Source organism: Nicotiana tomentosiformis, chromosome 6 (genome assembly GCF_000390325.3).
Source record: "Nicotiana tomentosiformis chromosome 6, ASM39032v3, whole genome shotgun sequence".
Classification (NCBI taxonomy): domain Eukaryota; kingdom Viridiplantae; phylum Streptophyta; class Magnoliopsida; order Solanales; family Solanaceae; genus Nicotiana; species Nicotiana tomentosiformis.
The window spans coordinates 128,714,752-128,786,840 of record NC_090817.1 but is presented as its reverse complement, the minus strand read 5'-3'; the positions used below and the strand labels follow the sequence as shown (position 1 = coordinate 128,786,840).

The window sequence follows — 72,089 nt, the reverse complement described above, 5'->3', positions numbered from 1 at the left end:
ATATATATGGAAAGAGGGCATGCTCGTGATAGTGAAGGGTAGATTTCACAAATTGTCATATAATTATGATTTTTATTTTATCAAAGTCATACAACTATATTTTCTCACCTAAAAATCATAAAAGCTCTTAGCAACTCACAAAAAAAACATAATGACCGAAAAATACAACTTTTCGATAGCATTTTTTTTTATTTTTCAGTCTAAAAAATAACAACCAAGTTAAAATAGGAATGACCCAACCTAATATAAATATAAATAAATGAAAATAATGCTAAAATTGAATCCTTCCTTCAAAATACACGTAACTTCTATTTTTGGAGTATTTTGCTTTTTAAAATTTTAATAACTTATTTCACTTACAGTATGGGCACATATTGAACTCATATAGGAAAGGCAAAAAGTAACATTTATGACATGAGTTTTATTTTTATATTCCCCACAAGTATGTATAAAATATTAATATCTAAATAGCATAAAAGCCAAAAAAGAATAAAATAATAAATGATTCCCTTTGAATAAATTAAAAGTCATCTTAGAAGCCATCTCCCGTTGTGTTTCTGTGATAGTTGGGTTTGTCAATTTCGGTGGTTAGCCTCTAAAATTAGTTTTGGACTATAAAATATATATTGTAATTTGTGGCTTCCAATTGTCATTAATTTTTCCCATAGGGCTAGAAGTGACAATAGCTTTTAACATATACTGTTCTTAGTTTAATGATCAAATAACGAGCCCAAACTGTGGATGTTGGTCGTGCCTTGATTATACAATGAAATTTACTTACTTTAGAGTTAAAAACATAGCTTGAAATTATAATTGGGCAGTAGTAGTATTTGTTTTCTTTTTTGATTTCTCACATGGTGTCCGACACCTATATTGAATCTTGATTATATTCGAATTCGTGCCGCATAAGGCCCATTTAAAGGGGATCCGCTCCCTAACATGATCTTTTTTATCAGTCCGAGCCCTGGACTATCACTCGGATTTAGTGGGAGAAATTCAAAAATAGCCAGATTTACAAGCGGTCATTCAAAAATAGCCACAGTTTCAAAAGTAATCGAAATTTAGCCACTTTTCATGTAAAGATAAATTTGAACGAAAACACTGTTTTAAATCCAGAAAATACTCCATCATAAGTATACTGGAACTCCAACGTAAGTATATTGGAACTCCAGCATAATATACAAGAGTTCCAGTATAATATATTGGTCCAGCATAATATGCTGGAAGTTCATACACAGGTGCACCGATCTCCAGTATATTATGCTGGAACTTTCTGTATTGCAGCTAAATAGTGGCTATTTTTCAATGACTTTGTAAACGCTGACTATTTTTGAATGACCAGTCCGAAAACTGGCTAGCCCGTGCTATTTTTACGGATTTAGTAGGGCCAAATCCTAGAAGTGAAATGGATTGAGCCCGCACCCTACAATACCATTGAGCTCAAAAATGCGTACCCAGATAATTAGCTTAATTTTAAGGATGAAAATATCCAAATATGCCCTTGTACTATATGAAATTGAGCACATTTGTCCTTCGTTAATGCTTTAGCTCAAGAATGCCCTCACCGTCACATAGTTGGTCCATATATGCCCTTAGAGTCACACAGTTGGCCCATATATGCCCTTTTTCGAAACGAAATCCACCCAAACTAATTAACTCTTTCGTTTATGGTATTAAAATGTATTACAAGCACTATTTTCTTTTTATTAGTACATTTTTTTTCTTTACCTTTCTCTTTTCTTTCTTCTTTTTTCTTTTGTTCTCCTTTTTTCCCTTTTTCTTTCTCCCTTATCCGATTTTCTCCACTGTTGATGTCTTCTCCATTTTCGTCACCAATTTCACTTGACAAAACTCATGAATTCCAATTACTAAGAAAATTCTCCCATAAGAATATTTTAATAGATCATATGTTTGTCAATTTTTTAATTTTTACTGAACATATATTTAGTTATAAAATTTTTAACAAAGTAAAATTGAAATAATATTTATGTAACAAAAAATCCGAAAAATCCAACAAAACCGAACCAATCCAAATCGATATAATTGGTTTGGTTTGGTTTTGATAAAAATCGAACCAACCCGGTCCATGTACACCCCTAATTTACATAGTTAATAAAAAAATAGAAAATGTCCACCTGAAAAAAGATGAAAAAAGACTAACAACTCAAATTTATAACACTAGAACTTACCCTCTAGGCTTTTAATCATTAAATTATCTTTCTGGAAATAATTTAAATATTTTTGTCTTTTGAGTACTGTTAAAGATTGAGATGTTTTTATTATTTTAAAGTTTAAACCATAATTTTTGGAACAATTTAATTTCGTTTATTTAGAGGGCCAGTGAAATTGGAACTTGATTACCTTATGGGAGAATTTTCTTAGTAATTGGAATTCATGAGTTTTGTGAAGTGAAATTGGTAACGAAAATGAAGAAGACATCAACAATGGAGAAAATCGGATAAGGGAGAAAGAAAAAAGGAAAAAAAAAAGAGAAGAAAAGAAAAAGGGAGAAAGAAAAGAGAAAGGTAAAAATATGTACTAATAAAAAAGAAATAGTATTTGTAATATATTTTAATACAATTAACGAAAGAGCTAATTAGTTTGGGTGGATTCCGTTTCGAAAAAGGGCATATATGGGCCAACTATGTGACTCTAAGGGAATATATGGACCAACTATATGATGGGAATGGCATTCTTGAGCTAAAGTATTAACAAAGGATAAATGTGCTCAATTTTGTATAGTACAAGAACATATTTGGACCTTTTCCGTTTCAAGGTATGTACGATAGGCTATTTAGATAGACTTATATATCAACTACATCTCGATCTCAGATAGTTAGATTGGCTATATAAAACTATTGTATCCATTAGGGTATGTTCAAGTTCATTTCCTTCTATCGCATTACTCGTGTCTAGGGGGAAGGGGGCAATCGATCGGTGCATAAAAGTTCAATATTAATTCAGATAATTTGTAAAGGGGTTTTGGCCTTGTTTGACAACATAACCTAATAAATGGCATAACAAAATACAACTTATTGTTATTGGCATCTTATGGCCCGTATTTATATTTTAATTTAAAAAATTAATTTTGTATTAAAAAAATAGGTTAGACTGTCTTCCCTATGTGTGTCTCTCTTCGTATCTCTGCTCCATATCTCCTCATTCTCTCTCTCTCCACACCAGAAAAGTTTAGAGCAATTGGCATAAATAAATATCTAAAGGAATGGATCAACCATGAAACTGAATTCTCGTGGCCCGTTTTCGAAGTTGACAAATTTTTTCATTCTCACTTAACATTAATGGATGAAATCAAGAAAATTTTCTACAAATTTGCACAAGAATTTTGTTCAGAAAAAAAATAGTTTGTTTTGAATCGAAAGAGGAATGACTTTGGGTGACTATACACATTCCAAGTTTATTGAACTTTCAAATTTTGGTGAACACACGTCTCAATGTATATCGATATATATCTTATTTCATTTATCTAAACTTATGAGTCACTATAGCGCGCAGTGTTAAATGAATTAATTTGAAAGAAGACCGAATCATTGAAAAATAAAAAAACATTTCACTTTAAATAAAAGACTAGAGGATTGTGGCAATTGCTTCTTAGCTAAGTGATAGGGACGAGTAATTGGAAGCAACGCGGCAATAACATTGGTCCCTTGAGTCATAAATTCTCTTTGGCATAAATGGGAACATAATCAGTGTCAACCTTGAGTAATAATGAGAGGCAAAAACTAGATAAACCCCTCCATTTCCTCCTCTAGTACCTCCACTAGTTAGTAGTGAGGACCGTGAGGTTTTCAAATTAAATGGATTGCATTCTGTAATTTCTCCCACCAGCCGACTTGATCTTCTTGTTCACAAAATGGGAACATTTACTACATATTACTTTACTTTGATAAAAGCCTTTTTAATCATGTAATTTTCTCCCTTCTCAGGTATTAAAAAGTTCAAGCAAGAGAATTTCTACTTTCGTCCCCTTCAAGTTTGAGGCGTATCTTATGAATTTAAATTATATATATACCGTCAGTGTAAAAAAAAAAAAAATTTACACGTCAGGTCATTTTAAATATGATGATAAATAATTTGTCTTATTTTCAAGATTACAAATCCGTATTTTCTGTAAATATCTTGTGTGTAAACTGATAGTATATATAATTTCTTACACCGACGGTGAATATAATTTAAATTCTATCTCTACTATAGCCTTGTTGTACAAACCTTGAAAATTTCGTAGTAGGTCACAAAAAAAAAAAAGAGGTAAAATTTAAGTTATACGGATGTAACGAAGCTTTTGTTCCAAATGCGTAGTAGTACACCATAAACGAGTTGTGACCACTTATAACTTATTGGTGGTATACAGCTTTGGCGCAACGACATATCCTGTTCTGATCTCCTCAAGAGCTGAAAGTCAACCCAATTAGCCTACCAGTCGCAAAAGAGATCACTGATTTCTTCAAAATGAGAAACAATTTGATGAAACCCCCACCTTAGAAATTGACCACATTTATTGGCATCAGAAGCTAAAGTCAGATGAAGGCTGCAAATTTGGGTGGCAAACAAAGACTAAACACCACACTACGTACGAGGGTGAAGTCAAGGATTCAGTAGCTAATGTTAGACCATTTGGTAACACATCCATTCCAAGACGTCATGAATCATTAGTCATTCGTAACTGAAATCTATATCCAGCTTTTGTCATCGACACGGTCCAAAGGATAAGAATAATATTTATTTCATGTTTGGTTTGAGATATTAATTAATTCCGAGACAACGTTCACACTAAAATAATGAGATTAACTATCACATATAGAAGGTGGAATTAATACGGGGACATGAGAATTTAACACACCTTTATATGAAAAACTCCTATGGATAACATATATAAAAAATATTGAACTAAAATTGCTAAATAAATTCCCTAGCGTGGTCCATATATGGGAGTTGTACATGATGGTTTGCGGGCCATTTGAAAAGATAGACTCTTGATCGAATTGCTTAGTTTTGGCAATTTTAGCTGATAATCATCATATCACATTCTCACAAATAGGTTGGTTTCCCCACCCCTCTACCTACTACCACATCAAGCTTCTACATAATTGAATGTGCTTCTCAATTTCCTGTTTGCAGTAAAAGAAGATTTGTTAATTTGAAAGATCGATTCAACCATTGGGATGGTAGATTCAGTTTTATCACTATACCAAAAAGGGGAGACAAAAAAGATAAATATAGAATATATCAATAAGGCAAAAGTTAGGGTCCTGTCTAGCCTTTCTAAGACATTGCATCAAGTATAGAACTCTTTAATGGAGTATTGAATTTGGGATCTCTAATGTCTTTTCCCGTAAACTATCCCCGTCATCTCGTTGATTCATTTTAAACACAAACAACAAGAAAAAAAACAAGGAAGAAATTAAAGCGGTCATGATTACAACTGTGTCCAAATCTAACCAAATCGAAAAGCCAAATCAAACCGATTAAAAAACCCGACTAGTTTTGGTTTGATTTGATTTGGTATTGAGTAAAAAATTCTGAACCAAACAAACATATAAATATATAATTTTTATATATACTTTTAAGATTTTATATAGAATTTTTTTTAAAAAATATCTAGAAATATTTAGGATTCTCTTGCGGGATTTAATATTTAATAGTATATGAAGTGCTTCATATTTATTAACCTTAAATAATGGGTTGTATGATCACTTTCTCGTCAAGTGTTACTGAAATGCATCAATCTCTTTGTTCTTCCATATTCATATCATATGTTAAGATCTATTAAATTCTTATATCTTTTTCGAAGGTGAAGTGATGTGATTATTATTATTTAGGTATCATATTTATTTTTATGTTTAATCACCAAATTCGGTTAATCTTGAAAGTGTATATCAATGAAAAATTATTGTCAGATGACTAAAAAAATAATTATTACTTATGTGTTACTAAGAAAATTCTTTCATAAGAATATTTTAATAGATAATATGTTTGTCAATTTTTTATATTTTTACTAATCATATATTTACTTATCAAAAATTTAACAAAGTAAGATTAAAATAATATTTAAGTAACAAAACCCCGAAAAACTCAACAAAATCGAACCAATCCAAACCGATATAGTTGGTTTGGTTTGATTCTGATAAAAACCGAACCAACTCGGTTCGTGTACACCCCTAATTACAACATTTGTATCGATCCAACTATTTGAAATGAGAAATAAATATTGTGGGTATAACATGAAAGTTAATTACTTGAAACCTTCAAATGCTCTTCAAAGTTGCGATTGATGAATTTTTGACGAGGTAGTTACCAAGTTAAGGTGAAGGTACTGAAATTAAGAGATCTCATGTTTAATTTTTATTCCACTTTTACGTAGATATTTTCTCATAATTTGTAAGTGATAATGAGTGTTAATTTGGACCTGCTCTCGGAAAAGGAATTGGTTGTCCGAAAAAAAGTAACTTATCGTTCTACATATACAGATCTGGTATCGCATGAGTAGCGTATACTATTATTAGACAATAATCCATTTCGTAGTCGAAGGCAAGCATTGAAATAACGGTAAAGTTGTCTCTATGTGATCTATAGCATTATTTAGGGTTGTCACATTACGTACTTACTGCACCTAATACGCTGTATGCATTTGCCTACATTATTGGAGCTAAGGGCAAATCTCGGTTATTGATACATCAAAAACTGTCTTTCAAGATGACGTAGACAGCCTATACTGATTCAGGAAGCTATCTCGCATTCATGCAGGTTCGGTAAAGAGCCGCATCCCAAGAGGGTGCATGTGGTATAAACAGCATACCCTAACGACTGATTTCAAAGCTCGAACACCCAACCTACATGTCTAATGAAAACAACTTTACCTTCCGTCGGAACAACACATACATGAAGTCTCAAATCACACACAACTACGTACGTATTAATTAAGCATTACACAAACAAAGCTAGTTTATGGGCCTGACACCTAATTTCCAGAGGTAAAATATACTCATACACTACTAATATGCAATCAGCAACAACACTTCGAAAAATTATGCAACGGAAAAAGGTTTTAAATTAATAAAACACTAAGCAAATACTAACATATAAGCTTATCTCAACTAATTCTGGATTGAGACATAATTGTTTATGCTAAGCAAAATATCAATGTCTTTTCTTAATTACTAATAGTGCATCAAGTTCTAATCATCTTTAGGCACTTTTAATTACTGAAAGCTTGAACCTGGAGCACTGTAAATAGCAAGATCATCAGTCCAATCATTACTACCATTCCAACAGCTAGAATCTTCACTATTCTGAACAGGGCACAAATATTCATCTGTATTGTTATTCTCACTTTGAGGTGCTGCATCTGAGCCCGAGACAAGGCCCGAATTGGACCCATTGGTATTCAAAGCTTCAAACAAATTCCCAATCTCCGGCCCGTTTGATGTCAAAAGCGAACTAAAAGGCCCCTGAATTGAACTATTCTGATCAAAAGCTGCAACATTAGGTATAGAAAAAGGCTCTGACTTTGGATGTGCTGCTGAAGACGACGTCGTTGAGGAGCGTTTAATACTTGAAGAAGTAGAAGAACGTTTAGTGTTTTTGCGAGAGGCGCCACCAACTGGAATGTTTCGTAAAGTACCTCCTTTAGTCCAATACCTTTTACAGTTCTTACAAAAGTGACGTGGCTGAGAAAGGTTGTAATTGTTATAGTAACAGAATTTTGTGTTAATTGAGTCACATCTAGGACATTTCAAGATTTCTTGTTCTGGAAATTGAGGCTTGATCTCTGAATATATTGATGGGTTTTGCATATTCATTCTCTGTAAAACTAAAAAGATCCAATTTTTGGAATGAAAAAGCTGACTAATAAAAGGATATTAGTGAACCAATTAAGTTTAAGGGAATTTTGTTGTATTATTGAGAAACTAAAATTGTGGTTGTAGAGTGATTTTCATATGTGGGTTTGTCTGTTACTGAGAAGACAGAAAAAGTGTAATTGGGGTTATGAGATGTGGCGAAAAAGTGTAGAAACTAACTTCAGTTGCAAAATCTGATCCAGAAAGAAACAAGAAGAAATGAATAAATAAAGAAAAGAAGGAAGCAAGAAATTATATAGATGATAAGAAAGTGAGTAGAAGATATAGATTCTGAAGATCTGGACAGTTCTAACTTCTCACCAAATCAGTGACTTACTACAGATTGAAATCTGTTGAGGGAGTCCAGAAAATAAAATGGATGTCAGTTGAATGAATAATTTGAATGAACAAAGCAATTCCGCGTGAGAGTGACGACCAAATATCATGTACACACACAATGTTGAAATAGAAAGAGAGAGTAGTAGATATTTTCCCTTCTCTTTGCTTTGTTTAGGCTTATGGAAATTGGAATTGGGAGTACAGACTACAGAGTGTAATTGCAGTCTCTCCCAAAGTTGGATTTGGAGTAGATAAAGGACAAATTTCGCTTTATCCCTTCGATAACAATTTTTTAATAATTTGTAATATGGAGAAAAAATCCCTTGGTCAAACTTTTGAGAATGTTATGATGTCAGATTGAACAAAATTATACTGAATTTAAGAGTTACAACAATAACATATACCTTTTAATCTTATAACCGGAATTTGGGAGGATAGTGCATACGTAAATTTTACTCCATTTTAAGAATGTAGAGAGTTTATTTTTAATAGATCATTGGCACAAGAAAAATTAACGAGGTAGCATCTTTAATTTTAGCACCATTGGAAAAAAAAATGAGACAAAAGGATGAAAATGCCTTATAAAGAAAACAAACGATTATTTCATTTGCAATTTTAGCAGACAAAGAAAGTTAATTAGAAGATAAGAATATAATTTCACCGTACAAATTATATTAAAAAGATATACTTATAAGTTATATGTTATTTGGAATTTGTTTTAGTTTCTTTTTATTTCAAGTCCCTTATTTTTCTTGAGAAGAATTGTAATTATTCTGTGCAATCATAAACAATTTTGTCATCCTCGTCCTTTTTTTATTTATAGCTACAATTAAGAGATTCATCTCTCTACGTTGAAGACTACTTATTTTGTGTAATCGCCTATAGAATATTTTAGTATTTCGCCAAAATAGCATGGTTAGCGATTAATCCTTGCTTGTAAATCACACAGTTTTTCCATGCATACTTCCATGATATAGCCATTCCCCATTCATGTGGGGGATTGTTGAGGTTTTAATTTAAGATGTAATATTCTTAAAATGAGGGTGAATGGGAAATGGAGGGAAAATGAAATTTTGAGTAAAATTTTAAGTTTCCCCCTCTTAACAATGAGACATTGTCCCATATTGGAAGTGGAAGACATTTTTGGTGGGTATATATATAATTGCTCTTCTTGTAGCTCTTAAAGAGTTAAGAAGAAAGCAAGCCTCGCGCCGTCGTCGTCGCTCGCTCGCTCGGCTCGGCTTCGGCTTCGGCTTCGGCTTCGGCTTTGGATTTGGATTTGGTCAAATGATCGATTGATTGATTAATTTTTTGGACCAAATTTATTTGTTAATAGTAAATATTAACGTAAGATTATCCGTATTTGTAAACGGATATTTTCCAATCCGTGTATTGATAATTTGGCAGCCGGATAATGGTCTTCCCACCATGAAGTGCTTGCTCCACAAATATGAAGTGCTTGCTCCACAAATATGTAATGCTTGATCCACCATGAAGGGTGGACGTTTGGTCTTGCACTCCTTCTTGGCTGCTATATATATGAGCAGCAAATGTTGAAGAAAGATACCAAAAAACTCAACATACAATTCGCTCAACAAATTGGCTATACATTGCACTCCTTCCTCTCAGAACTTCCATACGTTTTTCTGAGTATATACTCCTTCGTTCTACATTGTTTTTAACTTCAAACAAAGCAACTGTAAGTGTGATTTGCTACCGAACTTTGTGTTCGCCGAAACACTGGGGTTTGAAGTACCGCTACACCAGTGTGTTATTCGTTCTATCCTGGGAGGAAATAATCCATTACCTTGGGTACTAGGAGGGGATTAAATTCCTTAAGGAAACACTGTGAATTCAGTGGGCTCGAATTTATTATTATTGTTTCATTACGTTAACTTATATTTTGCAGAATTAATATTTACAAATACAGCAATATTGACCGGGAATAACAATCTTAAGGAATTTAATATTTATTTCTGTACTTGTGTTATTCTTATTATTCTGCAAACTAAAACCTTTGTGGTTTGTGTACTCCCGTTTTGGAGAGTTAAGCCTTCGTGGCGTTTTGTTGGATATTAAAATCTACGTGATTTTTACTCCAGTTTGAAAACGTGTATTAAACGTTTGTTTGTGTCATTCTTTTACAGAAAAGATGATGACTGAAAACGAAAACCAAGCTGTTCCGATGGCGACTGCCAACGCAACGACAAGCCGAACACCGGCGTTGGCACCGGCAGAAAAACCCGAAAAATTTTCCGGGATTGATTTCAAACGCTGGCAGCAGAAGATGTTCTTCTACTTAACTACGTTATGTCTACAGAAGTTCATCAAGGAAGATGTTCCTGATCTGCCGGATAAAACTCCAGATAATGAACGCTTTCTCGTGATTGAAGCGTGGAAGCATTCTGATTTTTTATGCAAGAATTATATTCTTAGCGGACTGGATGATAATCTGTATAATGTATACAGTAGCATGGAGACATCCAAAGAATTGTGGAATGCGCTTGAAAAGAAATATAAGACTGAAGATGCCGGGATGAAGAAATTCGTTGCCGCAAAATTTCTGGACTACAAAATGATAGATAGCAAGTCTGTTATTACTCAAGTCCAGGAATTGTAAGTGATTATTCATGATCTACTTGCTGAAGGTCTTGTAATCAACGAAGCATTCCAAGTAGCAGCAATGATTGAGAAGTTGCCTCCGTTGTGGAAGGACTTCAAAAATTATTTGAAACACAAACGAAAGGAAATGTCCCTTGAAGATCTCATTGTTCGGTTGAGAATCGAAGAGGACAATAAAGTTGCTGAAAGGAGAGGCCGTGGAAATTCAACAATAATGGGAGCAAATATTGTTGAAGCTAACAAAAAGAGGAAGAAGGCTTCTGGTCCGAAATACAACCCAAGCAAGAAGCGGTTCAGTGGAAACTGCTACAACTGTGGGAAAACCGGACACAAATCTACGGAGTGTCGTGCTCCGAAGAAAGACAAAAAAAGGGGTCAAGCAAACATGGTAGTAAACCATGATGATGTTGATAACTTGTGTGCCATGCTCTCTGAATGTAACTTGGTGGGAAATCCTAAACTGTGGTGGTTTGATTCAGGAGCCACTCGCCATGTTTGTGCAGTTAGAGAGGCTTTTGCTACCTATGCTCTTGCTGAACCCGGAGAGACAGTTTATATGGGAAATGCTTCAACAGCAAAAATTGAAGGATATGGGAAGGTATTTCTAAAAATGACTTCTGGCAAGGTCATGACTTTGAACAATGTCCTTCATGTTCCCGAAATGAGAAAGAATTTAGTCTCTACTGGACTTCTTGTTAAGCACGGTTTTAAGTGCGTTTTTGTATCCAACAAGGTTGTAATTAGTAAGAATAAAATATTTGTAGGAAAAGGTTACCTCACCGAGGGCCTTTTCAACCTAAATGTAATGGTTGTTGAAAATAATAATAATATTTCAGCTTCTTCTTACTTACTTGAGTCAAATGATTTATGGCATGTACGTTTGGGTCATGTCAATTATAAAACCTTGCGAAAAATGATTAACTTGGAAGTACTGCCCAAGTTTGAATGCGAAAAATCAAAATGTCAAACATGTGTGGAATCTAAGTATGTTAAACATCCTTATAAGTCAGTTGAAAGGAATTCAAATCCTTTAGACTTAATTCACACAGATATTTGTGACATGAAGTCAATACCATCTCGCGGTGGAAAGAAGTATTTCATAACTTTTATTGACGATGGTACTCGATATTGCTATGTTTACTTACTGAATAGTAAAGATGAAGCAATAGACGCATTCAGGCAATACAAAAATGAAGTTGAAACGCAACTTAACAAGAAAGTAAAAATGATAAGAAGTGATAGGGGTGGTGAATATGAATCTCCTTTTGAAGAAATATGTTTAGAATATGGAATTATTCATCAAACAACAGCCCCTTACACGCCCCAATCTAATGGGATTGCGGAAAGAAAGAATCGCACATTAAAGGAGATGATGAATGCGTTGTTGATAAGTTCTGGTTTGCCACAGAACTTGTGGGGGAAGCCATTCTTACGGCTAATCGAATATTAAATCGAGTGCCCCATAGCAAAACACAATCCATTCCTTATGAACAATGGAAAGGAAGGAAGCCCAACTTGAATTATTTTAAAGTGTGGGGGTGTTTGGCAAAAGTGCAAGTTCCTAAACCCAAAAGGGTAAAGATAGGACCGAAAACCGTTGATTGTGTTTTCATAGGATATGCGACAAATAGTAAAGCATATCGATTTCTGGTTCATAAATCAGAAAATCCCGACATTCATAATAATACGGTTATAGAATCAGATAATGCTGAGTTTTTTGAAAATATATATCCGTATAAAAAGGAATGTGAGTCGTTTGGTGAAGGATCTAAACGACCTCGAGAAGAAACAAAAGAAAGTACATGTAATCAGGAGAATCCAAGACGTAGTAAACGTCAAAGAACGTCTACTTCATTTGGACCAGATTTTGTGACTTTCTTATTGGAGAATGAGCCTCAAACATTTAAAGAAGCTATGACTTCTTCGGAATCATTGTTTTGGAAAGAGGCAGTCAATAGTGAAATAGAATCCATATTGAACAACCATACATGGGAATTGGTTGATCTTCCTCCTGGAAATAAACCTTTGGGTTCTAAATGGATTTTTAAGAGAAAAATCAAAGATGATGGCACTATTGATAAATTCAAGGCAAGGCTCGTAGTCAAAGGGTATAGACAACGAGAAAGTCTAGACTACTTTGATACATACTCTCCAGTTACAAGAATTACGTCCATACGGATGTTAGTAGCATTAGCTGCAGTGTATGGTCTTGAAATTCATCAAATGGATGTTAAGACGGCCTTCTTAAATGGAGAGTTGGAGGAAGAAATTTACATGGAACAACCTGAAGGGTTTGTGGTTCCAGGTAAAGAAAAGAAGGTATGTAGACTTGTTAAGTCTCTTTACGGACTAAAACAAGCACCCAAACAATGGCATGCGAAATTTGACCAAACAATGTTGTCAAATGGTTTTAAGATAAATGAATGTGATAAATGCGTGTACATTAAAAATGTTCCAAATCACATAGTCATTGTTTGCCTATATGTGGATGATATGTTGATAATGAGTAATGACATTGCCAACATAAATGCTACTAAGCGTATGCTCAATAGCAAGTTTGATATGAAAGACTTGGGAGTTGCTGATTTAATTCTGGGAATTAAGATCAATAAGACTCCTCAAGGTCTGGCATTGTCACAATCTCATTATATTAAGACAGTACTTGAAAAATTCAAGCACTTGGGCTTTAAAGTTGCAAAGACTCCAATTGACGTGAATCTTGCATTAGCAAAGAACAAAGGCCAAAGCATATCACAATTGAATTATGCTCGTGTATTGGGATGCTTAATGTATATCATGAATTGTACACGACCAGACATAGCTTGTGCTATAAGTAAACTGAGTCGATATACGAGCAATCCAGGCCAATCTCATTGGATGGCAATGAAACGAGTTTTGGGATATTTAGAACATACCCAGAACTTTGAATTGCACTACAGTAATTTCCCTGCGGTGATTGAGGGATACTGTGATGCAAATTGGATCACCGGTTCAACTGATTCTAAGTCCACGAGTGGATATGTATTCACTATTGGTGGAGGAGCGGTATCTTGGAAGTCGTCCAAACAAACATGTATTGCCCGCTCTACAATGGAGGCTGAATTCATAGCCTTAGATAAAGCCGGTGAAGAAGCTGAATGGCTCCGGAATTTCTTGGAAGACATTCCATTTTGGCCCAAACCGTTGGCACCAATATGCATACATTGTGATAGTCAAGCGGCAATTGGAAGGGCTGGGAGCGTCATGTATAACGGTAAATCTCGTCATATACGACGAAGACATAAAACCGTTAGGCAATTACTCTCTAGAGGAATTATCACAATTGACTATGTAAAGTCAAGTGATAATGTGTCGGATCCACTTACAAAAGGCCTAACTAGAGAGGTAGTTGAGAAATCATCAAGGGGAATGGGGCTATGGCCAAGAACAAGTCATTGTGGCGGTAACTCTACCTAGAAGACTGGAGATCCCAAGATCTAGGTTCAAAGAGATCAAACAAAGTCATTAATGACGGTTCAACATTGTCAAATAAAATTTTAGTCCATTCTCGTGATGAGACAATGTTCAGTACTAAGGATAAAGCATTAAGGCTTTTTAATGATTTCTAAATTTGATACGGGGTATATCAAATAGTGTATCTACAGGATGACACGTTTAGGAATCACCTATTTAAGTGTGAAGTGTGAGCCGCTTCAAGGAGAACTTTGTAAGGCCAGTTCTCTACGCACTTATGAAACCAGGCGGTGTTCATGGCTGAAACGAACACAACAATGAGAACCAAAGACGGTTAAGGGTTGATTGTGTGACTTATGGTTGTCTAGGTATACACCAAAAATCGACGGTTCAAAGATATCAAATCTACCGATTGACCGAGTATATCCGACATAAGTTTACTACGGAAAGTTCAAAGGGAAACCTACTTATCCAGATGCAATTAATCCTTGCTTGTAAATCACACAGTTTTTTCATGCATACTTCCGTGATATAGCCATTCCCCATTCATGTGGGGGATTGTTGAGGTTTTATTTTAAGATATAATATTCTTAAAATGAGGGTGAATGGGAAATGGAGGGAAAATGAAATTTTGAGTAAAATTTTAAGTTTCCCCCTCTTAACAATGAGACATTGTCCCATATTGGAAGTGGAAGATATTTTTGGTGGGTATATATATAATTGCTCTTCTTGTAGCTCTTAAAGAGTTAAGAAGAAAGCAAGCCTCGCGCCGTCGTCGTCGCTCGCTCGCTCGGCTCGGCTTCGGCTACGGCTTCGGCTTCGGCTTCGGCTTCGGCTTCGACTTCGGATTCGGATTCGGATTCGGATTTGGATTTGGATTTGGATTTGGTCATATGATCGATTGATTGATTAATTTTTTGGACCAAATTTATTTGTTAATAGTAAATATTAACGTAAGATTATCCGTATTTGTAAACGGATATTTTCCAATCCGTGTATTGATAATTTGGCAGCCGGATAATGGTCTTCCCACCATGAAGTGCTTGCTCCACAAATATGTAATGCTTGATCCACCATGAAGGGTGGACGTTTGGTCTTGCACTCCTTCTTGGCTGCTATATATATGAGCAGCAAATGTTGAAGAAAGATACCAAAAAACTCAACATACAATTCGCTCAACAAATTGGCTATACATTGCACTCCTTCCTCTCAGAACTTCCATACGTTTTTCTGAGTATATACTCCTTCGTTCTGCATTGTTTTTAACTTCAAACAAAGCAACTGTAAGTGTGATTTGCTACCGAACTTTGTGTTCGCCGAAACACTGGGGTTTGAAGTACCGCTACACCAGTGTGTTATTCGTTCTATCCTGGGAGGAAATAATCCATTACCTTGGGTACTAGGAGGGGATTAAATTCCTTAAGGAAACACTGTGAATTCAGTGGGCTCGAATTTATTATTATTGTTTCATTACGTTAACTTATATTTTGCAGAATTAATATTTACAAATACAGCAATATTGACCGGGAATAACAATCTTAAGGAATTTAATATTTATTTCTGTACTTGTGTTATTCTTATTATTCTGCAAACTAAAACCTTTGTGGTTTGTGTACTCCCGTTTTGGAGAGTTAAGCCTTCGTGGCGTTTTGTTGGATATTAAAATCTACGTGATTTTTACTCCAGTTTGAAAACGTGTATTAAACGTTTGTTTGTGTCATTCTTTTACAGAAAAGATGATGACTGAAAACGAAAACCAAGCTGTTCCGATGGCGACTGCCAACGCAACGACAAGCCGAACACCGGCGTTGGCACCGGCAGAAAAACCCGAAAAATTTTCCGGGATTGATTTCAAACGCTGGCAGCAGAAGATGTTCTTCTACTTAACTACGTTATGTCTACAGAAGTTCATCAAGGAAGATGTTCCTGATCTGCCGGATAAAACTCCAGATAATGAACGCTTTCTCGTGATTGAAGCGTGGAAGCATTCTGATTTTTTATGCAAGAATTATATTCTTAGCGGACTGGATGATAATCTGTATAATGTATACAGTAGCATGGAGACATCCAAAGAATTGTGGAATGCGCTTGAAAAGAAATATAAGACTGAAGATGCCGGGATGAAGAAATTCGTTGCCGCAAAATTTCTGGACTACAAAATGATAGATAGCAAGTCTGTTATTACTCAAGTCCAGGAATTGTAAGTGATTATTCATGATCTACTTGCTGAAGGTCTTGTAATCAACGAAGCATTCCAAGTAGCAGCAATGATTGAGAAGTTGCCTCCGTTGTGGAAGGACTTCAAAAATTATTTGAAACACAAACGAAAGGAAATGTCCCTTGAAGATCTCATTGTTCGGTTGAGAATCGAAGAGGACAATAAAGTTGCTGAAAGGAGAGGCCGTGGAAATTCAACAATAATGGGAGCAAATATTGTTGAAGCTAACAAAAAGAGGAAGAAGGCTTCTGGTCCGAAATACAACCCAAGCAAGAAGCGGTTCAGTGGAAACTGCTACAACTGTGGGAAAACCGGACACAAATCTACGGAGTGTCGTGCTCCGAAGAAAGACAAAAAAAGGGGTCAAGCAAACATGGTAGTAAACCATGATGATGTTGATAACTTGTGTGCCATGCTCTCTGAATGTAACTTGGTGGGAAATCCTAAACTGTGGTGGTTTGATTCAGGAGCCACTCGCCATGTTTGTGCAGTTAGAGAGGCTTTTGCTACCTATGCTCTTGCTGAACCCGGAGAGACAGTTTATATGGGAAATGCTTCAACAGCAAAAGTTGAAGGATATGGGAAGGTATTTCTAAAAATGACTTCTGGCAAGGTCATGACTTTGAACAATGTCCTTCATGTTCCCGAAATGAGAAAGAATTTAGTCTCTACTGGACTTCTTGTTAAGCACGGTTTTAAGTGCGTTTTTGTATCCAACAAGGTTGTAATTAGTAAGAATAAAATATTTGTAGGAAAAGGTTACCTCACCGAGGGCCTTTTCAACCTAAATGTAATGGTTGTTGAAAATAATAATAATATTTCAGCTTCTTCTTACTTACTTGAGTCAAATGATTTATGGCATGTACGTTTGGGTCATGTCAATTATAAAACCTTGCGAAAAATGATTAACTTGGAAGTACTGCCCAAGTTTGAATGCGAAAAATCAAAATGTCAAACATGTGTGGAATCTAAGTATGTTAAACATCCTTATAAGTCAGTTGAAAGGAATTCAAATCCTTTAGACTTAATTCACACAGATATTTGTGACATGAAGTCAATACCATCTCGCGGTGGAAAGAAGTATTTCATAACTTTTATTGACGATGGTACTCGATATTGCTATGTTTACTTACTGAATAGTAAAGATGAAGCAATAGACGCATTCAGGCAATACAAAAATGAAGTTGAAACGCAACTTAACAAGAAAGTAAAAATGATAAGAAGTGATAGGGGTGGTGAATATGAATCTCCTTTTGAAGAAATATGTTTAGAATATGGAATTATTCATCAAACAACAGCCCCTTACACGCCCCAATCTAATGGGATTGCGGAAAGAAAGAATCGCACATTAAAGGAGATGATGAATGCGTTGTTGATAAGTTCTGGTTTGCCACAGAACTTGTGGGGGGAAGCCATTCTTACGGCTAATCGAATATTAAATCGAGTGCCCCATAGCAAAACACAATCCATTCCTTATGAACAATGGAAAGGAAGGAAGCCCAACTTGAATTATTTTAAAGTGTGGGGGTGTTTGGCAAAAGTGCAAGTTCCTAAACCCAAAAGGGTAAAGATAGGACCGAAAACCGTTGATTGTGTTTTCATAGGATATGCGACAAATAGTAAAGCATATCGATTTCTGGTTCATAAATCAGAAAATCCCGACATTCATAATAATACGGTTATAGAATCAGATAATGCTGAGTTTTTTGAAAATATATATCCGTATAAAAAGGAATGTGAGTCGTTTGGTGAAGGATCTAAACGACCTCGAGAAGAAACAAAAGAAAGTACATGTAATCAGGAGAATCCAAGACGTAGTAAACGTCAAAGAACGTCTACTTCATTTGGACCAGATTTTGTGACTTTCTTATTGGAGAATGAGCCTCAAACATTTAAAGAAGCTATGACTTCTTCGGAATCATTGTTTTGGAAAGAGGCAGTCAATAGTGAAATAGAATCCATATTGAACAACCATACATGGGAATTGGTTGATCTTCCTCCTGGAAATAAACCTTTGGGTTCTAAATGGATTTTTAAGAGAAAAATCAAAGATGATGGCACTATTGATAAATTCAAGGCAAGGCTCGTAGTCAAAGGGTATAGACAACGAGAAAGTCTAGACTACTTTGATACATACTCTCCAGTTACAAGAATTACGTCCATACGGATGTTAGTAGCATTAGCTGCAGTGTATGGTCTTGAAATTCATCAAATGGATGTTAAGACGGCCTTCTTAAATGGAGAGTTGGAGGAAGAAATTTACATGGAACAACCTGAAGGGTTTGTGGTTCCAGGTAAAGAAAAGAAGGTATGTAGACTTGTTAAGTCTCTTTACGGACTAAAACAAGCACCCAAACAATGGCATGCGAAATTTGACCAAACAATGTTGTCAAATGGTTTTAAGATAAATGAATGTGATAAATGCGTGTACATTAAAAATGTTCCAAATCACATAGTCATTGTTTGCCTATATGTGGATGATATGTTGATAATGAGTAATGACATTGCCAACATAAATGCTACTAAGCGTATGCTCAATAGCAAGTTTGATATGAAAGACTTGGGAGTTGCTGATTTAATTCTGGGAATTAAGATCAATAAGACTCCTCAAGGTCTGGCATTGTCACAATCTCATTATATTAAGACAGTACTTGAAAAATTCAAGCACTTGGGCTTTAAAGTTGCAAAGACTCCAATTGACGTGAATCTTGCATTAGCAAAGAACAAAGGCCAAAGCATATCACAATTGAATTATGCTCGTGTATTGGGATGCTTAATGTATATCATGAATTGTACACGACCAGACATAGCTTGTGCTATAAGTAAACTGAGTCGATATACGAGCAATCCAGGCCAATCTCATTGGATGGCAATGAAACGAGTTTTGGGATATTTAGAACATACCCAGAACTTTGAATTGCACTACAGTAATTTCCCTGCGGTGATTGAGGGATACTGTGATGCAAATTGGATCACCGGTTCAACTGATTCTAAGTCCACGAGTGGATATGTATTCACTATTGGTGGAGGAGCGGTATCTTGGAAGTCGTCCAAACAAACATGTATTGCCCGCTCTACAATGGAGGCTGAATTCATAGCCTTAGATAAAGCCGGTGAAGAAGCTGAATGGCTCCGGAATTTCTTGGAAGACATTCCATTTTGGCCCAAACCGTTGGCACCAATATGCATACATTGTGATAGTCAAGCGGCAATTGGAAGGGCTGGGAGCGTCATGTATAACGGTAAATCTCGTCATATACGACGAAGACATAAAACCGTTAGGCAATTACTCTCTAGAGGAATTATCACAATTGACTATGTAAAGTCAAGTGATAATGTGTCGGATCCACTTACAAAAGGCCTAACTAGAGAGGTAGTTGAGAAATCATCAAGGGGAATGGGGCTATGGCCGAGAACAAGTCATTGTGGCGGTAACTCTACCTAGAAGACTGGAGATCCCAAGATCTAGGTTCAAAGAGATCAAACAAAGTCATTAATGACGGTTCAACATTGTCAAATAAAATTTTAGTCCATTCTCGTGATGAGACAATGTTCAGTACTAAGGATAAAGCATTAAGGCTTTTTAATGATTTCTAAATTTGATACGGGGTATATCAAATAGTGTATCTACAGGATGACACGTTTAGGAATCACCTATTTAAGTGTGAAGTGTGAGCCGCTTCAAGGAGAACTTTGTAAGGCCAGTTCTCTACGCACTTATGAAACCAGGCGGTGTTCATGGCTGAAACGAACACAACAATGAGAACCAAAGACGGTTAAGGGTTGATTGTGTGACTTATGGTTGTCTAGGTATACACCAAAAATCGACGGTTCAAAGATATCAAATCTACCGATTGACCGAGTATATCCGACATAAGTTTACTACGGAAAGTTCAAAGGGAAACCTACTTATCCAGATGCAATTAATCCTTGCTTGTAAATCACACAGTTTTTTCATGCATACTTCCGTGATATAGCCATTCCCCATTCATGTGGGGGATTGTTGAGGTTTTATTTTAAGATATAATATTCTTAAAATGAGGGTGAATGGGAAATGGAGGGAAAATGAAATTTTGAGTAAAATTTTAAGTTTCCCCCTCTTAACAATGAGACATTGTCCCATATTGGAAGTGGAAGATATTTTTGGTGGGTATATATATAATTGCTCTTCTTGTAGCTCTTAAAGAGTTAAGAAGAAAGCAAGCCTCGCGCCGTCGTCGTCGCTCGCTCGCTCGGCTCGGCTTCGGCTACGGCTTCGGCTTCGGCTTCGGCTTCGGCTTCGGCTTCGGCTTCGGCTTCGGCTTCGGCTTCGGATTCGGATTCGGATTTGGATTTGGATTTGGATTTAGATTTGGATTTGGATTTGGTCAAATGATCGATTGATTGATTAATTTTTTGGACCAAATTTATTTGTTAATAGTAAATATTAACGTAAGATTATCCGTATTTGTAAACGGATATTTTCCAATCCGTGTATTGATAATTTGGCAGCCGGATAATGGTCTTCCCACCATGAAGTGCTTGCTCCACAAATATGTAATGCTTGATCCACCATGAAGGGTGGACGTTTGGTCTTGCACTCCTTCTTGGCTGCTATATATATGAGCAGCAAATGTTGAAGAAAGATACCAAAAACTCAACATACAATTCGCTCAACAAATTGGCTATACATTGCACTCCTTCCTCTCAGAACTTCCATACGTTTTTCTGAGTATATACTCCTTCGTTCTGCATTGTTTTTAACTTCAAACAAAGCAACTGTAAGTGTGATTTGCTACCGAACTTTGTGTTCGCCGAAACACTGGGGTTTGAAGTACCGCTACACCAGTGTGTTATTCGTTCTATCCTGGGAGGAAATAATCCATTACCTTGGGTACTAGGAGGGGATTAAATTCCTTAAGGAAACACTGTGAATTCAGTGGGCTCGAATTTATTATTATTGTTTCATTACGTTAACTTATATTTTGCAGAATTAATATTTACAAATACAGCAATATTGACCGGGAATAACAAACTTTAGAATAATAACATTCTTCACTCTTGTCGAAGAGAAAATCAACAGCCAATCCGTCAACGGAATTAGCGTTATTAAATTCAAACAAAGAGACTAAAGTTCAATTCTTGTCATCAATATGTTTACTAACCTTAGACAAGTGATCATTAGGCCTACTCTCTTTCCTTCTGTTATATTTTCATCTTTAAAGAAAAATAAGTACTCCAACTAAAAAATTTAAAGGATATTTGTTTTTACGGCATAGGGTCAAATATACCCTTCTATTTTCGAAAATGGTCTAAGAATACCCTTCGTTATACTATTGAGTTATCTACACCCCTGCAGTCATACTTTGAATTCAAATATACCTCTCATTTAAATGGAGGGACACGTGTCATCGTCATGTTGGTCAATTATAAATATCTTCTAATTAATTAAAATGACTCATTAATCATATCCGAAAAGAAATTTTTTAAAGCAATTTTTTTTGTAAAAACTGGAAAAAACTGAAATTATTTTTACTAAAAACTGAAAAAAAAGAAAATATTTTTTTTCCAGTTTTTACAAAAAAAACTGCTTTAGAAAAAACTGAAAAAAATTTCTAAAACAATATTTTTGAAAAAACTGAAAAATAAAAAGCTGAAAATCAATTTTCTAAAGCAATCTTTTTTGTAAAAACTGAAACTTTTTATACTAAAAACTGAAAAAAAAACAATTTTTTTTTGCAGCTTTTACAAAAAAAATGCTTTAAAAAAAGCTGAAAAATATTTTCTAAAATAATATTTTTGTAAAAATTAAAAAAAAAAAGACTAAAAAGCAAATTTCTAAAGCAGTATTTTTGTAAAAACTGAAAAAATAAATATATTTTTTTTCAGTTTTTAGTTAAAAATATTTCAGTTTTTTTCAGTTTTTAATTGCTTTAGAAAATTACTTTTCAGTTTTTTTCTTCAGTTTTTACAAAAATATTGTTTTAGTAAATATTTTTCAGTTTTTTTAAAGCAGTTTTTTGTAAAAACTGGAAAAAAAATATTTTCGTTTTTTTCAGTTTTTAGTAAAAATGTTTTTTTTAGTTTTTTCCAGTTTTTACAAAAAAAAATTATTTTTCGGGTATGGATAATGAGTCTTTTTAATTAATTAGGAGATATTTAGATTTGACCAACAGGACGATGATACGTGTCCCTCCGTTTAAATGAGAGATATATTTGAACCCAAAATATGACTGCAGAGGTATAGATAACCCAATAATATAATAATAGGTATTCTTAGACCATTTTCGAAAATAAATTGATATATTTGGCCCTTTGCCGTTGTCTTTATTACCAGGTTATGTCACTCTAACTTTTTCCTTTCTAACAGAAAGTATGACGAGTGGTGCTAACCTATTAAATTTCTGTTTATTCCTTTTGTTCTCCTATATAATAAATAATACAGATAAAGGGTCCTAGCCTCCTTATTAACCTGTTTCTTATTACGCCCTTTTCCTCTGAGTTGTATATAATTTTAACCGAGCATAATAGTAGAGAACTCTTAAAAAGTAAATTATTTAGTCTAGAAGAAAATTGATCTGATTGGGTCACATAAATATTGTATACGGTCGAAATTGATTTCGACATTCGTACGACTGATCGATATGGGAACATAATACACCGAAGAAAGTCTTCATAATATCAAGATGGGATCCGAAGAAGGCACAAACGAGCTTCGAGTTTCAGGGACATGTCAAATACCGAGCTCGAAGACATTATCGAGCTCGGGTCCAAATCGAACTATGATGAGAAGCGATGGAATCGAGCTTAAGGGCCAAAAGCCAAGCAATACCGGCCTAATTCTGGGCCCCGAGTCAACATCGAGCTCAAACCCGCATCGAGCTCTAAAACTGAAAACCGACCAATACCGACCAATATTGAGTCCGATCAAGATCGAGCTCGTAGACAAGAGCCGTTACAACCGCACTAAGGGAAAGAATCTCAGCGGGAATTAAGGAAAAACTGATTTATCATGGGTTCCCCACTATGTATTTTTAATTATATCTAAAGTAGGATCCCTACACTATAAGAGGGATGACTATATTTCTGTAAAGGGGAAATTTTGCATACATTGTAACTCAGATATCATACACTCCCATATTGAAGAATTATCTTTTTTTAGCTTCATAAGATTGATTCATCTTGCTTAATCCATAAATCATCATCTTTTCAACTTTGCTTATTTTTCATCCTTACAGTCAATATTCGATATTCTTATTTACTCTTACGATTTGTGTCAAGTTATACCACATACCCTTAGAACTACATACAAATTTAATTCTATCTGTTTTTCGGGTAAATAGTTTGGCGCCCACCGTGGGGCTAAGGATGATAGTGATTATTTGATACGAATCTGCAAAAACACACCATCTTACGCTTGTTTTCGGAAGTATCTTTGATTTCGGATTAGAAACGACGAGTTCTCAATTAAATGTCCTTACATATCGACAACGAAGTTGGCATTCAAGGTGAGAACAACAACTTGACGCCTAGGGCTGGAATGCCACTTGTCGACGCCATTGGAGCTCGAGTCGAAGTACCATTAGACGTTAATTCGCATGTGGCCATTGAGGCAAACCTACGTTCTGAACCTGAAAATAGAATTCATGGTGGTACTCGATGTGCAGCTCGAGAAACCCATAACGTTGAGGAAAACGGAATCAGCTTGCGTATGATTTTTGAAATATTGCAAGCTCAACATGTAGCAATAGCTCAACTGCAGAGTCAAACCCAGATACCAAGCAGACCAGAGCCCAGTCCACTCCGAGAAATCACCCACAGAACGGAGCCAGCTAGAAGTAAGGTCAAATGAGCAAGAATCAGGGACTAATCCCGAAATTGCTAAGATACTCGAGGAACTCACAAAACGGATCGAAGCAAACAATAAAAAAGTGGAAACATATAACTCAAGGATCGATCAGATCCCGGGGGCACCACCAGTGTTGAAAGGGTTGGATTCCAAAAGATTCGTGCAAAAGCCTTTTCCCCCGAGTGCAGCTACAAAATTGATCCCCAAAAAATTTCGCATGCTCGAGATTTCTAAATATAATGGGACGACCGACCCTAACGAACACGTCACCTCTTACACGTGTGCTATAAAGGGTAACGATTTAGAATATGATGAAATCGAATCTGTGCTGTTGAAAAACTTCGGAGAGATCCTTTCGAAGAGAGCAATGATTTGGTATCTCAACTTGCCACCAAATTCCATCGACTCATTCGCCATGTTAGCAGATTCTTTCGTAAAGGCACACGCAGGGGCCATAAAGGTCGCAACGAAGAAATCAGATCTTTTTAAAGTAAGGCAAAGGGATAATGAAATGCTGAGAGAGTTCGTGTCGCGATTTCAAATAGAACGCATGGAATTGCCACCGGTCACAAATGATTGGGCCGTTCAGGCTTTTCACCCAAGGGTTGAACGAGCGGAGTTTGATAGCATCACGTCAATTAAAACAAAGTTTGATCGAGTATCCAGCCGTAAGCTGGGCAGATGTGCACAATCAATATCAGTCGAAGATCAGGGTCGAGGACGATCAACTAAGAGCCCTCTCCGGTTCAGTACATCCAAACAGGTCGACACCTAAGAACCATAGGGACATCGACAGGGAACGAAGGTCCAACAGAGACCGATATCAACCATATACCGCAGATCGAAGGAACAATGGTTCAGGATGCAATTCCGCCCGGAACAATCGAAGAAGTAATCAAGGACAGAGTTCTCGGGGACTTATGAGCAAACGTGGTTTCGACAAGTATGACAATCCCGTAGAGGCACCTCAGTTATCAGAATATAACTTTAGCATCGACGCATCGGGCATTGTATCGGCAATCGGAAGGATCAAAGATACTAGGTGGCCCAGACCCAAACAGACCGATCCTTCCCAAAGAAACCCAAATTTGATGTGCAAGTATCATGGCACACATGGTCATAAGACCGAGGATTGCAGACAATTAAGGGAGGAGGTAGCCCGTCTATTCAACGAGGGCCACCTTTGAGAGTTCCTCAGCGATCGAGCTAAGAATCATTTAGGAGAAAGGGACGCCAACAGGAAAAGTGAACAGGAGGACCCCCAATATGTCATTCATATGATCGTCGGTGGGGTCGACGTTCCACAGGAACCCATGTTCAAACACACTAAGGTATCAACCACTAGGGAAAAATGAACCCGAGACTATGTGCTCGAAGGCACTTTGTCATTCAACAACGAAGAAGCAGAAGGCATTTCTCAGCCCCGCAACGACGCTCTGGTAATTTCTATCTTATTAAGTAAAGTTCAAGTTAAGCGTGTTTTAGTAAATCTAGGTAGTTCGGTGAATATCATCCGATCGAGGGTCGTGGAACAGCTCGGCCTACAGAATCAAATCGTACCCGCGGCTCGGGTTTTAAACGGCTTCAATATGGCCAGTGAAACAACTAAAGGGGAGATTATTCTACCGGTGAACATGGCTGGAATGATTCAAGACACCAAATTCCACGTAATCGAGGGTGACATGAGATACAATGCCCTGCTCGGAAGACCTTGGATCCACAATATGAGGGCAATCCCTTCGACCCTCTACCAAGTGATGAAATTCCCGATGTCGGACGGTGTAAAAATAGTATACGGGGAACAACACGCTGCAAAGGAAATATTTGTGGTCGACGAGGTAACACCGATATTGGCACTATCAACCTCGGAGAGGTAGAGCATCAAAGGAAAAGAGGAAGTCAAATAGCAATCACAACCATTAGCCTCGACCGAATCGAGAAAGCAGGAGATAGAAGAAGAAGAAGAGGACTTTCTGACCCCTCGAACTTTTATTGTTCCCAAAGATTCCGACGCTACCAAATCAACGGTCGAAGAGATCAAGTACCGGCCTGAGCGAAATGTATACCTGGGAACGGGATTAACCCCCGAACTCAAGAAGAGGCTTATTCAATTCCTTATTGATAACATAGATTGTTTTCCTTGGTCCCATTTAGACATGACAGGGATCCCACAGGAGATAACGACGTCTCGGTTGAGCCTGGACCCTGGGTTCAAACCGGTGAAGCAAAAGAGGAGACCCCAGTCCGAGATAAAGCACGCATTCATAAAGGATGAGGTAACTAAACTTCTCAAAATAGGGTCCATTCGGGAGGTGCAATATCCCGAATGGTTAGACAATATAGTCGTAGTCCCTAAAAAAGGAAACAAACTTAGAATGTGTGTAGATTATAAGGATTTAAACAAGGCGTGCCCCAAAGATTCTTTTCCACTGCCTAACATCGATCGCATGATCGATGCCATGGCCGGCCATGAGATCCTTACTTTTCTTGATGCCTATTTCGGGTACAATCAAATCCAAATGACTCCGGAGGACTGAGAAAAGACTTCATTTATCACCAAGTATGGAACGTATTGTTATAATGTAATGCCCTTCGGGCTAAGAAATGCAAGAGCAACTGACCAATGCCTAGTAAATAAAATGTTCGAGGAACAAATAGGTAAATCAATGGAAGTTTATATTGATGACATGCTAGTTAAGTCCTTGCGCGTAGAGGATTATATAGCTCATTTGCAGGAAACGTATTAGATTTTAAGGAAATACAACATGAAGCTCAACCCCGAGAAATGTGCTTTCGGGGTCGGTTCGGGCAAGTTCCTTGGCTTCATTATATCAAATCGGGGGATCGAGATCAACCCCAATAAAATCAAGGCCATCGAAGACACCACTATCGTAGACAATGTAAAAGCCGTACAGTGGCTAATCGGAAGGATAGCTGCCTTAGGCCGATTCATTTCGAAGTCGTCAGATCGAAGCTACCGATATTTCTCTCTACTCAAAAAGAAGAACGATTTCGCCTAGACCCCGGAATGCCAACAGGCATTAGAAGAATTGAAGCGATACCTATCGAGCCCACCGCTACTTCACACTCCAAAGGTAGATTAGAAACTTTACTTGTACTTGGCGGTATCGGAAAATAGCGCTAAGTGGTGTCCTAGTTCGAGAAGATCAAGGTACATAATTTCCCGTTTATTATGTAAGTCGAACCTTAGGGGAAACAGAAACTAGATATCCACACTTAGAGAAATTGGCATTTGCACTGATAAACGCCTCTACAAAGTTAAGACCATACTTTCAATGTCACCCCATATGCGTACTATCCACTTACCCACTTCGTAATATTTTGCACAAGCCCGAACTATCAGGCCGATTGGCCAAATGGGTCATCGAACTCAGTGGGTACGATATCAAATATCAACCCCGGATGGCCATCAAGTCTCAAATTTTAGCGAACTTCGTAGCCGATTTCACGCCAACCCTTGTACCCGAAGTTGAAAAGGAACTCTTGTTGAAATCAGGTACATCATCGGGGGTATGGACCCTTTTCACGCACGGGGCTTCGAACGTGAAGGGGTCCGGGCTAGGCATCATTTTGAAGCCGCCCACTGGTAGCACTATTAGGCAATCTATCAAAACTACTAGGTTGACTAACAACGAGGCCAAGTATGAGGCCATGATTTCAGGTCTTGATCTAGCTAAAAGCTTGGGAGCAGAAGTCATTGAAGCCAAGTGTGACTCTTTACTGGTGGTAAATCAAGTAAACAAAACCTTCGAAGTTCGAGAGGATAGAATGCAAAGGTATTTGGACAAACTACAGGTAACTTTGCACCGTTTCAAAGAATGGACTTTACAGCATGTACCTCGAGAAAAAAATAGTGAGGCCGATGCACTTGCAAATTTGGGGTCATCAGTCGAGGAAGATGAGATCAGCTCGGGGACTGTCGTTCAACTCTCGAGATCCGTGATCGAGGAAGGTCAAGCCGAGATAAACTCTACAAGATTAACCTAGGATTAGAGGAATAAGTATATTGAATACTTGAAGAACGGAAAGCTCCCATCGGACCCTAAAAATTCGAGGGCCCTACGAACTAAAGCTGCTCGATTCAGATTGACTACATATGGGGCATTATACCGAAGGACATTCGATAGACCATTGGCAGTGTGTATAGGACCAGGAGACACCGACTACATCCTACGTGAGATTCACGAGGGTAATTGTGGAAATCATTCCGGTGCCGATTCATTAGTCCGAAAAATAATCAGAGCAGGATATTATTGGATCGATGTGGACAAAGATGCAAAGAAGTTTGTTCGAAAATGTGATAAATATCAAAGATTTGCACCGATGATCCATCAGCCCGGAGAGCAACTTCACTTAGTCCTATCCTCATGGCCATTCATGAAATGGGGAATGGATATCGTCGGCCCTCTGCCATCGGCCCCAGGTAAAGCTAAGTTCATTTTATTTATGACTGACTATTTCTCTAAATGGGTTGAAGCACAGGAGTTCGAGAAGGTAAGAGAGAAAAAGGTTATAGACTTCATCTGGGATCATATCGTATGTCGATTTGGGATATCCGCCGAAATAGTGTGTGACAACGGAAAATAATTTATCGGCAGCAAAGTAACAAAATTCCTCGAAGACCACAAAATAAAAAGGATATTATCAACACCGTACCACCCCAGTAGGAACGGACAGGCCGAATCGACGAACAATACTATCATTCAAAACCTAAAGAAAAGGTTGAACGGTGCTAAGGGAAAATTGAGAGAAATTCTACTTGAAGTTCTTTGGGCATATCGAACAATATCAAAATCCAATACAGGGGAAAACCCGTTCTCCTTAGTATATGGTTCTGAAGCCTTGATTCCAGTCAAAGTCGGGGAACCCAGTGCCAGGTTTCGATATACAATAGAAGAGTCAAATCACGAGGCTATGAATACTAGCCTCGAATTATTGAATGAAAAACAAGAAGCCGCTCTCGTCCAATTAGCCGCCCAAAAGCCGCGGATCGAAAGAAACTATAATCAAAGAACCAATCTTCGCCATTTTAAAATCGGGGACTTAGTGCTAAGAAAAGTTACCCTCAGCACCCGAAATCCAAATGAAGGAAAACTGGGTCCAAATTGGGAAGGACCGTATCAGGTACTCGAAAACTTCGGTAAAGGATCCTACAAGATCGGTATCATAAACGGCAAACAACTACCAAGAAATTGGAATGTGTCGCACCTAAAATGATACTACTGCTAAGGTACGACCCTCCCATGTTTGTTTATATTTCAAAACTAACCCTCGCAGGAGTTCGATCAGGAACAAAGATGGATTATTCAACACGAAGACTTATGTCTGAAAGCATACGTTGCACTATTTTTCTCTTAGACCTGTTTTATCCCAAATGGGTTTTTCGGCAAGGTTTTTAATGAGGCAACCATTGAACGTGCTAACTTAGAACAATTCAATAGTATCCGAGGCCTCTTTACAATCAACCTCGAATACTGGGGGGCATTACCTTACCCTCAAATATATCAAGTTTGATTCAAGAAAGTTGCTTTATAACAACAGGGTTCCGATAGGAAAAATTGTAAGAGCCAAATGGTCAAAACGAACCATGCTCGTGTAGGTTGCTCGATCCCTGGTACAAAATATAAACACATATATAATGACATGAAAAGAAGCTTCTTTGCCCATATCTCATGTCTCACAACCCATCCTCTATTTCATGATCTATTATGCAAACAGGCTTAAGGGCCGACCATTACCCCATAAATCGGGGACTATCTACGAAGCCCAAGGGCTACACCGACTCGAGTTCGAACAACCATTCTCAGTCGGGGACTATCTACTAAGCCTACGGGCTATATTACTTCGAGTTTGAATCAATCACTCGACTAATAATCCTACGAGCTACATCACTTCGAGTTCGAGCAAGCACTCACTCGACTATTAAGACTATGGGCTACTCTTATTTCGAGTTCGAGCAATCACTCACTCAACCATTAAGCCTACAGGCTACATTACTTCGAGTTCAAATCACTCACTCGACTAATAAGCCTACGGGTCATATCACTTCAAGTTCGAGCAAGCACTCACTCGACCATTAAGCCTACATGCTACATTACTTCGAGTTTGAATCACTCACTCGACTACTAAGCCTACGGGCTACTCTTATTTCGAGTTCGAGCAAAGCACTCACTCGACTATAAAACCTACGGTCTACCCTACTTCGAGTTCAAGCAATCACTCACTCGACTATAAAGCCTATGGGCTACCTTACTTCGAGTTCGAATCACTCACTCGACTATTAAGCCTACGAGCTACAGCATTTCGAGTTCGAGCAATCACTCACTCGACTACTAAGCCTAAGGGCTAATCTTATTTCGAGTTCGAGCAATCACTCACTCGACTACTAAGCCTAAGGGCTAATCTTATTTCGAGTTCAAGCAATCACTAACTCGACCTCTAAGCCTACAGGCTACATTACTTCGAGTTTGAATCACTTACTCGACTATTAAGCCTACGGGCCACATAATCCCGAGTCCAAGCAAATACACTTGATTATTAAGCCTAAGGGCTATTTTTAATTCAAGCGAGCAAACGCTCACTCGGTTATAAAGATTACAAGGTCCGACTTCGATCAAATTGCCTAAAGCCTCGAACTTATGAAAAACTTTGCATAAGGCATGAATGAAACAAAATCTTCACAAGGCAGAGAATAAAATAGAGGCAAGTCGAGAAAAGAAAAGATCTTTATATATATATACAAGAATGTTTACAACGTCCGAACAGGACCTACACACAAAAGACCAAAATGGAAACTAAGGGCTAAGTTTCTTGGTTATCTCCGGGGGTGGTCTCTTCTCCATCGGGCTCCTCCCCACTCTCGGACCCACTCTTGCTCCCATCATTATCATCATCATCATCATCGAAAGCCAAGGCTTCAGCATCAGCTTCGAGCTCTTTAGCCCTTTTTATTTCTTCGGTGAGATCGAAACCTCGAGCATGGATCTCTTCGAGGGTCTCCCCCCGAGATCGGCATTTAGCAAGTTCATCAATCCAATATGCTCGAGTGATAGTGGTCTCGGCTGCCTCTCTTGCCTGTACCTGAGCAGCTTCAGCATCTGCCCGATAGACGACCACAAATGCATCTGCATTAGCCTTTGCTTTTTCGGCATCAGATTTGGCCTTAGCAAGTTCGGAGGCCAACCGAGCCTCGAGCTCCTCTATTTTCCTTGCTTGAACCGAGCTCTTCTTCTTTAGACCTCAAAGTTGACTTTCGTCCGATAATAATTGGGCCCGAATAGTTTCCTTTTCTGCAGCAAGGCAGTCCATGCCATCTTTCCATCCCATGGTCTCCGCCTTTATTATATCAACCTCCTCACGAAGCTGCCCGATTATCTCGAGCTTCTGTTGTAGCTGTGAGATCGAAATATTAGCCTCCGATCCTGAATCAAGCCCATGAGTTTTCAAGATTATCATTACCTGCTCAGTCAGGTCGGTCTGGTCTTGATGAGCCTTGGCCAACTCAGCTCGAAAACCCTTGATTTCTTCTTCCCTTTGCCCGGAAAGGAGTCTAAGGGCGTCCCTCTCCTCCGTGACCCATCGAAGGTCGGCCTCGAATCGATGCAGCTCAGCTCGAGACTGAGAACATACTTCTCAATGAACCGCTGCGGCCTACGAAGAAAAAAGAAAAGAAGTTAGAAAAGAATAACAAACATAAAAGTGATATCAACAAAGGGAATTAGGGCTTACCCGATTTAGATCTTGTTGCACTTAACAGAAAAGGCCTAACATATCACTAGGGCCAGCAACATCCTCGACACCAGTAAACAAATAACAGAAGGGGTCCTCCCCTTCATGAGACCGGTTTATCTCGAGGGCCCCCAAAGCTTGGGCTTCCCAAATCGCCCCTTCGGAGAAAGCAGGGAGAGTGGGCGAGTCTCCGATTACTATTGCCCCAAGCGACTCGCTTGGGGCATTCTCCTTGGTTCAGAGAGCCTCGGGATTGGCCCTTTCGGATATATCCCCAAGTTGTCGACTTCGGTGAGAGGCATCCTCAACCTCCATTAACTCGGGGACTTTTCCCGAATCCTTCTCCAATACCACCTCAGTTCAAGGCGGAGACGCACTAACCATCATCGATCCAGCTACATTTGAGGCATCAATGGTTTTCTTCACTCGGGCCACCAATACAGACTCGTCATCTTCTTCTTCCTCATCTTCATCTCTTAGACGCCGAACTGATTCTTCGGTTAAAGGGATGATATCCTTCCTCGGCTTACGAATCATTCTCGTCTTCGGTTTTGGATCTTCGGAAGCACAGACCTTTTTTCTCTTATTATCCTTCACCGGTTTTGGAACAAAGGCCGAAGCCTCTTCCTCGTCGGACGGGGGCCTCAAAACCGCATCTTTGCCTAGGCCTACATATAAGAAAATTGATTAAGTATACGGAAAATGCTTCGTTCGAACTATCAAAGATACGAGAAAAAAGGCTTACCATGATTTTTGGCCTCCCATCGGCTCTCTGACAAATCACGCCATGAGCGCTCGGCGTATGTAGAGGTCAAAACCAGGCCCCGTACACAGTTCTTAAGGTTAGGAACTGCACCGGGTATCCAAGGAACCGCTGCATCACAAAGGGAGATATCAGTGAGAAAGAGACGAAGGAATAAAACAATAAGAGATAACGACAGAGTTACACTTACGCTTCATGTTTCACTCCTCGGGAAATGGCATCTTCTCGGCCTGTATTAGGTCCGAAGTCTTCACTCGAATGAACCTACCCATCCAACATCGATTCTTGTCCTCGTCTATACTCGAGAATAGAACCTTGGTGGCCCGGCGCTAAAGTTTTATTAACCCGCCTCGAAAGAGGCGGGGGCTGTACAATTGAATAAGGTGGTCGAGGGTGAAAGGCATCCCCTCGATCTTGTTCATGAAGAAACGGATCAGAATAACGATCCGCCAAAATGAAGGATGGATTTGGCCTAGGGTTACCCGGTATTGATGGCAAAAATTGATGACTACAGGGTCGAGGGGGTCCAATGTAAAAGGGTAAGTATATACACTTAAAGACCTTTTCACATAAGTGGTGATATCTTCTTCGGGAGCCAGTATTATCATTTCTATTTTCTCCCAGTTACAGTATTTCCTCAGCTGCTCGATATGCCCCTCGGTTATCAACCACATATACCTCGATATTGGCTCGCATAGACCGGGAACAGACGAGCCTTTATCGACCTTAAAATCGGAGGTAAGAACACACGTCCCGGGAACGTACTCTTCAGTCCGTGGCTCCATCGGTGTTTTGTCGACGGTAGGCTGTGAAGAAGAAGCTTTTTCTTTTTGAGGAACGATTTTAGATATTTTCGCCCATTTGTTTTGTCGACGGTAGGCTGTGAAGAAGAAGCTTTTTCTTTTTGAGGAACGATTTTAGATATTTTCGCCCATTTTTATTTAGAAATGGAAAATATAAGGAGATGACAAAGATGTGGTATTTTGAAGAAAGATTTTTCAGTAAAAATCACAAAAGAAAGATATTTGCAGAAAAATCATAGATTTACAGATGAACTCAGAAGATGCGAGAAAGAACTTGAAAAATTTGGAGATTGAAGATTGAAGATGTAAAAATGATAAATGGTAAAAAGAGTGGTTATTTATAGATTGAGCGATGACGGTTCAATATCAGCGGTGGCCGACCACCGTCTGACACACATTAAATGCCTTGATAAACTGAACCGACAGGATAACTATTACGTACGTCATGGTCGGATTCGATGCAAACGTCAGTGTACATCCAATCGAGTCGTTGTGAAATCATATTATTTCTCGCCACATCCTTCCCGAGAAACGAGGGGACTATCTATATATGGTCGAAATTGATTTCGGCCTTCGTACGACTGATCGAGATGGGAACATAATGGACCGAAGAAAGTCTTCATAATATCGAGATAGGATCCGAAGAAGGCACAAATGAGCTTCGAGTTTCAGGGGCAGGTCAAATACCGAGCTCGAAGTCATTATCGAGCTCGGGTCCAAATCGAACTATGATGAGAAGCGGTGGAATCGAGCTTAAGGGCTAAAGGCCAACCAATACCGGCCTAATACTGGGCCCCGAGTCAACATCGAGCTCTAAAACTGGAAACCGACCAATACCGAGCCCGATCAAGATCGAGCTCGTAGACAAGAGCCGTTACAACCGCACTAAGAGAAAGAATCTCAGCAGAAATTAAGGAAAAACTGATTTATCATGGGTTCCCCACTATGTATTTTTAATTATATCTAAAGTAAGATCCCTTCATTATAAGAGGGATGGCTATATTTCTGTAAAGGGGAAGTTTTGCATACATTATAACTTAGATATCATACACTCTCATATTGATGAATTATCTTTTTTTAGCTTCATAAGATTGATTCATCTTGCTTAATCCATAAATCATTCTCTTTTCAACTTTGCTTATTTTTCATCCTTACAGTCAATATTCGATATTCTTATTTACTCTTACGATTTGTGTCAAGTTATACCACATACCCTTAGAACTACGTACAAATTCAACTCTATACGTTTTTCGGGTAAATAAATATAAAAAAAATACTTTAGTATAATAAACTTCAGGTAATTTAAAACTGAGATGTCATTGATTGATCGATTGACATCAATTCAAGTATCAAAATTTGGAGAGGATGGTGAAAATAGGGGTGAATAAGTATAACATGTGTAAAGCATGTGCTTGAATCTTGATATTCAATGGATAATCCTTCTAGGAAGGGGAGAAAATTCAAAAGGCATCTTGAAAATATGTTTGCCATCGTTTGTGTCATTTTGTCGTGCAAGAGATGTTAAGGAATTGATGTTGGTCACGTAAGATACGATGACCACGACTCCTCGCTGCTAAAATAATCTAGACGTGAAACGACTAGAGAGAGTGTTGTTTAACGTTTGATTCTATTTAAAAAGCAAAATACATAGTTTACCCATTAAATTTATATCGAAATCTCTTTTACGCACCTTTCTTTCACGAGAAATCTTTTACACACCTAAATTTTTTAAAGTGTATCTAAATCATACCTATTCGGTGTTTGACCATTTTTTTTCAGCAAGTGTAGCCACCCACCAATAATAATTTAACACGTGTTATTGACTTTAAAAAAATATATTTGAATTTACAATTATATCCATCTTCTTATCTTCTCCAAGCTATACAAACCATGGCTGCCTCCTCCCAAGTGAGTACTTCTACATTCTTTTTTAGTTTCAATTTTTAAAATATTAGGATGCCATTGAATTTCTACCATCATTATCAATTAAATATTTTCCTAAAGTTATTTGTATCATTCTTCTTTCAAATTGACCTAACTGATAATATAGTTGAGTACCAAAATTACTTGCATCAACAACAATAAGACCAGAAAAGAATTAACCAACAATTTTCAACCCATCAATGACTGAAATAGAAGAAACTCCACAGATCTATTTAGAACCCATAAATTCTCACGACATATACGAAGAACTCCATGAATTTTTCCTTCAGATTTGGTCACCCACAAAGCACACCAGTGACGCAGTCATTCAGCGATTCCCTGTGTTGAATATAAACTTTGATTTTTTTTTATTCTCCTTTAATTCTTGGCAAAAAATTTTGGTGGTACGGTGATAGAAGAAGGTGATGGTGCAATAATTGGAAGAAGATGAAAAAGACTTGGCAGAATTTTTTCTAAAAAAGAAAGAAAATAATTTAGAAAAATGAAAAATTGAAAAGGCTGGACAAGGGGCGTCAAAAAGAGACTTTAGACATAAAATTTTAATTATCCACTCACCACTTATGTGTGTAAAACACGTGAGTGATGCGTAATAAAAATTGTATGTCTTATATACACTTTTAAAAGATTGAGTGTGTAAAAAGTTTTTCATGAAGAAAAGGTATGTAACAGGGATTTCGGTGTAAGTTCGATGGGTAAACTATGTATTTTGCCTATTTAAAAGAAGAAGAAGAAACGTTTGATTCTATATACTCATACAATGCTATGCATATTTTACTTTTGCAGCTAACAAAGACAGAAGCGTTTTTATCGTGGAAGAAGAAGCAAAGTAAAGACTAAACAATAGCAGGGTGTAGCACCGGGTAGGTTGAGCTACTGGCGGATCTAACCTTTCCGTAATGGATTCATTTGAATCCAGTAATTTTAATGTGTAATTTCAATGTGAAGTAATATATACATTTGAAAATCTACTAAAATGTCAACACATATTAAATCCCGAACTCATAATAACCTTAAATGTTAAACTCATTAAATTAAAGTACGTAAAAAGAAGAAAGTGAAAAATTATGTGTTATGAATTTTAGAAAAATATGAAAGTAGCAAGAAGGTTGAAAATAAGATTGAAAAATTGTCTCTGAAATTTTAATAATCATAAAGCTTTAAATAGCCAAATAAATAAAGTAGTAGACTCCTCCTACAACTAAATTACTAAATTCTTACTATAATTAAAATTCTGAATCTTGTAGCAGACTCCTCCTAAAACTAAACAACTTATTCTAGAAAACAGTAGCAGTAACAGATGCAAAATCCAACACTCCTCGCTTCTGTTGATGCAGTCTAAAGAAGGTCATCCTCAATTCCTTCTTCTGCTATTAGTGCTTGTGTATGAGTATCTTTGAACTTGCACACTTTTATAACATGACCTTTTTGTTTGCAATTTTCACATAATGCATCAGGTCTCCACCAACAAAATTTTTCTAAGTGTGTTTTCTTTTTGCAATATTTACAATAAGGATAATCGACTTTTTCTTTTTGGTGTTTCACATAAAAAATACCCTCAGTAACTTTGTCTTGTCTGAAGACCCTTCTTTGCTCTTGTGCTTGAAGAGCACTTATTAATTCTACAACAGAGATGGTAGAGAGATCTTTAGACTCTTCCAGAGAGGAAATTTTGGATTCAAATCTCTCGGGAATTGTCACAAGAATTTTTTCAACTATTCTGTCATCTTTGAAATCCTCGCCAAGTAACCTGATTTCATTGATAATTAAAGAAATTCGGTCAGAATACTTAGCGATGGTCTCATCATCTTGCATTCTAAGAGATTCAAAATCTCTTTTCAAATTTAAAATCTGATTTTGTCTGCCTCGTTCACTTCCTTGATACTCCTATTTGAGTGTTTCCCAAGATTCTTTTGTTGTCTCACATGCAATGATTTTAGAGAAAATTGAATCTGCAACTGAATTTTGAATTATAGTTTTGGCTTTGTATTTTTTGGTTTTCTCATCTGAATGAGCTTTGATTTGGGCAGGGGTAGGATTTGCAGGAAGGGGTTGTATAAGTTTGTCTTCCATTACAACTTCCCATAGATCATAAGTTTCAAGATAAGATTTCATCTTCACTGACCAAATCTGATAGTTTTCACCAGTGAAAAATTGTGGGGTATTCAAAGAGAGACCGTTGTTTGCCATTATTAAAAAGTTGGTTAAAAATCGGTATGGGTAAAAATGCGTATGGTTTAAAAGTGATTGAAATTGGTTATTTTTCAGCGAATTCAGAGATCCGTCAAGATCAATGGAGGCGCTGATACCACTGTAATGGATTTTAGAAAAAAATATGCAAGCAGCAAGAAGGTTGAAAATAGGATTGAAAAATTATCTCTGAAATTTTATTAATCATAGGGTTTTAAATAGCCAAATAAATAAAGTAGTAGACTCCTCCTACAACTAAATTACTAAACTCTTGCTATAATTAAAATTCTGAATCTTCTAGCAGACTCCTCCTAAAACTAAACAACTAATTATTCTAGAAAACAGTAGCAGTAACAGATACAAAATCAAGCATTATAGGGTGGAGCGGTCATGTCATAAGTCAGTGTCAAATCCGCATGCAACACGGGTCCAGAACCTAAATGTGATTCTTTTTGCCATGTAGGACGGAAATAAGTGTAAAAAAAAAGAGTGACTTATCTATGTATAACGCTCTTTTAAAGAGCGCTATATATTAACGGACGTTTTGGACGTTAAGGTATAACGCTCTTTAAAAAAGGCGCTATACATCTATAATGTTGTTATTAAAAGCGTTATATGTATAATGCTTTTTTAAAGAGCGTTATACCTGTTTTGTGGGCCCACCAATAAGTCTCCTGCATTTAACTGACATAACAATAATTCAAATGGGTATAGCGCCCTTTTAAAAAGCGTTATACCTGGAAATATTCATCTCCCCCCCCCCCGAGCTAGGCATTTTCTTATTTAAAGGTGTTAGGATTTTACAAAAATCCATTCAAAAATATTCGTAACTCCTGTTAAAATTTTTCTTCTTGTTAAATTCTCAAGTATTTTTTCATAATGTCTGAAGAGCGAAAAGTAAGGGTTTCATTATATTGGAGGGTGAGGTTGTGGCGGTGAATAACACTGTGAGCTATAGTTTATCTCCACAGTGTCATGTTAAGTTGCCACTTATAATGGAGTACGATACATTGGTATCGTTGTTATGTAAAAAATGAGTGTGAGAAAACATTCGGTGAACCTTAAAGTAACTGAAAGACATCCGTATTCCGTCACTCCGCAAGGGGTTGCTTCTTACGCTGAGTTTAACATCGATGATGATGAAACTTTGAGAAATTTTTTGAGGACTCCGGATGAATACCGAAAATTTCTTGCGATAAAAATGTTTGAAATGTACGTCAAGGTCGAAGACGTTCGCAATAATGAGGTTGAGCATAGTAGGGATAACCCTCAGTCGTCGGGTGGTTATTCTGGAGCAGTTTTTGCCGGACAGGTTCCGGCTAAAAGAGTTTGGCCTGATTTAAACTTATCACCACGGGCGAATGAGGAGCGAGAAAATAATTTTTCTCCTGCTTTACATAATCCACAAGACGAGTGGTAAACTTCAATTTTTCTTAGTGTTACGATGTATATTTTTGTTGTATTGAGTTTGTATTAACACTCATATATTTCACGTGGGTACCAGCCAGATATGACTTTTACAAGTTATGAACCCATGCCCAGTTAGAATATGCGTAGTTCTGGTGTGTTGGATCATGGTGGTCCATCTGGGAGTCATCACCAACATGATAATGTTCATCAAGGAATGTCAACACATTATGACTTGTAAGTGAAGTGATACAACTATATGGAAAGTATTTATTAATTTGAGTAGCTTATTATTTTGCTGTTTGTGCAGTGAAAACGAGCAAGTTGAACCACCTGTCCTAACTCAATTGCTCGAATACGACATATTAAATCGGGATCTAGCAGATACACAGAGTGAGGAAGAGAATAGTGATTATGACAACAATGCCGATGATTCCGGAGACGACACACCCTTCCCTCGTGAGGATGGTGATGAGAAAGAAGAGAATGAAGGACCTAATTTGACGAGGGAGTATGCTCCACCCCCGTTAGACCAAGAGTGTACGAGTCCCAAGTACCGTTTCATTCAAGGAAGATTCCCTACCTTGATCATTTGCCAAGTATGCCGGATGTGGATGCTCTCACAAGGGATTTTGATGAAATTTGGACAGCAATGTGGGATGATTCTAAACCAACGGTGCTGGCAAAGGGCATGCTTTTTCCTGATAAAACGCGTCTAAGCAGGGCGGCAAAAATATACAGCATAAAAGAGTGTCGTAAGATGACGGTATGGGAGTCAAGTCCAGATGAATATAAGGTTGTTTGCCGTAGATGGTTTACGGGTTGTCATTGGATACTGCGTGCGAGCAAAAAGAACACAGGTCTATGGAAAGTGGATAAATATATTCTCATCCACAGATGTGAAATGGACACATTCAATGGGAATCACTACAACTTGGATATTGACTTGATTTCTCTTGTCCTTATCCCATACCTTGAAGCGTCCATAAGGTATAAAATTAAAGAGTGCATTACATCAGTCCACTAGGAATATGGCCATACTATTACCAAAAGAAAGGCATTTCTTAGGCACAAACGTGCGTTTGAAATTGTTAATGGTAACTGGGATAAGTCATTTGCTGCTCTACCCAGGTACATGGCCGCACTGCAACACTTTAACCCCGAGACGGTTGTTGAATGGAAGCTTGAGCGGAGTCCGGGAAGACCAGAATATATATTCAATTACGTGTTCTAGGCATTTAAACCAGCAATTGATGATTTTTCGCATTATCGGCCGGTAATATCCATAAACGGTACTCATGTCTATGGAAAGTATGATATCAAGTTGTTGATCGTCATTGCAGTTGATGCTAATGGACAAATATTTCCTCTAGCTTTTGCTATTTGTGCCAATGAAAGCCAAGAGACGTGGACGCTATTTTTGAACCATTTGAAAGAGCACGTTGTCAAACAGCGTTCCGATATTTGTCTAATATCTGATCGACATGGTGGTATCTTAAGTTCTGTAGAGAATTTGCCTGCATGGAAAGAACCTTATGCCTACCACCGTTACTGTGTGAGGCACCTGAAGGCCAATTTCCTGAAGGCACATCCCAACAAGAATCTGCATGATTTGATGTGGATGGCGGCAACAGACCACTAAGAGCATAAATTCCGGAGGCACATGGAATTTATCAGGCAGGAAGACGAGAGAGCCTATCATTGGTTGATGCGACATGAGGTTGACAAGTGGACTTTGCATGCGGATGGTGGAACAAGATGGGAAATTCTGACTACAAATGTGTCAGAGTCTTTCAACGGGTTATTGAAGTCGGCAAGAGAATTGCCTGTCACTACCATGGTGCGCATGTCGTTCAAGCAGATAGGGGAGAGGTTTGTTGAAAGGGATGCAGCTGCGACGTCGTTGATGGAAAGGGGTGTTGAATTTATGCCACTGCCGATGAAGAGATTTGAGAAATACAGGCGACGAGCACATTGGCATTCATTTTTACAGTATGATCAGGACAGAAATATTTTTGAAGTTCGCACTGCTATCCATCAAAATCGGGGGAATAATATACATACCATAAATAAATCTACAAGGTTATGCTCTTGTGGGAAATGGTCTATCTACCACATGTCGTGCTCACATGCCATCAGGTGCTTTCAGCATGTTGGTTTAGGGCCAACCAACTACGTTGATGAACAATATAGTGTTGCTGCATACTTAAACACCTATAGTGGGCAGTTGCAGCCAGTGGATGCTGAGCATTATTGGCCGCCGGAACCATTTAAAATGGTGTGTAACAAGAAGTTTTTGCGTTTAATTGGACAGAGTATTCACATATGGATTCCAGGCTCGATATTTGAGGCCCAGTAGCACCAAACTATCCTGAATTCTTATATGTGTTAGTTTTATTATTTTTACATGTTAGTTTTATAATTTTATATGTTTGTTTGTAAATTAAATAATTAACTTTTGTAAATTGGACAGAGTTTGTCTTTGATCTATCGGTATAATAGATACTTAAACAACAGGGATACTACGCTAAAAGGCTCTACATTTTACTATGTTAAAAGGGCACTATATTACTAGTCTTTAAGCAAATAAATAATCTAAACTAGATAAAAATAATAAATACATTTTAATCACAAAATATTCACGAAAATACATATAAAACAGTAAAAGTAATTTATTAACATTTTTATTAACAAATAATAATGATTTCTCAATTTTTACATATTTTTTTAGAACACTAATATCTTAGTGCGGATAAAAATAGCATACAAGTTTAATCGCAAAAAAATACAAAACAACATGGAACACATTCAAAACAACTAATATGAATTATTTATACGAGTTTCGACATAAACTAAATCGGAATACCTCTATTTATGTTTTTCGGAAAGTTGAAAAATTGAAGATTTGAGTCCGGAACAAGCAACCCACAACAAGAGAAGGCTTAGCTAGGATGTGGGACCAATACTCTTTACTTTTTGTGGGACGGGTGGAGTCCACTCGATTTTTTTATCTCGTTAATGGGGGGAGGGGAGGGGGACCGCTGGAACGTTTTTTAAAAATGGGGGAGGGGGCTTCTGGTTCAAAACGTGGGGGAAAGGGGAGGGGAACGTTTTTTATGTATGTATAGCGCGGTAACGCTTTTATATATCGCGCTATGCATACCTGTCTTATTAGCTTTCAGGTATATCGCCTTTATTAAAGGCGTTTTACATATAGCGCTCTTTGAAAGAGCGCTATACCTTAACGTCCAAGTATATATAGATTCTGGACTCCGTGCAACACGCCTCTGTTAGCGTTGCCGTGGCCATTCTATCAATCACCACAAACCACAACCATGAATGAAATCATTTCTGTCAAATACTTGCATGCTGATTCGCTTGGAATTCTTTTCCGACGTGTGTTTCCTTCATCTCTGTCGTCTAAAACCAGCACAGAAATGAGCAGTTCGTTTGGATGGGATGGAGAAACTTACCAAGAATTTATCCACCACCCTCCCAGTCCCAGCTCGGGTGATCCATTTATTCACAAGGAAACATGTTGATCAACTTTTTTCTCTACATCAGCTATATATTAGTATGCTGTAATTTCATTCCATAAAGAACGCGCATCCATCACTTATCACAATCACACTCTGCCAACATATTTTATAAGAAAAGCCATATCAAGTCGTAATTCTTCCTGTTGCTCTTCGTACGAGCACAAACATGCTTGCACACAAGACATTAACCAACCATCATAAGCATAAGTAACCTAAATCTTCACTGATGACAGAAGTATTGCTTGCAGGTGAACTACAATGGCCTCTCCTTATGCATAAAAGAATGTTAGCATAAGGGGGAAGTACAATGGTATCGTTTTCAGAGAGAAGATGAGGAATCCAGCTGTAGGGAAGCGTTATATGGTTGCATGCACAGCAGTGCGAAAAATGTTAGCTAGATCATGCAGTTTAGTTCCATTACATGGCTCCAGCAGCAGAATAAAAGTACCAACCTCAACCTAATAAATTGCACAAGTACTGAGGATCTGCAAGTGATAGAAGGTTGGCAATGCCAGCTTCACTTTACCAAAGAAAAAATACAGGGAAATAAATGCCAGTGCCTTTGAACTTCTTTTACAGGAAAAAAGAAAAAAATAACTACTTTAGTCAATAACCTATAGCAAAAAGCATATTAAATTATCCTACAAAAAAAATAATGTTATCCAATAAAGTTAGTTTAACGCTCTGCAAGTTAGCCAGCAGGTCCTTTCCAGCAAGATTTCGAGCAAAACTGCATTCACCTTAGAACTAGTGCCGATTTTTTCACATCCATCGGTTTTGCTTGTGGGGGAACTACAATGAGATTTCTCCTGATGTCAACCCAATAAATAGGAAATTTAGAGAAGAGTGAAGCAGATAATGGGAAGAAGAGAGCAAGAACTCATGGCTATTGACAAATAGGTTGCTAGAATGTCCATTCTTTGAGCAGTGGACCTTAACATTATGAGCATGTAATATACGTCGGCATTGATTCTGGAAGAGCGAAATGGCAGAACCTCAAGTTGATTCGAAATAAAACCTTCTGAAAAAGCAACTCCAAGAAACTGCAACCTCATATTTTATGCATAATACATATACAAGCTGTTTGCAGCAGCACATGCAATTGAATTTTCAGTTGGATGCCATGCGAGATGGAGCAGTTTGGTTGTGAAGTCAAATGAGTTTCCATTAGCATCAACTGCTGGACTTTCTGCTCCTGGAATGCATATCATAAAAATTCAATTTATGTCAAACTGTTGGGGCAAAAATTCAAATATAGATGACATATATACTGAGATATATGAGAAACTATATATCTGCATCTAGAAAAGCATACCTCTCATGACAACACGTGTTATACTGCTGCTCAAGTATCTGGAAGGCCTCGAAGGGGTCTGGACTTGTCTTCTAAAGGAGAATAATCAAAGTCATCAAAAGCCATGACATTTACGATATATCCAAATAAATTTGCATGCCGAAAAACTTTTAATACAGGTACCTCATGGGGTTTTTGCTTGCTTCTAATGTAGTTGCTTCCGTGTTCCCCGCAGCACAACCAAACACACGGAAAAGGTTGCTGAAATTGTACAAATTATGTTGAACAATACATCACCGTGGTGGAGAAATAAAAGGAAAGAAAATAAAAACTAAAAAATAAGTCTACACACCTATAAGATCCAGTTGCTACTCGCAAACCGTCACCGCTAAGGCAACATTCGAATTTATCAAAGATGGAATCATTCTCGTATAAATCACATAGCTGCAGAGCAACATAATAATTACTAATCAGCTCAGACACAAATGAGAAACTAACCAAGCAGAAGCACCTAATTTTGGGAGAAAGAAATTCACCTTTGGTCTCAAATATTCATGAACCTGAAAAGTTGAAACTGGACCAGAATCCATATTTATATCCCATAGCTGCAAGGCAAGGTGAGTTTCAGTAAAAACGGAACAATCTTTTCTTCCATATACTTAGGGGTTAGGATCACCTCATCAGGAAAAAAGGATCAATGATAGAGATCTCACTTCTTCTCATTCTTTCTTTTATTGACGAGGACGTCCACTAACATAAAGCTGAAAGAAAGTAGATCTAGCAGGAATCTGATATAATAGTTACTCTTATGGTATACCATGCACATTCTTGCCAGGAACTAGAAAGGATAAAGAAAATGTAGCAGACTAGCAGCTGCACCTTTAAGTTCTAGAAAATGTTTTGCAGACTCACAAACATAAGATGCAAACATAGCGAAACCTAATGAAACCAAGAGGTTTTGTTTGTAAATTAAGATTTTTGAAAGATGAGACTTAGCCTTGGGAAAAATTCAACTGCAAAAGCTTTCCACAGGGAAACATAAGGATTAAAGCAGCATGCCTATCAATTATAGATGATTGGGGGGGGGGGGGGGGGGGATAAATTGGTGTAATAAGTGATTCGTGCGTGAAAGAATTGAAAAATCTGTCAATTATTTGTTATTACATCTGATGAGACCAATGAACTGATGAAACACGAAGTTTCCATCTGGCCAATCAGAAGAACTGTGAGTGCCTATCTTTGCAATTGGAGAGGCTCTCTAGTTCATAAAGAGTGTTAAGGCGTTTTCCAAGACAGTTCATGTATGCATTTTCATTTTGTGGTTGCTGTGGAAAGAAAAAACCAGAAAATACTCCGAAGGGGTATCAGAGGCAATATACATCTTGAAATCTCATCTTGTTTCATATTGTTGTGTAACAAAGAATTATGTAAAAACTATAAAGAATCTATTTTTAACTATTTTTTTGAAAGTGAAGAATCTTTTTTAAACTCTTTAGAGCTGTAACATCTTGTAAACCTTTGCAGTACCCACTTGGTACCATTTTGTGAAAAAATACTTGTACTTACAAAGGTAAACAGAAGAGAAGAAAAAGCGCCATGCACATGCACATAGTTCAATCTTCCAGAAAGCCCAGAAATTCTTCTAAATAGTGCACCAAGGAGAACTCCAAATGCAATCATACTGTTTACTACCATGGCTTCTTTTTTTTTTGTGGGGGTTGGGGGGTTGGGGGTTGGGGGGTGGGGGGATAAGTTGGTAAGCTGGCAATTTAAGTCAGATTCCGGCAGTGAAGAGTGTGCCACAGATCATTTATTAAACTTGTTTTAAACCAATTACCAGGAATGTGACTAACAGATGCCCATGGACCATGCTTATGTTACCTTCTGACTTATCAGAACTCTGTTTTCCTTATGCACACCATTTACATATCAGAGAGTACTTGCAGAGTCAAGAATATGATACACAAGGCAATTACATTGCGCATCTCTCACATCAGTCAACTGAAAAGATGAAGACCTAGAGAAAATAAAGAGAGAGAAAAACCAACCTTAAGGGTCATATAGTCACGACTAAGTATGTATCTTCCAGCCTTCGCAAATTTTATATCTGAAATTGAAGCAATTATCTCGGTAAAAAAGGATCTTGAGCCAGGAGCTTCCTTTTCTTCAAACCTGCATATATGGGTAACCAGCATTTCAACTTATTAAAGCTATGAGAAAGTAATTTTAAAATATTTATCTCTTGAAGAATATCTTTCCAGGGGCCCTATACTGGTAAGAAACTAGCTCTCTTGCAGAATTCTTTTGTGCAGGTGATATCTTGTTTTGACATAGAGGATAAAATAACACCTACCGGCAAAGGGCTACTATTTAATGTGATACTCACAATTTAGAATGGGAATCGCACAATGCTGATTGCCGCAAATCTACCAGACGGATTGATCCTTTTGAACTACTATAAGCCAACATGTTACAGTGAGTAGGGTGAAATTCAGCTGAAGTTACCACCTCTGCAATAACAAACATCTAAACAAATATGAGCATTCATTGAAACAAGCATTTCTGAAAAATTAAAAATAAAAATTAAAACTATCATGTATTTGAGGTGCCCACAATAAAATGAAAGTTGAGATCAACACATCCAAAATTCACCAGTTAGATCTTCCATATTTGCTGGCTTGACATCAACAATATTGAAACTTTGGTTACTTATTTGTAAGTTCCAAAGGTTTATCCGGAGATCATCAGCTGATATAAATGTTTCCCCATCACTAAGTAGAAGAAGGAGAAGGACAGAAATTACGATAAGTTCTAACAAATAGAAGACATAGTAAATCAGATTTCCAATTATAGAATGGATCTTCACCAGTTATTTGAAATAGAATTTATATGATAGTCATGTGCATGGGCATATACTCTTCTACATTTAGCAGCAACGCTGCTCTCACTGCTTGAAACCTGCAATTCAGATTCCAAAGCTTTTAGATGCAGATGAAAGAAAAATAAAGACGTTCAAATAAATTTCAACAAACAGCATTTGACAGAGGGGATGTGAGCTAAAGCCACATTGAAATTCCTTTAGCAAATTGAGGAAAGATTTAAGGAAGAACAAAGGCATAAAGGTTTTCAGTTACCCAGCCTGAGAAGTAGAGGATAAAGCACCTATGCATTGACCCAGCACATATACAGATTACATGCTTATATGAACATGCAAATATATACGGCCTAGCTTGTACGTAGAATTAGTAAATACTAAAAGGAGCAATGCAGAATATAGTAAAATGTGAAATACAGATATGTTTCTGGCTTCTTGTTACACTTTGCACCAATACATGGATGAACAATTAACCAAAATTATACACCTTAACAGATGTTTCGGAATAGTATGCACAGTCATCAAAACAGCCTCCCCCAATAACCCGGACTAACAAATATCATATATGCAGTTCAGCTCAGACTATCAACTCCTGAATTATTTTCCTTTCTACACTATTTTATTTCCGACAATTAGATGTAACTTTATACCCATGGACATCATTGTTTTCATAGGTAAATGCAGGGCATACTTAAGAGAATTAATGTACATACTTGAGAGGTTACAAAAACCAATACACATAGAAAAACTTGACATCTATATATAGTACAAGATAGGAAGTTGCATATATATCTTAAGTACAACTACCACAGGTAAATGTAATGCAGGAAGACCCCCAGGTGGAAACGAAAAATCATTGCTTAGACAGCCAGAAGATCCATCTGTGTAGCACCCATTTGCAAGATACTGTTTTTGACTGGAAGAAACACTTGAACTGGGCATGCTGCCATTTGCAATAGCTCTGGAAGGGTCAATATTTAAGTTAGATATTTTCTTGACTTTCTTCTCTTCGACCTGAAAATTCAGGAAAAGATAATTAGAAAGCAAATTAGGATGTTATAGGCAGCCAACATAGACAGTCACAAGAAGACCTAGGTGCTTCAACAGTAGCTTGTCAAAAAATGCACAGTATCTCACAATATGCATTCCACAAGAATGGAAGAAGGGTTCATAGACGATGTACAAATTATAAGAGGCAACAGCACATCAGACAATTTCTCCAAAGCATTCAACTAAATATCACGTTTCCCAGGCATCCCATCCCACCAAACTGAATAACTTACTCACGCTCTTCCTAATACAACGGTTTCTAGTACTACCATGAATATGAATGAAGATGAAGACATGTCAGGCTACACACTTGAAATTGCTATTAGTATACCTCTCCCACACAACTTACTGTAGCTTAAGCCTTGGAAAAGTAAATACGGAATAAACATTTTCATTTTACTTGATAGGGGTATCAAAAACCTACTCTACATGTACTACCACAGAGAATCACAGAGAAGCAAATCGGATGAAATAACATACCTTCCAGAACTTTATAGTTTTGTCATTAGTAGACAAAAGAAAGAGAGCACCATTAGGCATATGGCACCACCGGATCTTGTTGATCTTCTCCTCAATCTCCAAACTCTTCAGATAATCAAACTGAATGAAGTAGATGAGGGCATAAGAATTCTACTTGAAGCGGCAAAAGGAGGAACTAAGAGCAGATGAAGAGTGAAAACTAAAAGGCAGTGATCCACCATAGACACAAGAAAGTAGTGGCACAAATGGTAAAACGTCCATCTATTTCCAGGACATAGAAACAATAAGGTAATGTTTCTCTGAAGCTCTTTCAAATATTGTTTCTCAGGCAAGTACATGACGCAAGAGTTCCTAAGAGAGAAATTACACCAGGAAAGAAGGTTAGAAACAGAGATGAGTCGCCTACCTCAGGCTCGTGGCTTTGAAATTCTGTCTTGTAGCGGAACTCTGGATGCCGAGTGACTGGATAGTCCATTCTCTCTAATTCTCTTCGGCTTCCAGCATGCTAAACAAAAAAAATAAGCGCAAGGAAAAGACGATCAATCAAAAGAACCTCCAAATTCTGAATAACTACAAGATTGAAGAACAACCTCCTTTGTATCGGTCCTTTCAAATAATACCACCCTACCCCCTCGATCCCCAGTGGCAAGATGGTCGCCAGTTTTATCAAACTCAATTGCTGAGATGATATCAACTGCAAAACAAAGACAAGAAAACAAATAATGAGACAGAAAGAAAAGAGTGTCCAAAATGTCTAAACACCGTGAGCTTGGTAAATATTTTCCTACCATTTGAGAAAATTCTGTAACTGCAGAAAGAATCAGCACCATTATTCCATACGTGAAATCTATTGCAAGATATTCAATTCTGTTGTTTCCTAGAAAGGTTAATCTACATGTCTTATACTAAAGTCTGACAGTAAACCACCAGCAACTACCTTCAGGTAACACGAACTGCCTAAAACTACTATTTAAACTATGTTATACACCAAAGACCAAGCTGGGCATTATTAAGACGAATCCATGCACAATATTGAGAGACATTCTCTCTGTTCCTTTCTTTTCATTCTGGATGTTGCCATATCAGCATAAATGCTGCATTATCCTAAACTGTAAAATCCTACATTAAATGAACTCACATGAATGCAACCATGAAATAAATTTCACGCAACACAGAATGCTACTGGAAGCAAATTCACTAGTCACAGTGTTCTTCTTTCTGGATATCCCCACATCAAGATAATGTGCAGCGTTGACGTGAACTGTACAAAGCCTACATTTTTCTTTGATAAGTTACTGTACAAAACCTACAATAAATGAACTGACTCAAATGCATCATGCAAAGAAAGCTCTGAAGGACGAGCCTTTTGTTTTCCTTATAAAAAAATGACGAACATTTAGAGGAATTATTAGAACAGCTATTGAAGAAGGCAGTGTTATTAAAAATCACCGCTTAGTTGCTCAAAGCGACGAAACGATGCAAACATGCGGTTATCATTTCACGGAAAAGCCACATGCTTCAGAGAAGTGTGCGCTTCAAACAATAATGTGTCAATTGATCCTAATGAGAAGCTTTTAATTATTTGAACCTCAACTTTGAGGAGTTGTATTAATATCAACATTATTGTAAATTGAATGCTTAAGTAAGTATTTTTATTGCGATTTGATTATTATAGTAGGATCAATGAATTCAAATTTTGGTAATTTTTTAAAATTTTCATAACTCGTTCGCTTCAGTTCAAAAGTGTGCTTCACTTTTCGCTATCTGCTTCAGTTCAAACGAGGGGTTATCATTCTTTGCGCTTTCGCTTTTAGAAGCACCGGAAGAAGAGAAAATCAAAGTCCCAACCATGCTAACATAATCTAAGTTGCTCGGACATAGGTGTGGGTGTTGGACACGGGTGCGGATCTAGAGATCGGATCCTTCGAGATGTAAATTCTAAGATTCGGGTATACGGATCCTAGTATGGATACGGGTGCGGGGATCCGGCTAAAAATAATTCAAAAATATAAAAATATATCTAAATTATGAGAAATTTTGTGGAATACTTACGTATAGCTTGTAAAGTGTGAATTTCTTTTTTATACTCAAGTTGTAGATAAGTAAAGGATTGATTTCCTAGATAACGTATGCTATTTTCTTCAAATTTACCCTAGTTTTAGTTCTGATTTCGGGAATCAAATTTTTCCGTCCGTCGTGGTCAGAGTATCCAAAATTGTTTGACCAGATCTGGTACGGATCCCATACCCATATCCATACTAGTGTCTTGTCGAGACAGGTGCGGCACCTAAACTGCCATGTCGGAGCAACTTAGAACATAATTATAAAAAGGAAGAGAGAAGTTATTTTAAACACGTAATAAAATCTCAGCCAGCACTTTCCTTAAGCAGGATTACTATTGATCTAATGCAACTCGTCTATTTAAAACAGGGCATAACTGCCAATAAACATAGTGAATTTGGTACTGCCATGGATCTGTAAAGAGCTTGCAACATAAAATAAGTTTTTCTGCATCCACTATTTAGTTGCAGATGACTTTAGTCAGAATAAGAAGACCACCATGAGTCAAGCAAACTAGCTCCATAAAGTAGGACTTCTGTAACTACCGGTGTTGGATTTAGGCACTCTTACTTCAGCAAACTTCAATGATCAACAGTCTATCATTCAGCGCTTGTTTTCTTGTGTGCACATTTTGCATGCTTGACCAATTCAATGAAGGGGGGTCAACAGAATCCCCTTCATTGGAAAATTATACTGCACAAATAGGGTAAAAACAATTCTTTTGTGCATATATAAGTTTTTAAATCCCCTTGACATGATGGAAACTTTAAAATTAGTGGTAACGGGGTTAAAAATTTGCTTTAGGTAACCAGTTGGAATCCTAGGCATGGTATTCTTTTAGTTTTTGAATCCCCTTGTTAGGATTTTTGGCTCGTCACTGCAATAAACCATGAGGAACGAAAAGTCAAGCCTAAAAAAGCAAGACGACGAAGGAGCTTGACTGTGGTTTCTATTTAGAGAAAATGGACTTCAACGACACTCCATCTCTACAAAAAAGAACCCCAAGGGCTGAATAAAGTCAGAAAGAAACTCCCAATCTGGATATAACTTCTGTAAGAGAAACATTTGGTGCCAAATTGTGCAAATTATGAAAAAGTTTCCAGTCAATCCAGCCTGCCAATACTTCCACCTTATATGCTTTTTACGCTGATAGGTACTTCAGTAATTATTTAACTGGCACAATGAACTAAGCTATACCAAAGGTCGTCAAACATACTTCTCAGACATTAATAAATTTCTGAGCAAGAACTAAACAAGCTACAGGGTATATGGTGTACCTCTCTGGAAGAGCATCAATGGTTTACTGTTGTAGGAGATGGCTTAAAACCAGAATATGGTGGGATCCTTGGTTGGATTTAATCTCCCTTGAAGCAGAACTTTCATGAATTTTTTTTGGTATGACGCCAAAGCAAGATGCAACAATTTCTGGGTGCTGGAGTAATGAAGATTGGAATTTTGGATTAAGGAAAAAAAAATCGGTTGGGAAGTAGAAAACTTTGGACAACTGTTATTTAGAGTAGAGGGAGTTTGAATACAGCCAGACATTCCTGATTCTCTTGCATGGGAAGAGGACAGAAAAAGAAAGTTCACCATAAAATCTTGCTATAATCAGCTGAAATCTCCAGCGGGCAGGAGATATGGCCTTGGAAAGCAGTGTGGAAGCAAAAGCATACCCAAGAGCACTTTGCTTTCGCTGGCTAGCACTACAGGAAGCATGCCTAACACAGGAAAATTTACAAATAGAAATTTTCAGCTATGCAATAGGTGTTTTCTATGTGAAGCCAACAGTGAATCTCCCGCTCATCTTTTCTTACATGGTTAGCATGCATGGGAAGTATGGACCTTGTTCCTTAATGTGTTTTGGATACAATGGGTACATCCAGAAATACTGAAAGAATCTGTACACAGCTGAATGGGCAGAGAACAAAGAAGTATCTCAAAGACTTTTGGAACACTGTCCCTCTTTGTTATATTTTTAAAAAAAAACAATAGGTGTTTTGAAAACAAATACTCCGCAATACACTTCGTTATGTTTAGAGCCTTACATTTTCTGTATTCTTGGTGTAAGCTCAAGATTGACTGCGACGTAAATACTTTTGTCGGCTTTCTGGAATCCCTTCTTTATTAAGGGGGTTAGAAATCTTTGACGTACATACTAGCACTTTCTTGGTGCAACCAATAAAATTTCACTTATCCAAAAAAATAAAACTTTGGGCAAGAAAATCAGGATAGTTCTAAAAGAGGAAGCTAAAGCACAAGGTTAGGAGCTGCAGAGGGTTAGAACACTCAGCAGATGCAAAATACGATGAACTTTATCGGGGAGCTGTCAATTAAATTTACAATGAACAACTTTATCACACATCAAGAGTCCAATGACATAGCATCATGAAACCCCAAAAAAAGAGCGGATGCAAACTGCTTTCTGGAAGCCCAACAACGTTGAAACAAACTTTCGTCAAACAAATTTGGAGCTATGTAAAATGGACAACTTCTAATAGCAGAACAATCTTGAACCAAAATCTTCTCTCTGGGACAGTCTCCATTAATCATGTGCAGTTAAACACTTGGCTGGATTCAAGCCAACAAGCCCCATGAGCAACGTCCAATATTTCCAAAACACAAGAAAGGTATTGTCTCTACCTTGACCATTTTGGCATCTCCGCCAATACCCAATTATAAATTGCTCTCCGAGCAGCCTGTCGTACTGAAACATGCCCTGCAATCTCAAGAAACTTACTAGTATATGCACTACAACTTCACTACTATATTTACATCACAAAAGTGGAATGAAAATAACATGACAAGTGGTCACTGACTGCATCAAAAAAAACTTGAACAACCTTAAGCAAGAGGGTACATGTACCTAAAACTGACACCGGTGGGCAGCTAGAGAATACCTAGAGGCGAAATACGGAAGGGGAAGTTACAAATTTGTCCACTCGGTACAACCCCTTGCCAATGCCAATATACATATATTACACACTAATTATGTGCAAAATATACATTTGCCGGCTATTTTTTTGGGCGAGCGACTATTCTAAGTTAGTTTCTCAATACGGAACCACCCTGTCACACAAATGCATCTGTAGAAAATCCACGACTAATTAGAAATTTACGCCCTTATGCTTTAAATTTTAAGTATAATAGCTCAACGCACTTAAACAGTAAGGTAATAATACATGACCCAAACCACCAACTACAGCTCCATAGTCCTTCAGTAAATCAATAACAAGTACTGATTCACCACACAAACACGGGAGACATCAAGATACAAGTTCAAGGATCTCCAATATTTTTTTAAAAATGAAATATAGCTTAAAAGGACTGTACTTGGCTACTTCATTAATAGACTGTTCATATTAGGTATATCGGTTAAACTCCGCATGCAAAATCACATCATCAAATCCGTGATCAAATCAAACAGATTTTTCTCTACTGGTCAATAATGAAATAGTAATTATTTGAGCAATTAACAACCAAATAGCAGATAGCAAAACTTAATTCAAAATAAGTGTGGATCCATAGAGTAAAGAGTGAGATGATAAAGTAGTTTACCTTCCTGAACTTCTTCGCCCGCCGCACGTTCACCAAAGACCTGAGAGAATTTCCACTCTAACGGCGGTGCCGGAGCTGCTGCTGCAACATCACCACCGTTCATCTTTTCCCCCCGATAAATCAACAGCCCCCAAAAAAATCAAGTAAAATAAAAAAAGCGAGGATCCAAATTGAAAATCTAGAATCAAGTGACGACGATAACTAATAGAATAATAATCACTTCATCGACTTAGGTATTTGGAATCTCCGTCGTCTGAAGATCCTAACTTCAATGTCGGATTCAGAATCAACTATTACAACAAGTCCAGATATAAATAACGACACATGCGTTGAACACAGATTAAGATTCTCACAGTATATCACTTCTCTCTCTCTCTCTCTCTCTCTCTCTCTCTCTATCTCTCTCTCTCTCTCAGGAGAATAGAGAGAATTGGAGTAGAAAACAGTTCTGAGAATTAAGGTTACTGGTTCTCTCTATCAAACCGTTCTCTCTCTAGGAAAACTTTGTTTCGATATATTTGTGCAAAAGCCCTGCTCTAACCTTACCTCTCTCTGAGTCAAAAGACAACAATCAGTGGCGGATCTATTCTAGTTCTAGCCTTCTAGGAAAGAAATTTAGTCGAACATAGTAAATGTTTAGCTTGCCCCAGTTAAAGTAGTAAATCGAAATAAAAACATATAGATTTACGATACTTAAGTAATAAATAATGTGTCTATTGATTTATTATTAATGTATATATGTCGAATACGAATAAGTATTTTTCATCAATTCTATCAACATATACAAGTTACAACCAATGATTTGTACATATATTATGTATTTATTATATTAAGTTAAAAAATAGTAGAAACTTCTCGAAAGTTATATTTAAACAAAATTAGAAATATTGTTGAAAGTTTTTATAAATTAATTTTATATGTTAATTGTAAAAGGTATTATCAATAAAAAATAATAATTGCGATGATACTTTATATTTGTTGACACAAAATTTTAATTTTGTTTGTTAACATCAGGTTTCATTGGCTAAGGTTTAAACTAGAGGCAATGCTTGGTGGCCGAGTAAAAAATAAAAAAAAGAACTTAGATATGCTAACAGTAAAAATGATTTTTACTCAATTAATGCATCTTCATTAGCTATATCTAATTATTCAATTACGTTTTAAGTTAACAAATTAGAATTATTATATTTAGTTACTTGTTGCAAGTTACAGTAACTTGATGGTTGTAACTAATGCACATAAATGCACTAAGTTAAACCCCAAAAAAAAAATCATTATGAAATACGTTAATATAGTTATAGTATAAAACAGGGTGTTGTTGGAGACGACACAAAGTTTCTCCGAATTGACGTGTATGCACTTATCCTTTTTATCTATTTTTAAATTAGATTGTGAAAACTAAACAGTGTATTAATTATCAAATGTATTATTCAACCTTGGTCCATAAGCATTAAACTAACTGTGCATATTAATAGAATAAAATTCTATCTTCTTAAAACATTGATACCATTAGAGAATTCGTTAGCTTAAAACCTATAACGTATATGGACTTAAAAGATTCTTTGTTTTCAAAAGATAATCTATAAAATGAAAACATACTTTGAATTCTCAAAAAGCATAACAAATAAAGTATGTGCAAAGCACATGACCTTTTTTAAATGAATCCATTAAGAGAATCTCTCCTTCTCTCTCTTTATTTTTGTGGAAATCGCAATATTATATGCTACCGCTGAAAAACTTGAACGAAAAATGCACCATCTCTCTCATTTCTCGATAAATAATAATTATATTTAAAAACTTATTTGAAGAATATTGCAAGTGAAAAATATCTTTTTTCTAATAACTCTTCAATTATTTTTCCACGTGAAATTTTTGTTCAAACACAAATTTAATATTTAAAAAAAAAATCAACTTAAACTTCAAATATTCCTTTTTAAACTTCGACCAGATAGTGTCAAAATGCCTATTAAGTATTAAATGTCAAAAGTTCAATCACAATTTACAAATTACTAAAATGACTTAAAAGTATTGGCCAGTCGGTGGCAGCCCATTCAGATTCGTTTGAGGCCCTGTACAACATGGACTAGCCACCTATATGGGCTAGCTATAAAACGGAATCAGAATGAAGCATAGAAAAAGGGTGACATTTCATTATCAAAACGAGAAAGGAAATGTGAAAGTGAGAAAAAAGGAGGTGAAATTTCACATCTTGTCAAGAACCCCTACCATTACTTGCCCAAACATAAAGATACTTACCCTTTGTCGCTCCATACCTCCAAGTAACATGTAGAAATGACACTAAGTTGCCACTTTAAAGGATTGCTGTTTAAAAATTAGCTAGTACGTCATGAATATTAATTTTTTTGCAGTTCAATTTTTTGGAACAAAACTGTCCTGAATTGTCTTGAAGTTAAGATTTTTAAAATTTCAGAAAAAATAATTACTTACTAATCTTTAAATAGCACCCTTGAGAATGACTATCTGTGTACTTAGTACTTACCCTTTGTTAATCATGTATAGACGTATAGAGACCATTCAACAAATTTTGGAGCTCAATAGAAAGAAAAATATTTATACACTTTGAAAATTGCATACACTAATAGGATAAATAATTTTTATATTACTAATACAAGCTAACCGGCTATAACATTTTAGTAGCATTCTTTTAAATTATCAACTCATGTTTATTATGGCAATTACATGTAACTCGGTATATTATTTTATTTTTTCTGGAGTTTTGCAGGTGTCCCAGTCTGAAATTTTGAACGTGAGTATCTATTTTTTTTTTTCATGAGTCCTCTATATTTTAATCTCAGTAAATGTTCTCCTTGGTGATTAAGATAAAGATGAATATTTCTACATTTTGATTATAACGTTTTGTTTCCAGAATTGCAGTTTATTAGGTCTAGATCGTCTAAACAATAATCCATGGTATTTTTTGTTTACAGTATTACAGTTTAGTTAAGAAAAATTTTGTCAAAATACTTTTTTTTAGGAGTTAATGTGTGCCAAAGACTAAAAATCACTTATTGTAAAATGGAGTGAGTAACATACAACATAATTAATGTTACATAACAAAATAGCTACAGTCATTACGATTTACGGGAAGCCAAATGTTATATGAAATTTTGGGGGGCGGGGCGGGCCCTAAACGGGTCTTGTGGGCCGCGGTCCCGATCCTTAAATAAACGGGCTAAACGGTCTTTTGTAGGAATCGGTCCGGCCCACGAACTCATGGTCCCGGGCTAAACGGGTCGGGCCCGCAGTCTAAGTGGGCCCAACGGCTAAGTAGTTACTTTTAAAAAAAAATTAAAGAGACTTTTACATTTTTATATACTATTTGAAACTTTATTACCCTCCCTACTCAAGTTTCAATTTAATTACATCCTATATACAAATTTACCAATTATATACACTTTATGAATTAAATGATCATCCCTTTATATTAGGAATAAATTATTTCTCATCCTTTTTCTCTCTCCCTCCTGCGCTCTCTCTCTCTCTCTCTCTCTCTTGCGCTCTCTCTCTCTACGTCTATCTCTATCTCTCAATCCCTAATTCCAGTAATGTAGAGCAAAGGAAAAGAGAGCAGCAATTCCACCATTGACAGTCATTAAAAAGCTTTGAAGCTTTGAATTCGAATTTGGGTTTTCAAAAATTATTATTTGTTTGGATTAGGTGTTGTTGCTAGGTGAAGAAGGATCATATAATAGATACAGAAAAAAGCAGATTAGGATCATACCATAACTCTATTTGTCGTCTTTTCTTGAACACAGACAAGCAAATATAAAAATGTGTATTAGCACTTTAGTTAGATACTTATAAGGAGAAGCATAAAGAATAACGGTAAATAATTACCATCGTGTTTATACCAATTTAATTTAATTTATTATGATTAATTTATATAATAAATTGAAGATATATATTACTTAATTATGATTAAGTGATAAATTGAAGGAAAATAGAGCAGCAATTTCACTATTGACAGCCATTAAAAAGTTTTGAAGCTTTGAATTTGAATTTAGGTTTTCAAAAATTATTTTTTGTTTGGATTGGGTGTTGTTGCAAACAATTGAGAATATTGTTTGGAGTTTATATCTCAATTTTGAGGGTGTTTTGGTGAAGATTAGACTTGATTTTGGCTGAATTTCATATTGAAACTCGAAGAAGAAGAAGAAGAAGAAGAAGAAGAAGAAGAAGAAGAAGAAGAAGAAGAAGACATGACATACATTATACTTTCGAAATTATAGTAAAGTTGTAGTAAAATTGTAGAAAAATTGTATTCTGTTGTTTATATATATTTTTATATTTAAATATCGTATGAAAGTTGAACAATATTTGTATAAAAATTGTATTTAAGTTGTATGATATTGTAGTTGTATATAACTTGGTAAAAATAATGTATAAAAATTGTAGATAAATTATAGATAAGTTGTATAATATATAATTAATTGTATGAATTTTTTTTTTTACTATGTATAAATAAGATACAATACAAAAGACATATGTATAGAATTTGTATAAAAATTGTATTTAAGTGGTATGATATTGTAGTTGTATATAATTGGGTAGAAATAATATATGAAAGTTGTAGATAAGTTGTATAATATATAATTATTATGTATATATTATACTTTTATTTTTTTCATTAACTTCAAGTCAAATTACCTCATTTAAAGTGAAACGGGGGAGTAACTTTTAACTCTTCCATAAAACAACAACACCTCTTTTCCACATTGTACATATAATTTTTAAGCGGTATTTATATTCGCTACTACTTGTTGAAGCAGATCATTCTGTTGAAACTGCACTGAAGAAATGACTCAAGATGAAGATTTTAAGCTCCTAAAAATTCAAGTATATTTCTCTATCTCAAGACCATGTTCTACTAGTGTACCATAAAGTTGGCTTGTGATTTTTCTTCTGTAAATTATTATTTTGGTTCTATGTTTGCTTCCCTTGTCTCTTCTCCACCTTTTTTTAATGTTCATCTTTCGTTAATTCCCTTTTTGCAGACACCTGTTCTTCGAGTGAACATACATTGTAATGGGTGCAAGCAGAAAGTGAAGAAGCTTCTTCAAAAAATTGAAGGTTGAAAGCTAAAAAAACTAGGCAAATCTCGTTCTTTTATGGCTTCTGAGGATGTGAAGGCGAGCGAATCAGCGGTGGAGAAAAAAGAAAAAGGGTGTAGCTAAATTCATTGATTGAAGGCACAAATAATAGATTTGGGAGCCTTTTAAGGTAGATTGTATATATTTTGTAACTAAAATGTGTTTAGGTCGGGTAAATACCAAAACATGAATATTTTTCATAATAAGGTTTCAAATAGTGTATAAGAATGAAAAAATTCCAAAATTAAATAGAAATTAAAGATAAAAAGATGTTTAAAAAAATCTAAGGCAATGCCTTATAAATTTATTATAGAATTATGATCTAATTTTCTAATTCAAATTTAAAGACAAAAATATTGTAAAAAGATATTCAAAGCAATGCCTTGTAATTTTATTATAGCAATAAAAAATATGGCAATATCTTTCTTAGTCTTCTTCCCCCTATGGAATGAGTACAACAAGGTGCTAATACCACCATTGAGAAGAAAAAGGAACTAATCAAGATGTGCCAAAATAGAAGTTACATAATACATACTAATTTTTGTTCATACAAGTTACATGCTATCTCTTACAAACTTCATAAATTCTTCAAGGTTCGGAGGAAGTTCCGTTGGTGGTGGCGGAAAAGTAACTTGGTCATCGCCGCTTCCATTGTCGGGCGAAGCAGCATCCTCAACAAGTTCAACTAGCATTTCTCCGTAAGCTTCGTCTTCCTCTGGTTGTGATTCATCAAGTCCGAAATTTCTTCTTTCCGAACAGATCCAATCTTTGAAAAGTACTGATTTTTCTAAGCTTTCTCTCATAGACGCTCTATAATCACCGATTTGAAATCTTGCTTGACTGAAAGCGCTCTCCGATGCCACTGTTGAAACTAGAATAGTTAAAATGTCTCGGGCCATCCTTGAAAGAACCGGAAAGTATTTTTCTTTGTCCTTCCACCATTGCAAAAATATTAAAGGTGTCGTCGGGATTCACTTCCTCAAGTTTCTGCGACAAATAAATTTCAAGCTCATTTAGTTGTGAAAAATCATTACTACTAGAACCAAAAGTACCCTTAAACCTCGCCCAAGTACTAAGTCATCTTACTCCCGCTGTTTTTTTAGAAGATTGAGAATCAAAAGAAGAAGGAGTTGGAACATTTGGTCTAGCATGATTTAATGCAACTTGATAAGTATTATAAATAGTTTGAGCATTTATTCTAATTGAGGCTATTGCTTCTGATCTTTTTTTGAATCATAATATAAAATACCACCGGTAACGGTATTAATTCTCGGTTGAAATTGATTTGAACCGGTATTAGGGTCAGCCTGACTAGGACTAGGTACACTTTTTCCCTCGGCCAAAGCTTTCAGACGTTGATATCTGACGTTATCTTTAGGGTATTTTTTTATGTGTCTAGCCAAAGATCCTGTCCCGCTCCGCGATCCAAAATATTTAAAAGCTAACTCCATACCACAAGTTTTAGACTTAGCCTTATTTTGTGAAACTAGTTAAGTAAAAAAGGCCAAACAGGAGATGTTTCTTCCGTTTCGTAGGTTGTCTAGAAAAAGTAGGGGCAGTAATGGGAGTATCAGATGGGTCATCATTTGGATTAGCAACATTATCACTAGTTGGGTCAATATCAGGAGCAGGACTAGTGGGTGTATCATCGTCCGGTTGAGTTTCATCAAGATCAATTTCCTCATCATCATTTTCATCAATAGTATTATAATTATTAGAATAGAGAGCATTCATTAATTCATAGTCTAAATGTTCACCGAGTGTAATACTATGGAAAAATTCAGTCTCGATAAATTATAATAAACTATTATCGGTATCAAGAATAGCAGGTGTAGGACGGGTATGGGATTTGGTTAGGGGAGCCGTGGGCAGGGGAAGAGGAACAGCAGTACCACTAGATTCGCGAGTCTTGGATTTTCCCTTATTCTTATTTTTACCAAAAATATTTCTTAAGGAAGACATCTTAATTAATCAAGTAATAGCAAATAAATAAAACAAACAAAACTATAATATTAAGACTTAAGAGTTGGAACGAGTTTACCGAATTGACGAATAACTTGTTAAAAATTGATTATCGTTGAAGACTTAAAGACTTCAATTCACCAACTTCACAATTTTTTCACAAATTGTAACAACCTCAATATTTTTTGACTATTTTTTGGAATAAAGTAAGTAATAGTAGTAAGTATAGAATAAAATTAGAGAGAGATTGTGATAGATTGATATTGATTTTGTAAGAAAATGAAAGAATGATGTTGTATTTATAGTTAAAAATAGAGAAAAAATATAATTATAAAAAATTTGGGGTTAAAACTAAGTTGGGGGGTTAAATGACTATTTTTTAAATAGCTAACGACTATTTTTTAAACACCAACAACTCTTTTTTTCAAAAGCCAAATGGCTATTTTTTTTTTTTAAAAAAATATTCGTTGGGCCCACCAAGCGAGTGGTCCGGTCCTGGCCTCTTGGTAGGCCAAACGGGCTCGGTCCTAACGGTTTCTAGCTAAGAACCGGCCCATGAGACCGGTACGAGCCCATCTCTAGCGGTCCTAATGGTCCCAACCCACTTAACCCGCAGGCCCGGACCGATTCCGGACCCGGACCGGCCCACTTGCTACCCTTATGTGAAAAGCAGTCACTATATGTATGTGTCTGCCACTATTCTCCAAGCGTCATTCTAATTTTTCAGGTTGCTGGACGTGAGACTAAAGTCTCACATTAATAGTTGAAAATATTGGTAATCTAGATATAAGGCATAGAGATATTTGTGAAAATAGCATGGGCTAGCCAGTTTCCGAACTGGTAATTGAAAAATATTTAGCGTTTGCAAAGTCATTGAAAAATAATTACAATGTTGGTGCAACACGGAAAGTTCCAGCATAATATACTGGAGATTAGTGCACATGTGTATGAAATTCCAGTATATTATACTGGAACTCCAGCAGACAGAAAGTTCCAGCATAATATACTGGAGATTGGAGCATCTGTGTATGAACTTCCAGCATATTATGCTGACTCCAGCACACGAAAATTTCTAGCATAATATACTGGAGATTGGAGCACTTGTGTATGAACTTCCAGCATATTGTACTGGAACTCCAGTATATTATGCTGGAACTCCAGTATATTATGCTGGAAGTTCACATGAAATTTTTTTTGAACTCCAGTATATTATGCTAGAATATTTTTCGGATTTTGAACAGTGTTTTCGTTCAGATTTATCTTTACATGAAAAGTGGCTAAATTTCAATTACTTTTGAAATTGTGGCTATTTTTTAATTACCACTTATAAATCTGGCTATTTTTGAATTTTACCCGAGATATTTTAATGATATGAGGCTTTTTGAGAAAAAATGTATAGGCTCGGCCCAATGAAGATAATATCACACAATTTTAAGAATATCTTCTGACTGGTTGAACTCAAAACTGGTATCATAGTCCAGGTTCGGTGGGCGAGAATGGCGAGAAGAAGCTAATTGCGGGCTTCGATTGATATAAATACTCTAAGGATGTGGGTGGCACACAGTGAATTTTGGAATTGACTTGTGATCATGTAATATGCCGCGCGGAACTTAGTTCGAGGGGAGACCCGTGAATCGTGGTTAGTTCGAAGGCGAGGTTGTTGGGTGTGCGAATAAAGTCCTACATTAATAGCTGCAAAGATTGAAAAAATCATGCAAGTTTAGTCCAAAGCAAATAATATTACAGCATTTTAAGAGTATCTTCAAGCTAGTTAAGCCCAACATAAGTAATTTCTTGTGATTAATGACTTCTTCTTTTTTGAAATCTTAATTTTAATTTCAGGTAAAAGTGGCTAAAGATCATTATAAATTCCTTGAAAAACTCCTATATACAGACAATGAACAAATGTGCATTATTCTCTTAACATTAAGAAAGTAGTACCGTGCTTGAATTAACATAACCATAACTGATAAGATCTTTGGTTTGTAGCGATATTCTTTGAAATGAACTCTTACTTTTACTTTTTTCTCTTCTCTCTTTTTGGAATGTAAAAACAAGTGATCAAAAGCACTTGCTTTTAAATAAAGTCTCCTAAATATGCTTGAATTTTGAACAAAACAACTGCAAAGAGTATATATTCTTTCGAAGATATATATGCCACTAAAGGTTTGGTTACTGTTATTGACAATGATAGAAACCAAACTTGTATTTATTTAAAGACACGATTTATGTAAGGTAAAAGACCAGATGATAGTTATAACTGGAGTGTACGTGAGGCGGTTTGGTTCGATTTTTTATTAAATCAAAACCAAATCAACTATATCGGTTTACTAAATTTATAATCAAATCAAACCAACATAAACTCGGTTTTTTCGGTTTCGATTTTTGTCGGTTTTTTCGGTTTCCTCGGTTTTTCGGTTTATTTTCGGTTTTTCTTTTTAGTTATATTATGCTTGAAAAAGAGATCAAATAATCACCAATTGTCCGCATGATTACTATTCATTAAAATAATATATGAGCAATAGCAATTGTTCGTATGAATCATAATTCCAAGACCTTCCATAATAGAAAATGACAACAAACATATGATAAACCAAAAGCTACAACCCAACTTATAGTTCCACAAAAAATATTAAGTTAATTAAAGTGGCCAAGACAAAAGTTAGAAATAAGCACCAAGCAGCCAAGCACCATGAATAGGTTGACACTATTTTGTTTAATTGAAATTCTAAACTAATCAATACTCAAAGGGTCACCTGGACATTCTGGAAAAAAAAACATTTACATGTTAAACAATATAAAGATAGAATCAAATTCATTACGAATTAAATATATAAAATTACCTTCTTCAACTTGCTCAATTTTCTTAATTTCTTCTAGATAGTCTTGAAACTTGCATTCCTTGTTAGAGAACCTTTAATATTAAGCGGTGATTTCATCACAAATATAAGTGCAATATTGGATTGAAAGAACACAACTCGTAACATCAAATTTCAGGACCAACAATCTAAGATAACAATTATACCCAATTTAAAGGGACAAAATAACATAATTGATTTAATCAAATACTTTAGCTTACCAAATTGTGTTGGAGCAGTAAGACTAATATGTAATTACAAACTTGGACAGTGGCTCGGAATTGCAAAAAAGGAAGCTCGTCGTGAAGTGGATGGAAGGGTTTTCACTATTTGGGGTTTTTTGACTTTGGAGTTGGAAGATAGGAAAGATACAGAAGAATGAAGACAAGGAATAACCTATTTTATTATCTTTTTTTATTGGGTTTTAGTTTGAGCTTCAAATTTAGGTTGTGTAATTAGAATCAATTAAGTGGATAGTGAATTTACAAGCCCACTAATAAATAATATCTCAAGACATTAAAAACTATATAATAATTTAAAAAATACTTACAAATTAGATTTTAATGATTATTTTTTATGTATAAATTTATATATATATTATGTCGGTTTGATTTAGATTCGGTTTGACTTTGTTTTTGTTAATACCAAACCAAACCAAGAGTGATCGGTTTTTTATTTTTCAATACCAAACCAACCAAACCAAACCACAAGTCAATTTTTTTCTTCGGTTTGATTTGATTCGTCGGTTCGGTTTGGCTTGACGGTTTGGCTTGTACACCCCTAGTTATAACTTTGATATGGCATATGTTATTCTAAAATTTGAATTGTCTCATGTGATATCGTTTCTTGATTACAGGTAAAGGACCACATACACACACGAAAAAACACTGGTAGGCATTTAGACATAACTTCAAAAGCTAATCGAAATAATGGTTGTAATTCAATGTTAAGTTTACTATTTTAGTGATTATTTTATCTTCAATTGGAAATAAGAATTTGAAAAACTTTGTTTGAGGATTATTTTAAGTGAAATAATTAACAACATTTAATCTGATTCCTGCGGTGCTAATGTATGTACGTGGTATATATGAACATTGATCCACTTGGCCGTACACCCCTACTTTCATGAACATAACGTGACAAAATCTATAAGTTTCTTTATTATTGTATTTAAAATCACAATTGGGATTTATGCTCGAATATCTCTAATCTAGAAGCTGCATTTGCTCTCTTATACTAAAAAAATAGATCCAGGTTCTCTTTATTCATAACTGTGTGTTTAATATGATGGAAATTGTTTTTTAAGGATTCTTTATATCATACATGAAAAAGTTATTTTCTAGTGTTTGATGATCAAAAAAAATTCATTAAAATGAGGAAAGTTCTTCTCACTTATAGACAAGAGCAAATTTTCTTTATAATTATCAATCTTTAGCACCAAAAGTTTATTATTAATATTTAATATATTGTAATATATTAAAACTTGAAACAATTAATTGAAATATGTTCCATCCTAATTTGTGGTTTTGGTTTGGTGGCTGCGCAGTATAGTTGGAAGAGGGAATTGAATTCTCCTGCATGGAATATTCTGTCATATTCCTGCGTACATAAATCCTTTTCCCATACTAACAATAAATGAATATTAATTTATACCATAAAGTAAAACTCCACACTTACCGTATGATGATCCGTGATAGTCAAGTCTACCAAAATCCAATGGCTAATATTCGAAATAAGCTGACGATAATAACTTTTCCAGAAAGAAAATAAACCAACTGAGTAGGATTTTGAGTGGCTTTGCTTTAACTTACCACAAACTCATGTCAAATCCGCGTAATATTCCCTTAGCATCTTAGTTTTTGTACCTAATTCAAATTTATTCTTTTCCTTTTCGCCCCTATATAAAGCTCTCCCTCTTCTAAGGTTTTTTCTCAATTCAGTCTAAACAACAGTTTGTGTTCTGAAGCCAAATAAATCCCAGAAAAACAAGAAGCAGAGGTTTTCTATATTCATCTTTTTCTTGTCACTAACCCCTCGAAAAAACTCAGAAATGGCTGGAATTGTGGTGATTTTCGACTTCGACAAGACGATCATCGACGTGGATAGTGATAACTGGGTGGTGGATGAGTTAGGTGCCAATGACTTGTTCAATCAACTTCTCCCTACCATGCCCTGGAACTCTCTCATGGTTAGTTTTCCTTTCTATAATAATTTTTCTTTAATGTATATAACTTAAATCCTTAAATAAAAAAACCTATATATATGTAACAACAAATGGACTTTTTCAACTTTCCCTACATAGTCTATGGTTTTTGTTTGATTTTTGTCTTTTTCTTGAGGCTGATAATTTATGTTCTGTTTCAAATAACAGGATAGGTTGATGAAGGAGCTTCATACACAAGGCAAAACTATTGAAGACATTGAAGAAGTACTAAAACGGGTACCCATACACCCTAGGATTGTCCCAGCCATTAAATCAGCTTTTGCATTAGGGTACGTATCTTTTTATTTCAGCCTTTAGCGCCGTTTACTGTAACTTTTGTTTTATTTCCTATGTTTTTTTTTAAAATCTGCTTAATAAGTAAGTAATCAGAAATCTTGTGGGTTTAAACTAATTGAATGTTTATTAATTCAGGTGTGATTTGAGAGTAATAAGCGATGCAAACGTGTTCTTCATAGAGACAATCTTGAAACATCTGGGAATAAGGAATTGCTTTTCGGAAATCAACACAAACCCAGGCTATGTTGATGAGGAAGGAAGACTCAAAATCCTACCTTACGTTGATTTTCAAACATCCCCTCATGGCTGCAATCTTTGCCCTCCCAACATGTGTAAGGTAAATAATCCATCTTATTATAATAATAAGAAAATCTTTTCATAAACACAAGTCAGCAATTTAAAAAATATAATATGAAATTAAAGTAAACGGTAAAGTTATCTCTATGTGATCGGGTTCTAGCCGTGTAATCAGTCACCGCTGATGCTTGCATTACAGTAGGCTGCCTACATTACACATCATTGGGGTGTGACCCTTCTTGGACCCTACGTAAACGCGGAATGCTTTGTGCATCAGAAAACCCTTTATTTCTAATAGAGTTTCTCTGTCATAAATGTTACAGGGTCTGATAGTAGAAAGAATACAAGCCTCTATGGTTAAGGAAGGGAAGAAAAGAATAATATACCTTGGTGATGGAATCGGCGATTTCTGCCCTAGTTTGAAGCTCAGAGAAGGAGATTTCGTGATGCCAAGAAAAGATTTCCCAGCCTGGAATTTGATAAAGGAAAACAGGACACTAGTAAAAGCTGAGGTTCACGAGTGGACTGATGGGGAAGAGCTTGAGCACATTCTGCTGCAACTGATTAACGCAATCACCATTGAAGAGAGCCAATTGTTATCAGTCGAATGCAAGTTCCACACAATGTCAAAAGCATCTCACGGACCCTTTCCACGACCTCTTCCAGTACCTTATTAATGTCAAGACAAGACTGCCCAAGTCATTATAATGAAGATTATGACTTGAATTTGATTTTTATTTTAGGTAGTTGTGTGTGATTTCTCTGTTGATCAACATCAAGAAAGTGATCAACTTTAAGTGTGTTACAAGTTTGCTGTAACTTGTTTTGTATCTATGGTTTTTTGGGATCAAAAGTTAAGAAGTGTACCTGTGGTTTTAGTTCTGGAGACTATTTAACATATTTCTTAGGAAAAGGATGCAATGTAGTATTGGCCCCTATCCCTTTTTTTACCCCACTTGATTTGTTCCTTATCCCTTTGGAAATAACATTCAATATAGACCAATCTTCATTAAGGGAAATTCCAAGTTGACTTTCACCACCATCCAGTTTTAAGCTCAATCAAGTAGAATAGTTTTTTCATTCCTCTTCCAAGCACCATTGCAGTAGCAGTATCTTGGTTTACCAACAAGAAGCACAAAGATTGTCTATCACATAAGAGAATTGCCTAACTGGGTAGATAGTTTATTCAGAAACTAACACAATAATATCCAGAGAATACTTATACAGAAGGAGATTTGAATTTATGTTCAGTTAATCAGTGACAAAGACACAACTAAAAGTACTGCAAAGACAAAAAAAAAGGTATAATTACTACTAATGGGTGTGATATTTCTGGAGTTGTCCCCTTCCCAGACTCAACCAGGTTGATGTTTAGAACTTAGAAGATACTTCTGCACTTGAATGCCCGACAAACGAAGAAGACATAAAAGGACTCACGAGGTAGAAGAGCCTCTGCAGACCTTATCCTTACCCTGAGGTAGAGATGCTGTTTCCGATAGATCCTCGGCTCCCTCCCTCCAAGAACTTCCCACCTTGTTCTTGGGGTGACTCGAACTCACAACCTCTTGGTTGGAAGTGGAGGATGCTCACCACTAGAGCAATTCACTCTTGTCAACAAAAAGAAAAGTAATCATCCAACATGGCCATGCCAAGTAGCAAACCGGAGAATGAGATAGCTTAAACTTAGCGTTATTGGCAAGGTTGGTTTTATTTTCACAACTTTATGCATGTTAATTCTCAATATGGTTTAGCTATATCACCCTTCATTCTTCAACAAATAGGAGGTGGCATATGCAGCTATTACTTCATATAGCAGTTAGTTCTTCCAATAGAAGAGTTTTTCCATGTCTCAATCATGAAAGAAGCCAATTGTAAGCATTAAAATACAATTATAACATTATTAATATGTCAGCATGAAATGGATTACAGCAATGGCAAATAAGCAGAAAAGTTCAGGACAAGTTAAGAATTTTCATTTTTAATAGGTCAATGTGTAGGGAAATGACACTAGAAAAAACGATAATAATATTGTAATGACATTATTTGTAAACAGATACACGAATTGGCTTGACTCGTGCTGGGCACTGTCCTAAGAAACTATTTTAGCAATGTAAAATATTTCCCCAGGATTAAACAAGCTCATCTCTATTTATTTAGATAATACAAGAATCAACAAAATTACATTTTCAAATCTAGCAAATAAGAAAAAGGAATAAGACCAACTAAATTGAAAAGAAAAATAAAGGAAAGAAAGAACAAAGGTGTAAGGGAGAGAAGAAGTAGAAATAGGAAGCATTTCTGTTGCATCATCATTAGGGAATGAGTGCCTATTTATAGGCTTATAAAGAGTTTTAAATATAGATAAGTGTCCATACACTTGTCCTTAATTCCCTTTACAAATTGCCACTCCAAAGTTTTTTTTCCATGCATAGTGACACTTGGTTTAAGGCATGACACTTGAACTCATTTATATTGAAAATACTGTCACAATCCCCACATATTTTCAAAATAATAAAAAAGATAGAATAATAAGATTTGCTGGATTTGTATGGTCCAAATGCAATAGGTTTGATGTCTTCTGGATTATGAACCAAACTTAAACCAATAAAATTTAACTCATAGAATTACTAGTGAAATATAATATTGCTATGAACCAATAATTCTTATTGTAAGTCAGAGATTTTATCAATCACATTTTGACCCTCGGTAATTTTGCTGTTCAACGCGGTTTTACGCCCAATAGGCCATGCGCGTGCTTGGATATTCATGAGAGCTCTAGAGACTAGGCCAAAATCTCATAGGAGCGGCCCACTCCACTCTCATATAGGTAAATTCATCAAGTGTATACTTCTTTAAAATACACCATCCATACAGACTATGAATTTCATTAAAAGTTATAACTCAGCCTCTTAATTAGCAGCAGTCAAGCACTCTCTTTTAGTGCTTCAGTGTCAATATCGACTTGTTATTACCCATATGAACCTACTTCGTGGGATCTCCAATCACATAGGTTGGGTTACCATCTCTATTGATAACATGTCGGCCTTAACCCCATCTCTTTTGAGGTTTGAAGAATTAATTTTCTTCCCACAGTTTAATTAGAGGATCGACCAAATTTATCTCTGACTTCACATAGTCAATGGAAATTATTTCATCTCTCAACAGCTGTTTTATGACATGATGTCTCAATTTCATGTGTCTACTTTTACAATTATAAGATTTATTCTTTGCAATAGCTATTGCCTTTTGGCAATTACAGTGTATAGACACATGAGGCAATACGTCCTTTATTAAAGGGATATTAGCTAAGAAGTTTCTTAGCCACTCAGCCTCAGAACCAGCTAACTCCAGAGCTACAAACTCTGATTCCATAGTCGATCTAGCAATGATTGTCTGTTTAGCTGATTTCCACGATATTGCACCACCACCAAGGGTGAATACATAACAACTAGTGAATTTTGTTTCATCTGAATTAGAGATCCAGTTTACATCACTGTACCCTTCTAAACTAGATGAAAATCCACTATATAGGATACCATAATTCATGGTTCCTCTCAAATATTTTATTAGTCTATCCAATGCAGACCAATGCTCTCTGTTGGAATTATGAGTATATCTACTCAGTCTACACACAACATAGGCTATATCAGGCTTTGTAAAATTCATTAAATGCATCAGACTCCCTATAATTTGCGCATATTTAGACTGAGCAACTAAGTCACCATTATTCTTTTTCAACTAAGAGTTAACATCAAAATGAGTGCTCACAGATGTGACATTAAAATATTCAAACTTCTCAAGAAGTCTCTCAACATAATGTTCTTGTGACAACCTTATTCCATCTTCACTCCTTATAACTTTAACTCCCACTATTGTATTTACTTCACCCACATCTTTCATATTAAAATTAGCATACAAAAATAATTTAGTACTTTGCACAATATTTAAACTTGTACCAAATATAAGTATGTCATCAACATACAGACATATTATCACATACTCATTGTCTACCACTTTAGTATAAACACATTTATCCACCTCCACTGAAAAAAAATAGTCTCTCAGTAAGACTTGTTCAAATTTCTCATACCACTGGTTAGGTTCTTGTTTAAGGCCGTAAAGAGATTTAATTAATTTACAAACTTTATTTTTTTGTCCAGGAATGGCACGGCCTTCAGGTTGAACTATATAAATTTTTCTTCTAAATTACAATTTAGAAAAGCAGTTTTGACATCCATATGGTAGATAAAATGCTTACGGATTGAAGCTAAGGCAATTAAAACTCGAATAGAAGAAATTCTAGTCACTGGTGCAAATGTATCAAATTAATCTATATTTTATTTTTGAGAAAATCTTTTTGCTACTAACCGAGCTTTATATTTGTCTAAAGATTCATCAGGATTAAATTTCTTTTTGAAAATTCATTTACAACCAATAGGCTTTGCACCAGGAGGTAAATCAGTTAAAATCCATGTGTTATTTTTCAAAATAGAATTGATTTCAACTTTTATTGCATCTTTCCAATATTTAGTATCTAAAGAAGAAATAGCTTCAAATTAATTTGATGGTTCATTATGAACAAGAAAAGTTTGAAAATCATTTCCATAAGAAAAATATTCTTTCCTAGGCCTTTTTCTCCTTCTCAGTTCCTCATTAGAGGTAATTTCACTATTTGTTTCAACAGGTGTATGAGAAATTTTATCAGACAATGGATAAATATATTCAAATAACTCAGTATTTTTTGTTTCAATTATAGTATTGCAGTTAAGCACATCACTTTTTTGTCACGACCCAAAATCCCAACTTGTCGTGATGGTGCTTATCTCGATACTAGGCAAGCCGATAATCTCGATAAACCACAATTTTTCTTAAGTTTGAAAATACAATAATTTAACACAATACAAAATCTCACAAATACTGACATGAACACTCCCCAAAACCTGGTGTCACTGAGTACATGAGCATCTAATATGAATACAAGTCTCGGAAATACGATCTATAATAGTCTGAGACCAGATTCAATGAACAAGGAGATAGAGAAGGAGAGACAAGGTCTGCGGAATACGGTAACTACCTCAAAATCTCCTGAAAATCAACTGCGTGAAATGATCAACACCCGCTATGTCCGGGAACACATGAATCTGCGCACGAAGTGCAGGGTGTAGTATGAGTACAACCAACTCATCAAGTAATAATAATAACTAAGGAACTGAAGATAATGACGAGCTACATAGTTACAGTTCATTTTCAGTAATTACAGCAAAGAATAGACATGCTTCCAAATTCGGCAGTTTAAGTCAAATCAATTTTATACAGTTCAATTTCATGTAATCAGGAT

At 36.3% G+C, this 72,089-nt stretch overlaps 4 protein-coding genes across 6 annotated transcripts; 1 reads left to right on the top strand and 3 right to left on the bottom strand.

Moving 5' to 3' along the window:
- Positions 1 to 7,217: 7,217 nt before the first annotated feature.
- On the bottom strand, positions 7,218 to 7,817 carry LOC104090064 (dof zinc finger protein DOF3.1-like). The gene has a single exon (XM_009595098.4). The coding sequence runs from the start codon at positions 7,815 to 7,817 to the stop codon at positions 7,218 to 7,220; it is 600 nt and encodes a 199-aa protein (XP_009593393.1).
- A 29,642-nt stretch (positions 7,818 to 37,459) lies between these two features.
- On the bottom strand, positions 37,460 to 37,762 carry LOC138894758 (uncharacterized). The gene has a single exon (XM_070179485.1). It carries the CDS (start codon positions 37,760 to 37,762, stop codon positions 37,460 to 37,462), a length of 303 nt encoding a protein of 100 aa, XP_070035586.1.
- Positions 37,763 to 43,147: 5,385 nt separating this feature from the next.
- On the bottom strand, positions 43,148 to 54,611 carry LOC104101573 (serine/threonine protein phosphatase 2A 55 kDa regulatory subunit B beta isoform-like). 3 transcript variants are annotated; one of them, XM_009609056.4, is made up of 14 exons: positions 54,024 to 54,611; positions 48,998 to 49,101; positions 48,814 to 48,912; positions 48,408 to 48,527; positions 47,682 to 47,891; positions 46,869 to 46,960; positions 46,655 to 46,773; positions 46,389 to 46,512; positions 46,051 to 46,174; positions 44,539 to 44,607; positions 44,355 to 44,446; positions 44,186 to 44,263; positions 44,024 to 44,091; positions 43,148 to 43,903 (listed from the first exon to the last, which is right to left on the bottom strand). In XM_009609056.4, the coding sequence occupies exons 1-14, from the start codon at positions 54,124 to 54,126 to the stop codon at positions 43,767 to 43,769; spliced, it is 1,539 nt and encodes a 512-aa protein (XP_009607351.1). In that variant the 5' UTR covers positions 54,127 to 54,611; the 3' UTR covers positions 43,148 to 43,766. The 3 variants fall into 3 exon arrangements, with proteins under 3 accessions (XP_009607351.1, XP_009607349.1, XP_009607350.1); XM_009609054.4 differs by having other exon boundaries at positions 43,201 to 43,903; positions 44,024 to 44,094; positions 54,024 to 54,609; XM_009609055.4 differs by having other exon boundaries at positions 43,201 to 43,903; positions 44,024 to 44,094; positions 47,685 to 47,891; positions 54,024 to 54,608.
- An 11,267-nt stretch (positions 54,612 to 65,878) lies between these two features.
- LOC104101574 (inorganic pyrophosphatase 1-like) lies at positions 65,879 to 67,664 on the top strand. The gene is made up of 4 exons (XM_009609057.4): positions 65,879 to 66,142; positions 66,326 to 66,447; positions 66,590 to 66,791; positions 67,075 to 67,664. The coding sequence occupies exons 1-4, from the start codon at positions 66,005 to 66,007 to the stop codon at positions 67,426 to 67,428; spliced, it is 816 nt and encodes a 271-aa protein (XP_009607352.1). The 5' UTR covers positions 65,879 to 66,004; the 3' UTR covers positions 67,429 to 67,664.
- Positions 67,665 to 72,089: the final 4,425 nt, after the last annotated feature.

Coding starts and splice junctions, on each gene's coding strand:
- LOC104090064 (XM_009595098.4), bottom strand. CDS start 7,817: ATGAATATGCAAAACCCATCAATATATTCAGAGATCAAGCCTCAATTT.
- LOC138894758 (XM_070179485.1), bottom strand. CDS start 37,762: ATGGCAAACAACGGTCTCTCTTTGAATACCCCACAATTTTTCACTGGT.
- LOC104101574 (XM_009609057.4), top strand. CDS start 66,005: ATGGCTGGAATTGTGGTGATTTTCGACTTCGACAAGACGATCATCGAC. Junction 66,143..66,325: donor TGCCCTGGAACTCTCTCATG/GTTAGTTTTCCT, acceptor TTCAAATAACAG/GATAGGTTGATGAAGGAGCT. Junction 66,448..66,589: donor AAATCAGCTTTTGCATTAGG/GTACGTATCTTT, acceptor TTATTAATTCAG/GTGTGATTTGAGAGTAATAA.
- LOC104101573 (XM_009609054.4), bottom strand. CDS start 54,126: ATGAACGGTGGTGATGTTGCAGCAGCAGCTCCGGCACCGCCGTTAGAG. Junction 46,175..46,388: donor TGCGATTCCCATTCTAAATT/GTGAGTATCACA, acceptor CCATATATGCAG/GTTTGAAGAAAAGGAAGCTC. Junction 44,447..44,538: donor ATGAATATTTGAGACCAAAG/GTGAATTTCTTT, acceptor GTTGCTCTGCAG/CTATGTGATTTATACGAGAA.